General features: G+C 38.3%; 2 non-coding genes across 2 annotated transcripts; one reads left to right on the forward strand and one right to left on the reverse strand.

The window, feature by feature from the left end:
• Positions 1-25,188: 25,188 nt before the first annotated feature.
• Positions 25,189-25,314, reverse strand: LOC116890589. Its single transcript, XR_004386748.1, has one exon. It is a non-coding gene; the product is annotated as a small nucleolar RNA SNORA17 (small nucleolar RNA).
• A 3,941-nt stretch (positions 25,315-29,255) lies between these two features.
• On the forward strand, positions 29,256-29,315 carry LOC116890425. Its single transcript, XR_004386624.1, has one exon. It is a non-coding gene; the product is annotated as a U7 small nuclear RNA (small nuclear RNA).
• The last annotated feature ends 42,774 nt before the right edge of the window (positions 29,316-72,089 follow it).

Genomic DNA, 72,089 nt, shown 5'->3' on the forward strand with positions numbered 1-72,089 from the left:
GTTCCATAAGTCCCCAAGCAGTGGCATCACCTGGTGACCAAGTGTTCAAATACACGTGGCTATGGAGAATATCTTATCTTCCAATCAAAGCAGAAGTTGACCTTCTTCAAAATTCCAAGAGGATTATACATATGTCATCAGCCTAGGCTGCATACTGAGACTCTGTCTGATGAAGTCACAAAGCAAATACAACCCAAGAGGCCTAGCTGGAATAATGTAAGATTGAACATTAGGAGGGAGGACATAGAGGTGGATACCTGAGCCCAGCACACCAGGAGGTTGACAAGAGCATGGATAAGTAGGTAAAGACTCAGTGAGGGGAAACATCAAGGTGCTGAATGCCAAAGACAAAATAAAAACATATTACACAGATTCAGCAGCAGTTGGAGAGGATGGTGGTGGTAAGCTTTTTCTTTTCAGAAAACTTAGTTCAAGTAGTGAAATAGAACGTTTTAATGAATTAGCCCAATAAAATGGCATGGATTATTTAAAAAAATGTTTATCATTATTGATTATTATTATTTATTATTGACAGTGAGGGTGGAAAAATCTTTTTTTACTTTTTTTTATCTTTATTAACTTGAGTATTTATTTACATTTCAATTGTTATTCCCCTTCTGGGTTTCCTGGCCAACATCCCCCTAACCCATCCCCCTCCCCTTCTATATGGGCTTCCCCTCCCCATCCTTCCCCCATTACCACCCTTCCCCCAACAATCACGTTCAATGGGGGTTCAGTCTTGGCAGGGCCAAGGGCTTCCCCTTCCACTGGTGCTCTTAGTAGGCTATTCATTGCTACCTATGAGGTTGGAGCCCAGGGTCAGGCAAAAGAATTCACAGCTGAGGAAGGCCAAATGGCTGAGAAACACCTAAAGAAATGTTCAACATCTTTAGTCATAAGGGAAATGCAACTCAAAACAGCCCTGAGATTTCACCTCACACAAGTGAGAATGGCTAAGATCAACAACTCAGGTGACAGCAAATGCTGGCAAGGATGTGGAGAAAGAGGAACACTCCTCCATTGTTCGTGGAATTGCAGACTGGTACAACCATTCTGGAAATCAGTCTGGAGGTTCCTCAGAAAATTGGACATTGAACTACCTGAGGATCCAGCTATACCTCTCTTGGGCTTATACCCAAAAGATGCTCCAACATATAAAAAAGACACGTGCTCCACTATGTTCATAGCAGCCTTATTTATAATAGCCAGAAGCTGGAAAGAACCCAGATGTCCTTCAACAGAGGAATGGATATAGAAAATGTGGTACATCTACACAATGGAATATTACTCAGCTATTAAAAACAATGACTTTATGAAATTCATAGGAAAATTGAGGGAACTGGAAAATATCATCCAGAGTGAGGTAACCCAATCACAGAAAAACACACATGGTATGCACTCATTGATAAGTGGCTATTAGCCCAAATGCTTGAATTACCCTAGATGCACAGAATACATGAAACTCAAGAAAGATGACCAAAATGTGAATGCTTCATTCCTTCTTTAAAAGGTTAACAAGAATACCCTTGGCAGGGAATAGGCAGGCCACATTTAGAACAGAGGCAGAAGGAACACCCATTCAGAGTCTGCCCCATGTGTGGCCCATACATATACAGCCACCAAACTAGATAAGATGGATGAAACAAAGAAGTGCAGGCTGACAGGAACCAGATGTAGATCTCTCCTGAGAGACACAGCCAGAATACAGCAAATACATAGGCGAATGCCAGCAGCGAACCACTGAACTGAGAACTGGACTCCCATTTGAAGGAATCAGAGATAGGATTGGATGAGCTTGAGGGAGCTCGAGACCCAATATGAACAACCATGCCAAGCAACCAGAGCTTCCAGGGACTAAGCCACTACCCAAAAACCATACATGGAATGACCCTGGGCTCAATTATTGATCTTAAGGCATAAGCCATTGCTGTTTTGTTCAGAAAATGTCCCCCTGTGCCTATTAGTTTGAGACTTTTCTCTACTTTTTCTCCTATTAGCTTTAGAGTACCTAGTTTTATGTGCACTCCTTGATCCACTTGGACTTGAGCTTTGTACAAGGTGATAAGAATGGATCGATTTGCATTCTTGTACGTGCTGACCTCCAGTTGAATCAGCATCATTTGTTGAAAATGCTTTTTTCCATTAGATAATTTTAGTTCCATTGCCAAAGATCAAGTGACCATAGGTGTGTGGGTCCCTTTCTGGGTCTCCAATTCTATTCCATTGTTCTACCTGCATGTATCTGAACAAATACCCTGCAGTTTTTATCACTGTTGCTCTATAATACAGCTTGAGGTTAGGGATGGTGATTCCCCCAGAATTTCTTTTATTGTTGAGAATATTTTTCACTATCCTAGGTTCTTTGCTTTTCCAAATGAATTTGCAAATTGCTTTTTCTAATTCTATGAAAAAATGAGTTGGAATTTTGATGGGGATATGATTGAGTCTGTAGGTTGCTTTTGGCATGATGGCCATTATATTAATCCTGCCAATCTATGAGCATAGGTGGTCTTTCCATCTTCTGAGATATTCTCAATATCTTTCTTCAGAGACTTGAAGTTCCTGTCATACAGATCTTTCACTTCCTTGGTTAGAGCCAGAGCAAGGTATTTCATATTATTTGTGGCTATTGTAAAGGGTGTCATTTTCCTAATTTCCTTCTCAGCTTGTTTATCCTTTGAGTAGAGGAAGCCTACTCATTTGTTTGAGTTAATTTTATATCCAGCCACTTTCTGAAGTTATTTATCAGGTGTAAAAGTTGTCTGGTGGAATTTGAGGGGGTCACCTAAGGATACTATCTTATCATCTGGAAATAGTGATATTTTGACTTCTTCCTTTCTAATTTACATCAGTTTGATCTCATTGTTGATTATTGCCCTGGTTAGGACTTAAAGTACTGTACTGAATAGGTAGGGAGAGAGTGGGCAGCCTTTTCTAGTTCCTGATTTTAGTGAGATTGCTTCACATTTCCATTTAGTTTGATTATGGCTACGGGTTTGCTGTATATTGCTTTTACTATGTTTAGGTATGGGTCTTGAATTCCTGATCTTCCCAAGACTTTTGTGATGAAGGGGTATTGAATTTTATCAAATGCTTTCTCAGCATTTAATGAGATAATCATATGGGGTTTTTTTGTTTGTTTGTTTATATAGTGGATCATGTTGATGGATTTCCATATATGGAGCCATCCCTGCATCTCTGGGATGAAACCTACTTGATCATGGTGAATGATCATTTCAATGTGTTCTTGGATTCAGTCTGCAAAAATTTTATTGAGTATTTTTGCATCAATATTCATGAGGGAAATTGGTCTGAAGTTCTCTTTCTTGGTAGTGTCTTTGTGTGGTTTAGGTTTAAGCATAATTGTAGCTTCAAAGAATGAATTGGGTAGTGCTCCTTCTGTTTCTATTTTGTGGAATAGTTTGAAGAGTATTGGTATTAGGTCTTCTTCGAAGGTCTGACAGAATTCCACTAAACCCTTCTGTTTCTTGTGTTTTTGTGATTGGGAGGCTTTTAGTAACTGCTTCTATTTCTTTGGTGGTTATGGGACTGTTTATATGTGTATCTGACCCTGATTTAACTTTGATTTCTAGTAGCAGTCTAGAAAATTGTCCATTTCCTCCTGATTTTCCAGTTTTGTTGAGGCTTTTGTAGTTGAATCTTCTAACATTTTAAATTTCCTCAGATTCTTTTGTTATGTCTCCCTTTTCATTTCTGATTTTGTTAATTTGGATTCTGTGTCTGTGCCCTCTGTTTAGTATGGCTAAGGGTTTATCTATCTTGTTGATTTTCTTAAAGAACCAGCTTCTAGTTTTGTTCATTGTTTGTATAGTTCTTTTTGCTTTTCCTTGGTTGATTTCAGCCCTGAATTTGATTATTTCCTGACATCTACTCCTCTTGGGTAAATTTGCTTCTTTATGTTCTAGAGCTTTCAGGTGTGTGGTCAAGCTGTTAGTGCATGCTCTATCCAATTTCTTTTTGGGGGCACTCAGAGCTATGACTTTTCTTCTTAGCACTGCTTTCATTGTATTTCATAAGTTTGGGTATATTGTCCTTTAATTTTCATTAAATTCTTTTATTTATTTATTTCCTCCTTGACTAAGTTGTTATTGAATAGAGTGTTGTTCAGTTTCCATGTGTATGTGGCCATTCTGTTGTTTTTGTTATTGAAAAGAAGCACTAGTCCATGGTAATGTGATAGAATGCATGGGATTATGTCATCTCCATATGTCTATTGAGGCCTGTTTAGTGACCAATTCTATGGTCAGTTTTTGAGAAGGTACCATGAGGTGCTCAGAAGGTATATTATTTTGTGTTAGGATAAAATGTTCTATAGATGTTTGTTAAATCCATTTGGTTCATAACTCCTGTTAGTTTCACTGTGTCTCTGTTTAGTTTCTGATTTCATGATCTGTCCATTGATGAGAGTGGTGTTTTGAAGTTTCCTAATATTATTGTGTGTTGTGCAATGTATGCTTTGAGTTTTAGTAAAGTTTCTTTTATAAATGTGGGTGCCCTTGCATTTGGCTCACAGATGTTCAGAATTGAGCATTCATCTTGACAGATTTTTTTTCTTTGATGCCTATGAAGTGTTTTTTCTTATATTTTTTGATAACTTTTGATTGAAAGTCAGTTTTATTTGATATTAGAATGGCTAGCACAGCTTGTTTCTTGGGACCATTTGCTTGGAAAAAATTTTCTCAGACTTTTACCCTTAGGTAGTTTCCGTGTTTGTCATTGAAATGTGTTTCCTGTATACAGCAAAATGCTGAGTCCTGTTTACATATCCCATCTCTTTGTCTGTGTCCTTTTATTTGGGAATCGACTCCATTGATGTAAAGAGATATTAAGGAATAGTTATTGTTTCCTGTTATTTGTTAGAGGTGGAGTAATGTTTGTGTGGCTATCCTCTTTCTTTCTTTCTTTTCTTTCTTTCTTTTTTTTTTTTTTTGCAAAAGGATTAATTTCTTGCTTTCTCTAGAATGTAGTTTCCCTCCTTGTGTTGGAGTTTTCCATCTATTGTCCTTTTTTATGGCTGGATTTGTGAAAAGATATTGTATAAATTTGGTTTTGTTATGGAATATCTTGGTTTCTCCATCTTTGTTAATTGAGAGTTTTGCTGGATATGGTAGCCTGGGTTGGCATTTGTGTTTTCTTAGGATCTCTATGACATCTGTCCAGTATCTTCTGGCTTTCATAGTCTCTGTTTAGAAATCTGGTGTAATTCTCATATTCTGCCTTAATATGTTACTTCACATTTTTCCCTTATGGCTTTTAATATTCTTTGTTTTGCTTATTTTGTGTTTTGACTATTATGTGCTGGGAGGAATTTCTTTTCTTGTCTAATCTGTTTGTAGTTCTGTAGGCTTCTTTTATGTTCATGGGCATCTCTTTATGTTAGAGATGTTTTCTTCTATAATTTTGTTGAAGATATTTACTGGCCCTTTAAGTTGGGAATCTTTGCTCTCTTCTCTAACTATTATCCTTGGGTTTGATCTTCTCATTGTGTCCTAGATTTCCTGAATGTTTTGGTTAGGAGCTCTTTGCATTTTGCATTTTCTTTGATAGTTGTATCTATGTTTTCTATGGTATCTTCTGCCCCTGAGATTCTCTCTTCTATCTCTTGTATTCTGTTCATATTGCTTGGGTCTATGCCTCCTGATTTCTTTCCTAAGTTTTCTATCTCTACAGTTGTCTTCCTTTGTGATTTCTTTATTGTTTCTTTTACCTGTTTTAGATTCTGGATGTATTTCTTCAATTCCTGTTTAGTTGTATTGTATTTTCCAGTATTTTTTTTATGGGATTTTTCTGTTTCCTGTTTAAGGGCTTCTACTGTTTACCCGTGTTGTCCTGTATTTCTTTAAGGGAATTATTTATGTCCTTCTTAACATCCTCTATCATCATCATGACATGTGATTTTAAATCTAAATCTTGCTTATCAGTTTTTTGGGATATCCAGTATTTTCTTTGGTCGGGGAACTGGGCTCTGATGATGTCAAATAGTTTTGTTTTCTGTTGCTTATGTTCCTGTGCTTGCCTCCCACCATCTGTTGTCTCTGGTGTCAGCTTGTCTTGCTATCTCTGACAGTGGTTTGACCTCCTTTAAGCCTGTGTGTCAGCACTCCTATAGATCTTTTTTCTGGAACTGGGAACAAAGAGCTGCTCCTGGGTTTGTGTGTTCTGAAGCCTCCAGGCGGGTTGCTTGGAACAGAAGAGTTGGTCTTACCTCTGCTTTAAGGGGTGTCAGCTCCCCAGGTGACTGGCTTTAGGCTCTTGGTGCAGGCAGCAATGAGAAGGGTCCTGCCCATCCTTGCTGTGGTGGCAGAACTAGATTCTGATGATGCCAAGTCGCCTTGGTTTCTGTTGCTTAGGTTCTTGTGCTTGCCTCTTGCCATCTGGTTATCTCTGATGTTATTTAGTCTTGCTGTCTCTGACTGGAGCTTTTTCCCTCCTGTGGGCCTGTGAGCCTGTGATCTTTGGAGTGAGGGTGCTCCTGGCAGACCAGCTCTCTGCAGGCAGATTTTGGGTCTGAGAGCTGTGGAACTGCCCCACTCTGAGCTCAGATGGAGACAGGAAGGGTTCAGTTCCAGGCCACCCTGTGGCTTCTGAGTCTTGTGCACTCCAGATGGGTCTCTCTTTGGACAGTCAATGGAGAGAAAATACAGTCTGACCTTTGGGCTGTGGACTTAGGAGGGAGAGTGCTCCTGGCAGACCAGCTCTCTGCTTGCAGGTTTTGTGTTGGAGAGCTATGGGACAGCCCCAGCTCTGGGTGCTGATGAAGACCAGAAAGTCTCAATATAGTTCTTATGGAATTTAGGAAAAGTCTGTTTAAATAAACTGTAATAAGCAAGTTCTGTATGTGGTTGTTAATCTCCTCCCCTTCCTAGCCTTACTTCCTGTCCTGGTAAACTGATACCCAAAGACCGCTCTAACCTCCTCCTTTTTGTTATTGCTGCAGATTGGATTTAACCAGTGAGAAACAACAGCGGAATCTGGAAATTGGGAAGGGATGGAGAGACTAGGGCTGCAGCTGGTAGCAGAACCTTTCTACATAACCCTACAGCTCCTGCTTAGTGTCTTTACTACAGTGATGGCACAGTGACGCGTCTAGTAATGAACACCTCATCCTTTAGTAGTCAGGTGGCAACCACTCCCATTTTGTTATTGTTATCCTAGGGAGCTTAACCCTTCTTTCTTAGTTTTCCTTCAGTAGGAGTCCATAAGTTTATAGGTTTGACACTAAATAGTCCTTGATATTTTTTCTGTTAAGTGTGGTAATTGTTCTCTGCTGGGACTAAGTTGGGAGGCTAGATGAAAGAGGCTACATTGCTTAACCTCAATTATATGTGATCCACAAATCCTCTCTCTCCATCATTAATGAATAGATAGAAGGAATTAAAAGCCCATGCCAGATAGTAGAGCTGATTTCATGTATTTGAACGCAGCAGTGATGGATTGAAGTATCCACATGAGGTAAAATGTACATCAACATACCTAGTCAAAAGACAGCAGGAAGAATGCCCATAAGGACTTCAGAGCATATGCTACCTATAATCCATCAGAGACTATTGATGATCCAGGGATCCAGAGCTCTTCAATCGAGAACAAAGGAAAATTATATAAAGTTAGAAAATGACCATTAAAAGTAGAAAGGCATACAAAGATTTACTTCAGTAGTGACCATTAAACTTAGGGTCAGAATTCATATTTTTTTCCATTTTAAACTTATTTCATGCATATTTTTTAGAGTACCTAATATTTCATAAAATAGATAATGTTGTAATTTTAGCAGATGTTAGATTGTGCAAAAAGACACACATGGTTTTTCATGCTGTATGCTTAATGTGTCATCTGATCTTAATCAGGTGAGCTTAGGTGAACTACATTGTTCAGAATCTGTTTTTTATGTGATTACAGTAAGAGCCACAAGGAAGATGCTTGGAGATTAAATGAGGCCACAATCATGCATTTCAATTTGCCCAGGACCTATGGAGATATGACTTGCCAGGAATCCTGGGAAGCCAGGGACTGCTCAGACTTCACTTGGAGGATGCATGTGAGGCCAGGACTCTAAGAGTTTATTGCTAATGTGCTTGCTCTTATGGTGTACAGTAGTGATAGAGAATTGTGACTTTCTGATCTATAGCACCCTTTCCTCAACCTCTTTGATTCTTTTGCTAGGTATGTTCTAGTTCCCTAAAGGAAGTGTTCACTATTCCTCCAGACAAGCCACCAGTTTGTCTGATGGTGCTAGCAAGTCTTTGCCATTGTTCACATTACATCTACCTTCTTCCTTGAAAGGATCTGGTGGACCTCATTCTCCTGATGCTGTTGGCTGTATCAGTTAATAGTTATTATTTAGAATAGTGGTTCTCAACCTGTGCTTGTGACCCATTTGGTATTCATATATCAGTATCCTTTATATCAAGATATTTAATTACAGTTCACAACAGTAGTAAAATTATAGTTATGAAGTAGCAACAAAATAATGTTATACCTCATGGGGTCACCACAATGTGAAGGACTGTATTAAAGGTTTGTAGCATTAGGAAGGTTGAGGATAACTGTTATAGATGAGAAGTTGTGTGGGTATTTCATTGTTTCTCCATGTTTGAACAATGTGCCTGGCAGTAGAAAGGTAATACAACTTTATGGGGGAACAGATGGGTAAATAGAAAGATGGGCGGTTGAATGATTGGAACTAGATGTGCAGATCATTGTGTGATGTCCAAAGTGACCTACCTTGGAGGAACTTGTCTGAGAAAACATATCTGAGCTTTTGAGCCCTGAATATTTGATGCTACAGTAAAGCAGGTTTTCATTTGTAAAGAAAGGCAATGCAAGAATTTTATTAAAAGAATGCCTGACTACTACACATGTCAAAAGGAAGAGATGAGCATTCTGGGACTTTTCTCATTCCACTTAATAATTCTTGGCCATGTACAACTTTCTGTTCTTGTATATAATGCAAAAATATATGCTGACTTTGATAATGAACCTCCTTTTTGTAGAAAGCTATTTCATAAAAATAAGAGGAGAAGCCTCATGCTGGGAGTTTCCATCATTGTTGCGCTTTACTCTCAGTGAAACATGGGAACCAAATTATCTGCCTTTTCTATCAAACAATGTTTGCCCAAGTAATCTCTGCCCCGAATTCTGTTTTTCTTAGTCTAAATCCATGTCATTATGCATCATTCAAATCCCGAAAATGCAATAAGTGTAGAGACTGAAGTGCATTTCAGCCCTCATTGATCAACATAATGATTCTAAATGTATTTGATATAAAATAAATATTCTAATTTTGCTTACTCTTCATTTTTCCCCCTTGCAAACAGAGGAAAACCAAAGTGCCTAGGGGAAGTGAAATTCTGCAGTTCTCTGCACTTGAAACATATAATGAGCTGGAGCCAATGTTTCTACACTCCCCAGATAGGAAGAATACTGGGTCACTGTGGTATGTATGGGACTTAAAAGAGACAAGGTCAGTGACAGAGATCAGGGGCCAGTCACAATGACATATTTTTCTTGGTCTACTCTCCAGTTATATTATTCACTAACAACAGATGTCCAGTCATGCAGTTTGGTGGTAAAAAGCACCATGCTAGGAATTTTTTTTTGTTTTATTTTGTTTTCATTTTTGTTTTTTAAGACAGGGTTTCTGTGTGTAACAGAGCCCTAGCTGCCTTGGAACTAACTCTTTTGACCAGGTTTGAACTCACAGAGATCCATCTCCCTCTGCCTTTTTTGTTCAGGAATCACCACCCAACTTCCATACAACATCTATGTTCCAGAAGATTTTTAACCCATTAAAAACCTTAGTGACATTGCAAAATTAATCATGTTGTCAAGATAATTTAAGGGTTTCTCTCAAAATGAAAGCAAATAAACATAGATCCTAAAATTTAAAGCAGTTAAGGTTTCTTTGAAGCCCAAGGACCTAGATTAGTCTCATGTATCACACAGTGTTCTGTGGATATGTAGAGTTAGGAACATTTTCACGGGGTGCTAGAGTGTTCTGTAAGACTTTTATAATATCACGATTTTACTTAGATTAACACTTTTGAAAAGTTGTAAAGCTGTTATGAAGTATGAAACTTAGAATGGACACAAGTGTCATGTGTGTGACTGTTCTCTAGGTCTTCCCAGCATTTCCATTTGTATCGAGTATCTAAACTGAAAACCTTAAACTTCAAAGCTTCAGTTTTGTTTTTTTTTATTTCTCTTAGGGTGCATACAAGCCCTTAAATTTTGGAGTGAAAGGAGAAAAATCAAGACTTTCTCCAACATTTGGTGACTTTCAGAAGTGACTAAGAGTGATTCCTGTCATGCATTCATAGATCTCATAAAAGCAAACCTGAGATAACCAGGATGAGGGATTGTCTTCAAATACATCTGGTGCAATCCTATAGCCAAGATATACATATCTATGGGAAAGTGCTAGGCTCATAGATTGATCTATTTGTTTGCCTGTCTGTCTGTTTTAGGGTTTTACTGTTGTGAACAGACACTATGACCAAGATAACTCTTAGAAGGACAACATTTACTTGGGGCTGGCTTACAGGTTCAGAAGTTCAGTCCCTTATCATCATGGTGGGAGCATGGCAGCATTCAGGCAGGCATGGTGCAGGAGGAGCTAGAGATTTCTACGTCTTCATTTGAAGGCTGCTCGCAGATCCCAGCTTCCAGACAGCTAGGATGAAGGTCTGAAAAGCCACACTCACAATGACATACCTACTCCAACAAAGTCACACCTACTCCAACAGGGCCACACCTTCTAATAGTGCCACTCCCACAGCTAAGCATATATAAACCATCACTCTGTCTGTCTGTCTGTCTATCTATCTATCTATCTATCTATCTATCTATCTATCTATCTATCTATCTATCATCACCTATGTACCATGTGGAATATTATCTCTCTGGCTCTGTATCTCTGTTTCTCTGTCTCTGTCTGCCTCCCTCTGTCTCTGTTCTTGTCTCTGTCTCTGTTGCTCTACCTGTCTCTCTCCAATTCTGTCTGTCTGTCTGTCTCCCTCTTTTTCTGTCTGCCTGCTCTCTCTCTCTCTCTCTCTCTCTCTCTCTGTAGGTTGTATGTGTGTATATGTGTGTTTATGGTTTAACATGCTGGAATATAACAATGAGAAGTTCCTTTAGTAATTCTCCACCTTAGACAAGGTCCCTAACTGAACCTGGAAGTTATTAATTCATCTAGACTGACTGTTTAGTGAGATCTGTGAATGCCCCTGACTCTGCCTCCCTAATGGTAGAATTTTCTGCCATGTGAAGCTTTTCTTAGGTGTGTTGTGGGGATCTGAACTCTTGACTTCATGCTTGTATGGCACGCCTTTTTCTGACCAAGCCATCTCCCTACATCTGGGCATTTGCTGTTACACTGAGAATGTCTTTCCGCTGCGCCTGTGACCTCAGTCTGCTTGCTGAGCGTCACTGTCAAGCTTTTTTATGGAATCCATAGAGATTTTATTGTTTGGCTCTATCAAAATTTTCCTTTTTCACGTTTACAGATTACTGAGAGGAAGGAAATATTCTGAATGAAATGGCCTTGAAAATAGCTTTTATAGGGTAAATAGCTTTCACTAACTATGTTTATTTATTAGGTTATATTTTTCTATAAAAGGCTTAAGTAGTTTTATAAATAAAAGTATATATAAACACTGAAGGACTAAAATCAGGAACAAGAAAAAAAAAAGAGAGGAGCATTAGTGCACTTAGGAGGTATACAGACAGGGCATAGAACAAGACTCAGTCTCAGAATTCTGCCTGCCAGGTCACAGTCTACCTTCCTCACCTCTGTCGCTTCAGCCTCCCTTTCTGCAGATTAATCTCTCTTGTCTTCTGCCTAAGACCTCAGGGAGTTGAATGTACGTACTTGAAATCACAAAAGGTGATTTTCAGTTTCTGGTTCCACCTCATAGGCACTTGTAAGTTGTAACTTTAGCAAAAAGGATCAAAATGGGCAGACTAACAAACATTATTCCTGGAACTCTGGGACAGTTGTAGACACTGGAAAATACTATCTCTGTATTTGATTTTGGAAAACAAGTCTCTGATTTTGAACTTTGAGTAATTTGAGTGATGTATGGTGTGTGTGTGTGTGTGTGTGTGTGTGTGTGTGTGTGTGTGTGATAGTATGCACCTGTGCTGATTTTGTAATGTGTATAACATGAATAAAGCCACAGTAAACATGGCTATACTGGTCTATGTTTTACACTGACTTTAATTGCTTCTGGTATATGGTAAGGCTTTTATTTAATTTTTGAGGAATCTCCATACTGATTGCCATAATGGCTAGACTAGTTTATATTCCTAGCTCAAGTTTGTTAGAGCTTGCCATTTGTTGTTTCTTTACTTTTCTCCTTTCTTTCCCTCTCTCTTTTTCCCTCTTCCTCTCTCCCTCTCCTCTCTCTCCTTCTTGTAGTGATAACCATTTTAATTGGAGTGAAATGAATTCTCACTGTAGTATTGATTTGTACTTCAGCATTGCCAGGAAGGGTGTGGATAGTGAATGATATTTCCCTTGTATTTATTGAACACTTGAAGTTTTTCTTATGAAAACTGTTCAATACATTTGTTATTTGTTGATTAGATTATACCCTATGGCCCTTTATTCTAAGGAGAGTACTCAGCTGACCAACACTTTGTCCAGACTTAATTATATAGCTTAAGGTCCTTCCTTTCTGGTAATATTGTGCCAGGGCTACTTCACAGTCTGATTATTGGTGTGGCTCTGCCATATTATATTTGGCCATATGTGGCCTTCTTCAGAGACATTTGGAATTAACCATGGGCTGTCATAACCACATGTTCATTTCTCATGGTTATGCAAATGATCCTAAGATTATCTGAAAGATATAAAGGCTTCTGGGTCATTAGACAAGAAGAAAGTTTAGGAAAACACTAAAGTCAAAAGACACGATTCTTACTTTAGAAAATATTCTACTACTCAAATAACTACCACTTATATGTTATTTGGGACAGAAAAATTAGTAGAAACAGAAATATTTGACAATGAAGGTTTTGTGTGTGTGTGTGTGTGTGTGTGTGTGTGTGTGTGTGTGTGTGTGTGTTGGGATATGTGAAGGGATGCTGCAATGTTAGAGTTCTTCAACAGAATTTTCTCATAAGGTTCATTAGTGGTTTTTTTGTTTGTTTGTTTTCTTTTTCTTTCTTTTTTTTTTCCTTTGGTGTTGGAACCCAGTTCTTGCATACAGCAGGCAAACTTTTTACCATTGAGCAATGTACTCAGCTCTGAGACCTAACTTTTCAGATGTAAAACCAAAGTGAGCTGAGTAAGAGGGGCTGAGGGCAAAGGACTGCAGAGGTCAGGTTCAGAGATCATGTAAAACAATGCCTAATCCTGGAGGGAGCTAGAGAGTAGGGAAACACCAAGAAGGCGAGAAGAGCACCAGAGCGCTATCCACCAGAGCAACAGTTTGAGAGGTCCTGTCAGGTGGTTTGTGACTTAGGGCTGAGCAGATAGTATGTGTTCTGGGGTGATTATTCTGATGACACAGGTGAATTGAAATAAAGAAGCGTACAGTACATAAAGACAGTGTCTTCAGCTGATTTTGTGAAAGGAAGGGTTACCTTTTGATGATGCTATCACATTAGGAAGTTCTTGATTGCTGTTGAGCTTGCGACACAATCAGTCCTATCTTAGTAATCAGGTGAAATAGGGTTGTCTCTCTTGAAGCATGTGTCAAATTTCATTTCTTTCCTACATGGTAAAGAGCTTTTGGCAGCAAAAGAGAAAGAATGGAAGCTTGATCTTCATGTGGGTCCCCTAACAAGTGGAGTTGGGGCTGTCTGAATCTCTGTTGCCTGTCATTGGATTTCCTTCCCCCTACTTGGACTGCCTTGTTGGACTTCAGTGGGGGAGGATGTGACTAGACCTGCTGTGACTAGATGCCCCGGGCTTGGGTAGTACCCAAGGGTAACTCCCCTTTTCTGAGGGTTAGAGAGAGGGCAGTGGGGAGAGGGATTTATAACATAGGACTGGGAAGAAAAGAGTGAAATGGTGATAATAGGGATATAAAGCAAATAAAAATACAATTAAAATTAGAGAGGGAAACAACCTAAAATGTTCCTCAATATCATTACTTCAAACTTTATGAATGGTCATATTTTACATAGTCAGTCATTTTTACATATTTTTGTGTATATGTGTATGGAATAGGCTCTTTCCTTGTAGTCTGGAAATCTAAAGAATTAAATTCAAGTCCTCAGTCTTGGTGGCCAGCACCTTTACCAGCTAAGTCATCTTGCCAGCCCAAGTTTTGTCTTATTCAAATGCCTAAATACTTGTGTGCAGTCATATTATATGGAAGTTTTGTGGCCAATCACATTTTTTCAAACTTACTGGATTGAGAACTAGTAAAATTCATATCTTCTATATTGTTTTCAAAATGATTATACTGTCAGGGCTGTTACCTAATCAAATGTTATTCTCTTATAACCTCATAGTATCATCGGAGCACATGGAAATGGAGCTTGGTTTGACTGGAGGAAGTAGTCTAGAGTTTGGCTTTGAAGAGCTTATCTTGTCTTGGTTTTCCTAAACTCTATACTCTGATTTGTGTTCACCAAGAAGTCAACTGCTTAGATCTTTGCCATGATATTTGAATCGCCATGGCCTAGAAGCAGTGGGGACAAGTAAAATCTAAAATCTTTGTACTCTTGAGCCCAAACAATTTTTTTCCTTTAGAATTTCTGTCTCAGATATTTGGTCACAGGGACATATAGCTAACACACATATGATGTCATCCTTGTTAATGCTCAATAGTTTGGGTGAAGATACACATTTTTTTTTCATTCATTCCTCTGTTTCAGAACATCTGCTCTTGTAAGCAGCATTTCCAGTACAAGCCATTTACTATTTTATTGGACATTTTCCTTAGGGTCATGTTTTGTATTTTATTTCTGGACTGAAGGTTAGGATTTTCAATTCTTTTCTTTCTTTTTTATTTTTTAATTCCCGAAGCCTGTGGCTGCATTGCCTATTACCTTAGTTAGGGTTTTTATTGCTGTGATGAAATACCATGACCAAAAACAACTATGAAAGGAAAGGATTTCTTTTTCTTACCCTTTTAGGGTACAGTTCATCATCACTGGAATTCAGGGCAGGACTCAAATCACAAATCTGAAGGCAGAAATTGAAGGAGAAGGAAGGGAAAATCCTAATCACTGTTTTTTCCCTTTGGTTTGCTATGTTTCTTTGCTTATATATCCCAGAACTACCTGTTCATGGGTAGCACTAACCACAATGGGCTTGGTATTCCCACATCAATCACTAATCAAGAAAATGTGTCACAAACATACACACAGGCCAGTTTCATAGGGACTTTATTTCAGTTGTAGTTCTTCACAGATAAGTTTAGCTTGTGTCAGGTGGATAGATAGATAGATAGATAGATAGATAGATAGATAGAAAGACAAGTAAATAAACCAGCTAGAACATGCATTTTGCTGTAAAAGTCTCTTTTATGATCTATCTCCACAGATCAGGGGATCAGTGAGACCTAGTGTTACTGATCACATACTCCATGCTAGACACTTGGAGCTTCTGTACTCAAGAGCATCCTGGTTTTCATAACTCACCAAAGAAGATGCTATAGACCAGAAATCATTAGGTACAAAAGGGCTAGTCAACATACGAAGCATAAGACAGAAGAATGGCCTATTTGAAAGCCTTATATTTGGCAGAGTATCCCCAAACTGATTTCATATTCTCTACATTGTATCTGGGTGCATGGTGCATTATGTATTATTTCCTCCTTTTGTGTTTATTTAAAAGTTCATATTTGCAGAAGAGTCAAAAGACATGAGTTGCAAAAACATGCCAACCCTCCCCCCAATAAAACAAAACAAATAAACAGAAAAACATAGAAGTGTGAAGCCCTGGACAAAACTAGAATTCCTTGGATAACATATTTTTTCAGAGCTACTGTTTGTTGTTCATAAGTGAAATCTAGGGAATAAATGGATGAATATCAGAGAGATCCCTATACTTGGGACAGCATCTGTGTGGAAAGGTTAGGCCTCTCTCTGGACCCTGGCAGGCAAGCTCCTGTGGGTTAGCATAGATGACCAAATTCAAGGACATCTGTTAATGGAGGGAATCTTTACCCTCAGATGCTGGCCAAGCATTGTGAGCCATAGAGAAATAAGAACAGGAACATTTACAGCTTGGGTGGGAGCAGTGTTAAAATAGCAAATGTGTGTAATTACATTGTGACTGGAGTTTGCACTGGAGTCTGGCTTTGGAAGATGCACAGGGTGCTATGTAGTCCATCTGCTGATGTTTGAGTTGCCAGAAAATAAAAGTATTCACAGAAAATAAAAGAAGGGAAGATCATGGGGACTCACACACAGTAACCTCTTATTACTGTTTTCTCTGATATCAGAACTACTTTTAAAAGGTCTCCGTCTTAGGAAGATGGAATACATTTGTTTAAGTTTGTAATGATTGAATGTATTCTTAATGTATCTGTTTCATTTCATTGATCTACATGCATTTAACGCTATATCTGAACTGTGTTTGAGGGGTAGTGTCTTTTGCCCTACCCCTCTAGTGACTTCAATTAAGATATCAGAACATAGATTCTGTGTTAGTCAGTTTTGCTCCATGCTGGGGACCTAGTGACAAATGCAGCTAGGACAATAGGTGAAGTACTTTTTATCATGAGTAAGCCTCAGAGGAATATAGGACAGCAGTGTCTAGAAAGGGAAGAAGTGTGTAAGAAAGTTGCATGGACTGGCTTCATGGGTATTGTTCAGGGAAGTAAAGAGGTTCTAACATTGTATGCAGGAACAATGGCTTCTGGAAAGGTATAACTTGCTTGAGGTACTTGCAAATACTCTGAGGTAAGTCAGAAATGCAGGGAATTACAGATGGGAGTATAGGCTAAGAAGAGAAAGATCATTATTAAGCTAAAAGAAAAGTCAGACCTGAGGAGGTTTTGCAGGGGAAGCCCATGATGTTCAGCTCTATGGTATTAGTGACCCAGGGCCATAACCTGAGAAAAAGCATTCATTGAACAAAGCCGTAGCCAGACAGACTCTCTTCTAGCCATTATTTTTTTTTTTTGTGATGCTACAAATGTATGTCACATCTATGAGCATCAGAGTTCCCATTTTTTAGGTAGAAAAACATTACTTTCTCTTTTACAAGATTGTACTGGAATATGTTAAAAAAGGAAAATGAAATGGGTCACATATACAGTGCAGAATTATTTGAGTTATTGGTCATTGGAGTCATATAGTCTTCAAAGCATTACAGCCTATTACCATTTCTATTAGTGACCCTCAAAACATCAGACAGTATGTTCCTGTTGCTGAATACAACACACACTTGAATTATAGAACATGGCAAAATAAATCTGGTAAGTTTCATCCCTACTGCCCAGATTTTATACAGCTAGAAGGTACTTTACACACTACAGAAGGAAAAAAGCAATTCATACTCTTAGCAGATGTGGAACCTATAAGCTATGATATTGACTGCCTGAAAATATTGCGCAATATTGGCACAAATGTCATGGGAGTAACCAAGAGCTTTCTCCTGGTATGTAAGTCCCACTCCGCAAGTGTCACTCATGTCTGGCACTGACAAATGGATCCGAATTCATGGCCGGCTATGCCATAGACCTTGGAGGATAAACTACTACAATTATTTTACTGAGTAAAAGTAGTAATAAATCATTTCCTATGTTCTTATGTTTATACCTGTAGATTAGTGCAATTCTCAGTCCCTCATCATAAAGCTGTATAAATAGTAGATGGCAATTAATATAAGAATCTACAATTGATTAGCATGCAGAGAATAAAATATTGTGTAGTGCTCACCCCTAAATGGGATGTCTATTCTACTTTATGTCCCCTGCCCCAAGCTCAAAGATCATGGTGGAGAAGGGGCCTTCAAGATTTAAGATCCAAAGGAGCAGACTGCTGTGAAACTGTTTTCTGGACATGACTGGACCATTGTAAAATGAACTCAGTACTGAGTGGCTGCAGCTGTTACTGGATACAGAAGAAATGCACAGAATCAAGGCGGTTAAAATCTCAGCATGGATGGGGAGAGATACACAGCCTCCTTCCCTACCTGGACAGCTATTGACAAATTTTGACTGCCAAGGGAAAGACAGAGTTCGTTTTCTTTAAGGCTATGACTCCTAATATGCTTCCTCTGCTTTGGGAGATGGTATACATGTACACGTACTGCTAATGCCAAGTACAATAAGGTTACAAAGAACACATGAAGAAAGTTGGGTAGGAAGATGATTGGGGAGCAGGTGGTTATAAGAAGAGTTGTGGGGGAGGGAGGTAGTGGGGAATTTAATCAAAACACATATATTCATGTATCAAATTCTCCAACAATACATTTTTAAAAGAAAAAAATTATGAAATCTGTGTAAAAGGGGGTCTAGAACATATCATATTAAATGAGGCAATTCAGGCTTATGATCTCCCAGTTTGTCCTCTCTCTCAGATGCAGATCCTAGCTTTTACCATTTATATATGTGTAATGTGGGAATGAGTGGAAGTAGAGGTCATAAAATTAGAAAAGAGCCCAAAGGATCTGAAGGCAAGAGAATGGTGGCAGTTTCAGTGGTCATTACATGTGATCTGAAAGCAGAAGGGGAATTACTGAGTGAAGAATGTAACACTTGGAAGGAAGGCAGGAATATGGAAACAGGACGATGTGTGGAGGTAGTCTGGGAAGAGGACAGTGAAAGCTAAATATGTACAAAATGTTAAGAAAGCCTGTTTCTTTATGGGTTAACTAAAGTCTTTACAAAGGATGGAATGAAAGAATCTAGTTGTATCTCTGGCACTTACTTGCATGCAGTGCGAGTCTGTGGACTGGGCTTTAAGACAGTGCCCAGTATTAGGGATGACGGCTCAACAAGATGGCTCTGTAGGTAAAGACACCCGATGACCTCAGCTTTATCTCTAGGACCCTCATGGTAGAAGACGGGAATCAACTCCTGCAAGGTTCCTTCTATAATATGTGTGTACATTCTGTTGCTCTGTGTACCTACCTCCTATCTACCTATGTTTTATATTATATACAATATTAAAAAATAGGCTGAATCTAATTTAACGCAACACATATAAACGCATTTAAAATTGTTGTGACCACTAAAAAGAAATGCCGTGAAGAAACTTTTTTTTTTATCACTTTCAGGATGTGTTCTTCAGTAGGAAGGGGAATGGAAAGCAAGAGCAGGTGAGACAGGAGAATAGAAAGAGAGGAAGAAATACAAGGCAGGCGCTTCACTGCATAATTTAAAGCAAAGAAGAGCAGTGCCCTACTCTGTCAAGAGACTCCTTAATAGAGACCCCATTAAGCAAGTGTCCTACATGGTGTAGCCATCCTGAACCCCAGAGAACCCGGTGGAACCTGTGTCTCAGGGTCCTGTGATCATTGTTTTTCTCTGTCCCCCTGAGTCAAGGAGCAATAATTCTTGCTAAGCTGGCTCCTGAACATGCAGTTAATTTAGATCTATTGAGTTTACAAGGATTACCTGGCTTCCTTTGTAGTAAATAAAGCTATAAACAGCTGGTGAAATTGATTAATGGCTGCAGGCAAGCTGCAGCATTTGATCAATGACAAAAGCTCTTCCTCAGGTACAATGTAGAGGAGAGAGGAGCCCAGGTTGAAGAGCATGGCCTGAGGCAGCACAGGCAGTGCAGGGGTAGGCGCTGAGGGAGCATCAATCTGTATGAGATGCTTGCTAGCCAGCTAGGATGAAAGTTTTGTGAACTTCATATTTTTGGTTTGAACTCGAATCATCTGAATTTCTATGATTTAAAACCAACAGTGTCTCCTACATATAACAGGAAGGCATCACTCATGGACTCTCAACACCATGTTTGCTTGAATAACGTCATCATAATGACAACATCAGCTGACATGCCCCTGTGGATGGGGGAACTTCACATGATCTAAATAAAGCTCAGATGAAGAACTACTGGTGGTCAGTGGCTCACTCTGCAGTGATTAGGTCCCACATAGATTGCCCAATCCAATATGAGCACAGCAGATTAAGCATGCATGTGATATTACAATAATTAAAAATAATTATTTGAGGGATATTGGAAAGGATGCAGGGACACCTATCAATGATGTAGATGCAGGGATCATGCCTTGAAATAATCAAAAAATAAAACACATTTCCAAAAAGTAAACCATTAAAACTTGTAATTGTTTTGAATCCCCGAGGGAGGCTTTGAGAAGACAAGCCAAAGTGATTTTTTTTAATTTAAATACTGTCATTGGTCAACTTACAACCTATCGTTTTTAGATACTCAGAAATTTATCTTAAAATGTCAACTTGGCCAATTCTTTTCACTTCTGCTGAACTTTCAAATGCTCATAGGCCTGGCCAGTTCGGCCTAGTTTGAATCAGTCCATTCTCTTATGCCTGAACCTTCTGCAGTTGTGCTCCTTTACTCTTGGATTCCAACATTTGCATCCAGTTAATATCTCCAACATCTGTAGATGCTTTCACCCAGTGACTGGTCTCTGCCCCTGTTTTCTTCTCATCTTGAGGACTTTGTGCTAGAGAAATTCTGGCACATCTATTCATCACAAAACTTTCGTGCTCCTGTGCAAATACTTTCTGTGAGACTTTGTGAGAATATGTTGCCATTCCCCACTTCTGTTTTCCTACCATATTTTATTGTTCGGATGATTGTATTCAATCATTCCTCCCCACTGATGACAAGCTCCCATTGTGAAGAATGTCTTCATGAAACACTGTATAGGTGAAGAACATGTATCATCACTGAATCTTTGCTAATAAGTGAATTGAATTACAAAGACAATTTTGTATTTCTCCCTAATCATTTATCATTACATCCTATTTTCTTAATTTGCTCTTTACTATTTCATCAAATACCAATTTCATTTTATTCTGTTGTAAGTGGGTAATTAAATTTTGTCTTAAATGTTAAATATAGCCTAAATTTCAAAATTTGGCATAGAGTGTATTTCCCAGAAACATTTTAAAATGCACAAAGTATTCCTTCATCAAAAGAAACGTAATCCTTAAAGTACTTATATTGTCGTATGCTGAAAATTCCTGCTTGTGTGAGGTAGCAGTGAGGTCTTCATGGGACCAGGGAAGTTTGGAAAGGTGGCAGACAATGTGCCAACTAGAAGAGTCCTATCAGTCCTAATCGGGTTTCCAAAATTCAGTAACTTAAAAAAGAAAAGTTAAATTTTTTCCTAAGTAGCAAACCTCTACACATAGTATGTAAGCAACACATCTGTAGATAAATGTGTAAGCAGTCAAAGACTTTGTCCATTTTTTCCAGTAAAAGTCTATTTATCAACAGTTACATGATAAATTTTGCTCTTGGTCATAGTTTGACAGGATCTAGTCTTGAGAATTAAATCAGCTGTTATGCATATAATTCAATATCTGGCACATAGAAAACACCTAATAAAATGATAGCTATCATCGATATATTGGTGATTCCATGATTGTCACCTGTCTAGTGAACCGGGCCAGCTGCCATCCTCCCAACTCTACTTGAACTCTGACCTTTGCAATAAGATCCAATGGTTCTTCTACTAGAAGTCTTGTTGTGTTCCAAACAAAGCTTGGTGTATGCCCTTTGTTTATGTGCATTCCATCATCACTCAAGAATTTCTGGAGTTTGTTGCAAGTCCCAAGCCTTTCAATTGGACACATTAGTTTAAAGGGCATAATTACTTCTAATTGAATTCTCAGTCAATACTCTGCAGTGCCATTAAGGGCATAATCAATACTCACTCCGTGGAGTACTTCTAACTCAATATCCTTGCTGGTCCAGACCTTCTGATTGTCTGAGATTTGACTATATATTAAATGACACTCAACAAATGAGCTCTGAGACTTTGACCTCCAGGTGTGATTCCTGCAGTGTTTTCAGCTACTTCTGTAGAAGACTCTTGGTCACCTGCACCAGGAGTGGCAAAATTCAGCAAGCTGCAGGACCAGGAGTATTGATACCTACCTCATTGTCTTTAGGCATCCAGAGGAAGAGAATGGCTTGAATGTGAGAGGAAAAGACCATAAATTTATATTCATATCAGCAGACCTAGGAAAACAGAGGATTCAGCTAGATGAAATTCTAAAGCTCTTTCTGAAGCACCAAGATATTCATTCCTAATATGGTTAAAAAATAATCTCACACTAAGGGGCTCTGGCTCTATCAATTGCACTATCCATAGGCCAGCTAGTTATACCCCATTCAAGAGATAAAAACAATACAGAACATCATCTTTCCTCCTCTTCCTCTTCCCTTGCTTTCTTCTTCCTCCTCTTCCTACTCTTATTATTCCTTCTCCTCATTCTCTCTCTCTTTCTCTGTCTATCTTTTTTTCTGACAATATATTACTTTTGTAGTATACCAATTATTATTTCTTGCATATCACTTGTGTAAGATCATAGAGAAGAGGTATTTATATTCTGACATCAACATTAACCATAGCTGTGGCCTTATTGATCAGCTATGTATGCCTCATACATTTAAAATGTATTGAATATGCTTAATATGTGTTGCTATGATGGTGAGGCTCATTAACCTGATGGCATTTAGACTAAGCCTAAGGCACTAATCCCTGAGGAGGTTTCTGAAACTTTCTTGATGTAGGATGACTGTGTGGAATGAGGTCCAATACTGAATAAATAATGAGCACCAGAATTCATCTAACAAGAGGCTAATATGATACCCACTCTCACACAGTCGGACTTACCTCTCCCATTGTTGTGTCATGTACTGAGGCTTGTACCCTTAAATTGTGAGCCCAAATGAACTCTTCCTTATGTTGCTCTTGTCACTACTTACTTGGTCAAAGCGTTAAGAATAACAATAAATAAGTAAAAACAAATAACACAGTTCCTTGTACATATATACATAGGAAATGATACTTTTATGATGTAAATTCATATATATATACATAATCTATAGTTATTTTCATATTTCATGGGAATAGACTCTAAACTCTTAGAAAAGTCTTAGTTTACAATAAGTGATTAATAAAGTAGTTTTGCTGGACTTTATATAGCTAGACTTATTTACCCTACCCAAATTTATATTTTAAAAGAAATCTCCCCATAATTTTTGCCCATTTCCCAGGCAATATTTAGCCCTGCTCTACTCTGTGCTTAGATTTATTTAACTTTCACATTTTGAGTCATTTTACATAGAAGTTAGAAGTTTCAGAATTTATCTGGCTCAGTTTTCGTAGCTCAATGTCTTTCAGATTCATTAATGATGTTGTTAGTAATAACATCATGTTTTTCATAAGCCAGGATAATATTACACTTTTTGTGAAATGTTTTGTAATTTGTTAAACAATTTATCCATTGATGGGAGCTTAGTTTTTTCTTCTTTTGATATTGTGAATAATGCTGCGGTGAATATAGAAGTACAGATATGTCTTTGCGATTGAGATTTTGATTCTTTTAGATACATCTCTAGAAACAGAACTTTCTGGATTATATGATATTTCTGTTTTAACTTTAAAAGATTTCCTATGATGTACTGATTTACATTTCCATCAACAGTGTGTATATATTTTGAATGCCTTTACTTATACTCATCTTTTATGTTTTTGATCAAAGTTATTCCAGTAGATGTCAGAGGAAAGATCAATATTCTTTAAATGTATGTTCTCTTAAAATTCCAGCTACTTTATTATTCACATTTATATGATGTGCAAAATGAAGAATTGCATTATATTTTATAGACATGTTTAGTATACTTTGATGATATTCATCATGATTTTCTTTTCTTCTTTTCAATAGTTTCTTTTTTTCCAAATAATTATCTTTTTGCCCTATTCATTAAAAAAAAACCCTTTTTATTGGTGCTTTGTGAATTTCACACCATATCCCTAAATCCCACTCATTTTCCTTCCTCTTGTATCTGCCCTCTACCCTTGCAACCTCTTCCCCAACAGTGAAAAAATTTCTCATTGTAGAAATGGAGGTGTGTCACAGTGTGTCCTACAGTATATCCTTCTGTCCACACCTTTGCTTGCAAATGTTCATTGCAATGACTCACTGGTTAGGTATGAGGCCTCTGGCTTTGTCACTCAATTGATCCTGGAACTTTACTGGAACTCCTCTCAGGTATCCTGTTGTTGTCCTCTGTCATAGAGATCCTGTAGTTTTGGCTCTGTAGGACTGGCTCCTTCAAGTACTACAGCAAGTCATTGCTGGGTCTACCCTGCTGCCCAGGGGAGGTTCAGTGTCTACTCTCTTGAGTACTGTAGCTGGTGATAGGCAGGAACAGCTCCCCTCCTTTTTAACCCCAGGGCCAGGTCTTCTGCCTCCTGCAAGTGGTGAGGAAGGAGGAGGGAGGAGATATCTTCCCCTCCTCCACGCCATCACACAGGAGAAGAGTGATAGGGCCAAGTCTTCTTCACTTGTGCTCTTGGAGTCTGACTCCCACAAGTCCCATCTTCCACATACTGCAGCTAGTTAGGCTCTGGTCTGCTCTCCTGTTTTCATTCCCCTAGGACCAGCTTTCTGAAGATGCCTAGGTAAAGACATTTACAAGTCCGCAGGCAGCAGCTCAGACCGTGGATGTGTGCCAGAACTTTGGTGGTAGCATACCCCTACTGCTGTGGGGCCACAGACTAAATGTGGTCCCCAGTGGCAGCACAGGCCAGGACCCCACCCTGGTCCCAGGTGCTATCACTGGCCACTCACAAAAGTTCCTCCTCACTACCCTTAAGTTTCCTGTTTTGCCTCTCCTCATTGTGCGCACATCCTTCTGTTTCTCTTTCTTTTTCATTTCTCCACCACTTACTTGGTCCTTTTAGTGGTACCCTGGGTCTCTGTCTGAGGTCATCTCAGAAGTGGTTTCAGGAGTGCTATGCCCCACTTGTACATAATGGTGAAGGCAGGTGTCATCTTAGGTGTGGTCTGCCCACATCTAGGCCTGTTTGGTGCCCAACGGGTGGTCATCTCAGGCTAGCTCCCTGTACTGGCCCCATGGCACTGGTCTGGTGGTCATCCCAGGCTTGTTCCTTGCCCAACCAGCTGGAGTATCCCCATCAGTCTCAGGCTCACTTCCAACTGGTGGTTTTAGTCCCAGGCATACTCTTATAGTCTCCAGCTTGCTCCTGGTCCTTGTGGCCCAAGCCCCCTGGTGTCACTTTTTTCATGGAATGTTAGGAATTGTTCAAATGTTCTTAGATAAGAATACTGAGCATTCACATTGCCTTCTCCTCTTTTGCCACCTATGGTTGAGAAAGTGACATAGTAGTCACACTTGCAAGTTTCTAGAGGCAGGTGATTTCCTTATTTTTAAGTTTTAAACTTTTTGAAAAAAATGTATTTTAACTATATTCCTTCCCTTCCCTCAACCTCTCTGAGATTCTCTCTACCTCTCTACACACGCAATGTCATGCTTCCTCTCTTTCTCTAGAAAAAAAAAACCCATAACACATAAAACAAACAAACAAAAAGTTAAAACAAACAGGAAAAAACAAAACAATAAAATAAAAATTACTAAAACAGAGTAAAACAGAATACACTCACAAAACCCCCTGGAGTCCAGTGTGTAATGACCAACTATGCCTGTGTGCAGGATCTGCTCTGGAGATTGGCTGATACACCTAGTGACATCCAGTTGATGAAGCTGATTGTTTCTTTTGCAATCAGAATCAATTGTGGATACTTTCTTGATTTGGTGTTAGACTTCTTGTGCAATTCTCTTTTCTCCATGCTGGAGTCAATGCCGCTAAGTAAAAACTCCAGTGTTAGGAATGGGTTATATCTTGTTGAATCATTGACCAAAGTGGTCCAATAGCCCATCCCCACTTAAATATCATACTTTATCGTTGAATATACTGGTCGCCATCCATATTCTGATGGTAAGGTCCTGTTGCTGAAGCATAACTAATTTATATCCTTAAAAATGGAGAAAGAGAGCTAATGCCCCACTAGAAGTGTCCTTACTGGCTAGATAGTGGTCATGGTGATAGGTAGGTACTTTGTACACTGTGGGAGGAAAAAAATAATCATCAGGATCACCCAGCTACAAAATCTGTGACCCATAAAAGTAACCAGCCTATAAGATATCCTGGTATATTAATGGTACAAACATTATTGGAGTAACCAGACATTTTTAAAAAGTGGATTTAAGGCTCATTCCATGAGATGGAACTCATACTTGATACTGATAAAGTAACCAAGAATCGGAGACTAGATAGGTCATGGGTACTAAGGAAAAACCTATTACTATTATTCAGCAAATTGTGGAACTCCTTATAAATGATTCCTATATCTATAGGTCAGTGCATCATTCAGCGCTCATCAGAGAAGCTTCCTTTTATTTATTTATTTTTTTTTATTAACTTGAGTATTTCTTATTTACGTTTGAGTGTTATTCCCTTTCCGGTTTCTGGGCAAACATCCCCTTCCCTCCTCCCCTTCTTTATGGGTGTTCCCCTCCCCATCCTCCCCCCCTTACCGCCCTCCCCCCAACAGTCTAGTTCACTGGGGGTTCAGTCTTAGCAGGACCCAGGGCTTCCCCTTCCACTGCTGCTCTTACTAGGATATTCATTGCTACCTATGAGGTCAGAGTCCAGGGTCAGTCCATGTATAGTCTTTGGGTAGTGGCTTAGTCCCTGGAAGCTCTGGTTGCTTGGCATTGTTGTACATATGGGGTCTCGAGCCCCTTCAAGCTTTCCAGTTCTTTCTCTGATTCGAGAAGCTTCTTCTTGTACTAAATGTTAATTAACAAACAAACCCACTACTGTACAATGTGTAGAAAAGACAGACTTTGGGGCACTCATCCCTAAATGGAATGTCTTTATCAAACTAAGCCCCAAAGATTTATCCAGAAAATGATGAAGAAAGACTATAGATCCAGAAGTGATGAATGACTCCAAGGAAAAACAATTTTCCAGACACAACAGGGCAGATACACATGGGACTTCAAAGACTGTGCTAGCATGTACAAGTTTAAACCAGACTTTATGTTTTCTTAATGATCGATGATATTAAACATTTTTCATATACCTCTTAGTCAGTTGTATATCTTCTTTGGAGAACTTTTAAAGCTAGTTTTGCCCTTTTTAAAAGGTGGATTGGTATTGAGTTATTTGAATATTTCTCTTTGTTCCCAAATGATGGCTTCTTTCCTGTGTTTGGCCCTGATTTGTATGCATAAAAGAATATTATGCTTCTTATTCCTGAATGGATGAATCTGTTCATGAACTCACCATTAACCTATTTCTTGCTTTGAACAAAATCCATTCTGTGATCTAATGTATTTGAATTTGTGCTTGGTAGGCCATCCATTTACTCACACTTAATGCTTATGTTAGGCACCAATTGTCTAGACTTATAAAATTTGTTGAGCACAGTAACTCAATATATGGGCAGATGAATATATAAATAGTTTTTAGTGAATCTGTTTTATTATATAAATAATGTTCTCAAGAGTTCAAAGAAGCCAGAAAGGAATATAATGAGTGACTCAAGTAGCATTGTACATTAAGTATATAATAAGTAAATATTAAGTACTATTGAGTCAGATAGTAATAATGAGGGAAGTATACAAGAAATGGTACATACTATTTTAGCCTTATTTTAACCTGGTATATATTTGCTGGATATATTAACAAATAAATAAGGTATTAGCCACATGCAAGTTCACAGCTACCCCATCCTTAAATGAATTCTGATCAGAATAGGGATGAGCTTCTTATTGTTCAATAATAAGAATCAGGTGTGGACACACAAAGCAGCATACTGAGTGTTCTGAATAAAGATATTAACTTTGGCACAGTTCAATTTCCATAATTAATTTTGGTATATCACTTTAAGCACACAGGTTTGAAATCCATGACTCAGGAATATTAGATAATGTCTCAAGGATGAATCCCAGGAATTCAGCAGCATTTTCAGAATTAGATAGAGAAATTTCTGGTCAGAGTCTTAGCTAATGTCCTAAAGTTCTGTTCTGTCAGCTAGTAGCATTGAAACTTGACCAACCACCCTTCTGTAGGTCTTGAATGGTATTGTCCTGAGGAAATGTGAATATATTTTTTGAAATCTCAGCTGGTTAGATACTTTGCCAATTCCAGCATGGTCTTGGTAGGGACAGAATGACATGATTCCTGCCCCTGGGAACCATGTGGTATCAATGACTGCTATAGGAATAAGGTTTGTTTGAATAATACTGTGCATATTTTCGTATTCCTTCAGGATGTCCTCCCTGAAATGTTAATGACTCATGATAATCAAAGACTGCATGGGTCTGGGAGGCAAAAATGTGGCTAATATCTAAGTAAAATGGTAAAAACTAGGACCTTCAGGATAGCCCTTAAGCCTGTGGAAAATAACTCTAAAAGTGATGGGGCCCCAGTATTCACCAAGAATTGGGTGGGTTTCCCTTCCACTTTCAAGGTTACCCTGGGCTGGAAGAGGAGGTCTGAAGCCTGTCCTCCCTAGTTGCTGTCTTCCCCCAGGGCTAACAAAAGCATGAGTTAAAAATATAATTTCTCAACTATGCAAAAATAGCAGGATGCAATATGAATTGTACAAGGGGCTTCACAGTTCTAAAGGAAAAAAGGCAGCTACACTATAAGCCAGTTTCTAAGGAAGATACTAAGGAAGAAGATAAAGAGATTTAGGTGTTCTCGGGGCAAGATTACATTCAGCTAAGCTTTTTGTTGTTTATGCTTACAAATGTAGGAAGATTCCTGAGATCAGGTTCAGCCTGGGACAAAAAGAATTTAGGTCCAGGTGTGGTTGAAAAGGTAATCTCAGGACAAGGTCCCACCCAGCTAAATTTATAAAGGCAGGCAGATCTCAGAGGTAAAGGGAACGGGGGTTTGGAGGAAGAACTCTGTGAGGGGGGAACTGTGTGGGGCAATATTTGGTATGCAGATAAATAAAATAATTATTTGAAAAAAGAAAAAAATTGTACTTGCTGTACATTTCCTAAGAGTCAAGGGGCTAAGGTCATAGAATGCTTCATGGGATGGTCAAGAGGGAACGTGGAATAAATTACTGCATTGATATGTAAGTTAAAACTGGGCTTTTGGTCTGCATGAGATGAGATATCAAAAAGTGATAGCAGTTCTTTTTTAGAATTTGTCTCTAGCTAGAGCTAAGCTATCTGGAGATCTCCGGAGAGTGAACACAGCTCTTCAAGAATTTTTTTTTTTTCTAACAGGACCTTGGATTTTAGTCAGAAAATTTATGAAGAATTTGTCTTGGAATTTTGTATAGCTCTTTTGGAATTTTTCTAACAGGATTTCTGACATTGAGAAATCCCAAGAATCACTTAGAGAGCTAACCCAACTCTTTCACAGTGTTTTCTAGCAGCTATCCAGAGAAGGTTGTCTGAAGAGTGAACACAGCTCTTTTAGAACTTTTTCAAACTTTCTGATTTTGATTGGAAAACCCAAGAATTGCTTTTAGAATTTTTCTAATAGGACTTCTGACTTGGTCAGAAGATCCAAGAGGTTTTTATAGCAGCTTTTCTGACTTTGGTCAGAAAACCCATGTGTTATCCAGAGAGCTTTTAGAATTTTTACTAGCAAAAAGAGCCATCTCCAGTAGAAAGCTAGCTATCTCAACTAGAGAGTTTTTAGATTACCAAACCAAAAAAGCTGTCTAAAGCAGAACACAGAAAGAGAGAGAGCAATCTTGAAAGCCATCATAGCTGAACATAGGCTGCCAGCTTGACTTGGAGTCCTTTGTTTTTGCCACACCCAGACCCACCCCTTCTCTCAGAACCCAGACCAAGGTGCGGATGGTCCTTGGCAGTTCTTGAGTTTATCCAGCTTTCTATGGGGTCTGAAAACTTCCCTCCAGTTGGTTTGAAGCTAGGTAGTGTCCTATATTATATTTACTGCATTTTGATCAGGTTTCTGCATTCTAGCTCCTGACATCTATAGTAATGATGAGATAGTCAATACAAGGTATAGGATATCTGAATTCAAGGGCATGGAGAAGTATATATTATGCTATCTCTGTCTCTCGTGGCCACTGAGTGTGATTCACACTTCTTGCTAGCAATGTCACACTGTATGAACCGGAGAATCTTACATTTCACCAGGATCTCTACAAACTATCATCTATCCAACTTAGGGACCAGATCTGTAGGATCATTGGTGTTCCTATTTCATAAAGGCATAGATATTCTATCCTTCTCCCGTTCCTTGACTGTTCCCAGAGCTTTAATTTAGGTCATCTAATGTCAGAGCTGAAAGCAAGACTTTTGAATTTCTCTAGTCACACAGCCAGCCACCTAGGGCAGGTGACAGGGGTTAGTCATAGCAATAATCCTTTTGAAAAATGTCTTTTCCTTCTCTGAGCATCATTGTCCCATCTGTGAAACGAGGGTGGTACTGATGCTGTTTGTAAAAAGGAGTGGGGATAAAGGCTGTGGTGCTCCCAAAGCCTGGGATTTGCTCAGTAAAGGGAGGCAGTGTTGTTGGTGTGGTAATGGACATTGCTTTTCCTTGGTTGATGTTCTATTATGCAGTGTGAGTTGTGACCCTTTTATTCATTCACTATGTATGCTGTCTGCTTCATTCTCCCAAACTTCCAAACCTTCTAAATCTACTCAGACCCGAAAATACAACTTTGGCATGCACACAAGCTCATTAAGAGAATGAACCAGATCAAACAAGGCACAAGTAGTTAGAAAAGAAGAAAAGAAAGAGAATTGGGTTGAAAGTGTAGTTGTTAATTACTTGCTCTGGATTTGTAATGCCAAGAGGGCCCATCAGCTGGAATTCAGGATGAAGGAATGAAATAAATTAACAGAAACCCCGCCTTGTGTTGATTCTCTGTAATAGGCCAGAGTCCTTGTGAGTAATTAATAGCAAGTTAAGAAGCCAATTTACTTAGCAATTGGAAGAGTCTTTGTAGTAGCCCTTTTAAGGATAAAAGCAGAAATTGCAGAGGAAACTAGAAACAATGTTAAGGAATGAACGGCTCGCTCTGAATTCCTCAGGGAAGATGTCTTTTAAAGTGGAGTTCAAGGACAAGCAGGGTTACTGCAGATTTGAAAATGGCATAGCCCTTAGTAATTGAGATGACAGATCTTCGAGCAGAGACAGCATCAAACTCTTTTCTGTTTTCTCTGTGACTTTGGGAAGACTCTTTGAGTCTCATATATTCACTTTGTGAATGAAAGATACACATGTACTTTGACTTGGAAGAACCAGATGAAAACAGGGATGTGTGTGTGTGTGTGTGTGTGTGTGTGTGCATGTGTGTTAAAAGTAATGGTGATGGTGAGAAGAGAATAATCAAGGTGGTTGTGGGATTTTCAAAGGGTTAAGAAATGAGCTAATTGAAATCAAAGTTGATTTCTACTTGCTAAGACCTCAGTGCCAAAACCAATGCCTTTTTATCTCAAGCAGATGTCTTTCTACTTGATCCTCGGTGCCTTTCATGTGGGTCTGGTCATATGATATGTATAATCCTGAATGACTAGTATCTGTGTTGATAATTACCCATTTCTCAATCCATTCTTACTTGCAATCCACCCATATTTCTTTGGGATTAGTTCAGGGGATAAAAGGGCTAGACCCAACATGCTGGGATCTAGACAGTTACCAGAGCTGAACGTGCTCAGTACCACCATATCCTTTCAGCGAGATCACGAGGCTATCTTTTATTAATCAAAGTTTGTGTTTGAGAGGTGAGATGAGTCCAGCATGAGATAAATATTAGATGACAGAGTCCACAGCTAATACCAGACGTATTTAATTCTGTTTGATAAACTAGCTTAGTGTGTTTAATCTTGTTCTGTGTTTTTCCAGGGAAGAAGTCATATTTAAAGATCTATATTTAAAGGGCCAAAGCTGTAGTTTGAGCCGTAAGGAAAAAAAAAAGATTTTAGACGATATAAAAGGCATATTAACAACAGTGAAGCATTATCTTCACCCTCAATCTGTCTACTCCTCTCCCAGTTAACAACCATAGGAAGTTTGGGGATTAATTATTAAAATGCGACTTTGATTTGCATACAATGATGGTGTGTTTATAGCCCCAAATAGTTATTATCTTCTACATAGTCACTGCAAACAAAGTAGCTGTTTTCAGTTTATTAGTTGTGTATGACATCAAATAAAATAAATAAGGAAGGAAGGGAAAAAAGAAAGTACAATAGAAAGAAAGGAAGGAAGGAAGAAGGAAGAAAGAAAGAAAGAAAGAAAAAAGAAAGAAAGAAAGAAAAAAGAAAGAAAGAAAGAAAGGGAGAAAGAAAGAAAGGAAGAAAGAAAGAAAGAAAGAGAGAGAGAAAGAAAGAGAGAGAGAAAAAAGAGGTGTGGCAGCTTTTGCAGGTAGACACAATCCTACACATAGTTTGTAGAAACATCATTGACACCCTCTTCTGATTAAGAAAGATGTCAAGGATCTTTCAAGGCCAGCAATATAGACATCTAGAGAAAGACAAGACTTAGGCGTAGTTTTCAATTTTTGAACACCCAGATGAGATAAAAAGCAAAGCTTTCTGCAGAGAAGAAAGAACAGAACACTTCTAAAAAGAAATGATAGATAGCCAGCATTCAAAGCAACGCTTTTCTAAGTATGCAGCCATTTAAGGAAGGAGGTAATAGATTCCTATACACTGCAGACTGTGTGTACTTAGAGATGAGATGGAATTCTAATTTAAATAATGTTACCTTTTGATACAGCAGGACTTCTCAGAGTGTTCCTGAATTTATTAGATCACTTATCACAGCCTCCCACCCTGGCTTCCTTTAATATCCCTGCTCTATTGTTCAGTGGCTCATAATTGAGAAGTGCTGGGGTAGCTCGGCAGGTGGGCTCAGCAGGTGCTACAGATGCTTCTGTGTTGAATCACATCTCAGAAGGGCTAGGCTGTCATTGCATTAGTTATTTTAAATAACAATCTGTTTAGAAAAAGGAACATCTTAGGCCTGTGACTGGATTATATGTCTTTACTCATCTCTCTTCTAATTATTTCTATAGACAACCTTATCCTTAGTTTATGGGGAACCCCTCCACCCACACACACACACACACACACACACACACACACACACAGAGAGAGAGAGAGAGAGAGAGAGAGAGAGAGAGAGAGAGCACACGCAGAGGCACACATGCCATTTCAAGTTCATTCTTCAACTTCCTTTCTAATATTATTTAGTGAGCCACCATGTGCTGAATCTGATGTCTTGGATTCGAAGCAAACACATATCCATTTGATTAAAAAAAAAAAAAAAAACCTTCAGGACTATGGCAATGGTGGGTGGTGGTGGTGGAAAAACAAAGAAGTAATCAAACCAAACAGCACTTAACAGAGCATTGTAAATAGTTTGTTGGCAACAGGAGCCACAAAAAATTATGTAAACCCATCCTCTGTGAAAATGTTAAACAAACAAACAAACAAACAAACAAACAAAAAACCCACCAAAAAACAGGCTTCACTGAACAAATTAAAGAAAACACTGTGAACTATGTGAACTAGTTAATGTTAAAGAAATTTCTGAGTTAATGCCATTATCATATCTCTCCGTGATAAGACCACGAGTTGTCAATCCACCCCAATGGATTTCGGAAAGTTCCATGTTCTACATATCTTCTTGGGTCCCTGTGGATTTGAGGTTTGTATATTAGGACACAATGAATTTGTCTGTCTTTGAGTGTATTAAAGTAAATGAATTATAAAGAGTTATTGTCTTGTCTATGAAACATACGTATTTTAATTAATGTGTGAACTTTTACCACTCCATGAATTTGACTGTTAAATAGTCAGTCAATGAAGAATATGATTCAGTTTTGTAATTTCACATCATGGATCCCAATCCCACTTATTTCCCATTCTTTGTACTCACTCTCTACCTTAGCAACCTCCCCTTACAAAAGAAAGAATAAACCTCTTTATGGAAGCTGTAGTGTGTCACAGACATGACACCTTTGTGTCCACCCTTCTTACAAATATTCATTGCATTGAGTCATTAGTCTGATTCAAGGCTCTGGCTTCTGCCACAGGATCTAGAGATCCTGAAGCTTTGGATGTGTAGGACCAGCCCTTTTTGTGCTCCCACAGTTCATAGACGGGGTAGGTGTTGGGGTGGGCCAATTGAAAGCCCTAGATCTGGGCCTCGGTGGTCGCTGAGTTGGTTAGTGCCCCAGCTCTCCAGTAACCATTCTGGCACCATCAGCTCTCCAGTACTGCCCCAGTTAGCTCATCCAATGCTGTAGCTGGCAAAGGGCTGAACAAGGTCTCCTACTCTCATGCCCATCAGGTTTATTCACCGTATCTACACAAGGAGGCTTAGCTCTATTGTGCTGCCCAGGAGAGGAGCAGGGCCCACTCTTTTGAGTACTGCAACTGGCTATTGTTTTCCCACTCTCATGACCATTTGGCCAGCTTTCCCATTATGCCCAGGTGAGGTGTGGGGACAGATCTGCATGATCCCTGGTGGCAGCCCAGACTGGGGATATCTGTCTGGTGGTAGTAATAGACTCCAACTGCTGCAAGGCCATGAATACAGATATGACTCTCCATGGCAGTATGGGCTATGACCTTGCCATGGCTTTAGGTGGCATTGTTGACAATTCACAACAGGCTATTCCTCACTACCCTCCAATCTTAAGTTCTACTACTCTTCATTGTACACATCCTTCAGGTTGTTGTTCTCTTCTATCTCTCCACCACTTTCTTGCTCATCTTAGTAGCACCCAGGGCCTCTGGTGTCTGTCAGGAGGGCTATGTCCCACCTACGCCATATGGTCCCCCAGTAGGGTACGTTTCAGGTTTACCTTGACTGGCAGACCCCATGATTCAGAACAGAGGCTCATTTCAGGCTTGCTTTGTGTTTTAGTTAGGGTTTTACTGCTCTGAACAGACACCATGACCAATGCAACTCTTATAAGACAACATTTAATTGGGGCTGGCTTACAGGTTCAGAGGTTCAATCCATTATCATCATGCTGGGATCATGAAAGCATCAAGGGTGACATGGTACGGGAGGAACTTGGAGTTTTACATCTTCATCTGAAGGCTGCTAGCAGAATACTCATTTGCAGGCAGCTAGGACTAGGGTATTAAAGCCCATACCCACAATGGCACACCTACTCCAACAAGGCCACACCTCCAAATAGTGCCACTCCCTGGGCTAAGCGTATACAAACCATCACATTCTGTCTCCCTGGATTATGTGGCTTCAGGCTGTTGGTCATCTTCCTGTTTTTGCTGTTATTATTGATTTTTAACTTTGAAAATTTTGTTATATAAAAGTTGCCAAGTGGATACTTCTCTAATCTGTACATAAATATTCTTAGACAAACACCATATCTGAGATGAAGGGATAGGATAGGATGAATACATTTATTATGCGATATAATATATTGTGTTTCCTGTTATGTTTGGAATGTGAAGTGTTTCAAACAGGCTCACGTGCTTGCATGTTTCATCTGCAGCTTCTGGTGCTGTTTGGGATTTCTTCTAGAATCCTTGTGAAATAGAACTGAGATGGATGATAAAACCAGCTCTACTTCCATTCCAAACTGTATTTTCTAATCGGCCATGATTTGAGAAACCTGTGCCACCAGGTCCCACAGCCACCGACTGAGCTTTGCAAGTCACCATGTCTTCCCATGATGATAAACTGTTGTTTTTGCTGAACTGGGAGCCAGCATAAACCCTGCCTTCTTTAAGCCATTTCTGTTAGGGATTGGGGCACAAAGGAATAATGACATTGGGACATTACCCAACCTGAAAATTGCTCTCAGAAAATAGGGTGTTATCAGTAACATTGGAAATGAATCCTGAGTTAGTCTAAGGAAAGACATTTTGTAGAAAGATTTAGAGTTCCAGATGACCACCAACACAGGACACTGAAGTGTAAAAGTACAGTCATTGCTCAGAAGTTCATTTTGATAAGTAAGGATAGGTGATTTCAGTTCTTTAATGGTTATAACTGAGTCTCTCTTCTGTCCTTTAACACAGGCTACCTTTGGTGTTTCCATGTTAGGCAGTGTTGGCCCTAACTCTTATCTAGACAACAGTGAGTCCTTTTGTCAGATATTACCTGATAGGGAAGCTCCTGTCTCATTTTGTAGGGCTTGTCATGTAGAGGGTCCCTGGGCTTATTAGAGAGAGAAAACAGGAGGAAAGGCGTTACCCATTCCTCAACTATCAGGTCTCTAACTTTCTTGATGCCATTCCATGTTCTTCAGGAATTTGAATGAATTAGGAATCTTGTGAACAGTTTTATGAAGAGGGCCCAGAGTAGGTCATGGTTGGGCAGTTATTTTCTTCTGGAGCAGCTTTTAGCACCTAACAGATGTCTCAAAGATATCAAATATCCTATAAACCTCCCTTATGGCTCAGCGGCTTGGTAGTCTCCTTGGAATCCTAAATGTTTTCCCATTTATACCAGTAGATCATTACTCTGATGAGTCCCAAACTGTTTACTTCTCAATGTCTACAGGACTTTGTGGTTCTTGCCACACCACCACTGAGAATGGCTAGATTTTGTTTGGGTCAATGGGAAACTGCTCTTGGTTGTATAACTGTATGGTATCTCAGCTTCATTCATGCTGGCTTATTCAGATGAGGTCGGAGCCCTAACTCTGATCTAGACAAGGGTGAATCCTTTTGTCAGACATTACCTGATAGCAAAGCTCCTGTCTCTTTCTGCAGGGGCTCTCATGGAGAGGATCCCTGGGATGAGAGAGAAAACAGGAGGAAGGATATTGCCCATTCTGTAACTATTAGGTCCATGTTGTTTCTCTTCAGAAGAATAAGGGGACAGGGGTAGAAACAGGCCGAGCAAAGACAAAAGCAAGTTTTTTACAGTCAGTCTAAAGTACCTGAACTCTAGTCTAAAGGTTGTAGAGTAGGTAAGAAAGTCCTGTACAGGACTGAGTCCAGGTTGCACACTGATAGGCTCGCAGATGTAGAAAGGCAGACTTAGATGAGACAGGAGCTTCCTGGGAGTCAGTGTGGCATCCAGAAATACCTAATATGAAATGTTTTTGCATATTCAAAAAGTACAACCTGGGCCAAACTGTTGATGATGCTGGACTTTGGTGGCCCAGATAGTGGCCCATGTCATATATTACCTGACACAGTGGTGCTTATTGCTAATTAAATATATTAATGTATTCAATTCCAAGAAACTCTCTAGAGTTGTTCATACATTCTTCTAAAAACCTAAACAGGGGAAAGATATTAACTCAGAAAATAATTACCTGTCAAGATACAGGCAAACTTGTAGAAATGAAAGTTTTATTAGCACATTCCCCTACCTGTTAAAATCTGTATTCATTGTTCTTTATTTCATCAAGCTTCAGTTTCCATTCTGTGCCACTATAAGACAAACAGCAAACAGATTTATGGAGCTAAACTGATTTGGATTTGAATATCAACTCTTTCGTTGAATAGTATATGGCACTCAAATTCAGCATTTGAGCTGTGATTTCTTTCAGAGAAATAAGGAATATGATTATCTCATGAAATAACTCTTAAGTTTAAAGTAGATTAAAGCCATGAAAATAAAAAAAAAAGAAACAGCTCAGTGTCCAGTCAACTGGGAGGCACCAGCACAACTCTTACTATTGGTAGAAGCCAGGACACAAAGTGATGTGTATGTCTATTCATGTATGCCACATATATGTGGGCACTTATCTATATGAAATCCCGACTCTGATATCATTTTTATCCCTCGATTCCTCTCCACCTTAGATCTGGACTAGATATCGCTGTCTTGACTAGTTATGTCCTGTGACTTTCTTGTCTCTGTTTCCCCAGTGCTGGGATTAAATGCATATTCTGTGACACCCAGTTTCTTATGTGGGTAGGAGAGATCTGAACTCAGATCTTGTTGCTTATGCTGTACCCATATTTGACTGAGTCATCTTCCAAGCTCTAATCCTTGGATTAAGTCTGCTAACCATTTAAGCATGAATTTCAGGACATGATAATAAACAGTCAGTGAAATGTGACTTATTTTTCAGCTAGGGAGTCATTTTCATTTTCTTTATAGGTTTCTATGTGTGGTCATTGAATTGTTTACTTTTCATTTCTCTTGAATAAAAGCTGAGATGATAAGTTGCATTCAAATCCAACATAGCTGGGAAGAGGCAGCTTGGAAGGAATGGGTGGAGTTCCTAGGGATGATGGCATAAAGATGCACATGCGTGAGAACCTTCTGAGTTGAAGAGAAGAGGATAGAATGGAAGAAACCATCTTGGTAAAAGCTGTAAGCACACTAACTTTCAATAGTCAGAGCTATACCTAGAGTGGCATTACTCATAATGAAGAATGTGTTGGTGATTTATCCTTCCAAGGTTTAAAGGATCTTTCCACATTGATAAGAAATACAAAGGTAGACATGTTAGTGTTTCCCAGAATTGAGATGGGGAAGAAAGAGCTGATGTGGGGAAAGTACCTACTGGAAGAACCAATAGAAAGCCTGTGAAATCTGAACTGAGAATAGGACCCCCATTGAAGGAATCAGAGAAAGAACTGGAAGAGCTTGAAGGGGCTCAAGACCCCATATGAACAACAATGCCAAGCAACCAGACCTTCCAGGGACTAAGCCACTACCTAAAGACTATACATGGACTGACCCTGGACTCTGACCTCATAGGAAGCAATGAATATCATAGTAAGATCACCAGTGGAAGGGGAAGCCCTGGGTCCTGCTAAGATTGAACCCACCAGCGAACGTGATTGTTGGGGGGAGGGCGGCAATGGAGGGAGTATGGGGAGGGGAACACCCATAAAAAAGGGGAGGGGGAGGGACTGGGGGATGTTTGCCCGGAAACCGGAAAAGGGAATAACATTCGAAATGTAAATAAGAAATACTCAAGTTAATTAAAAAAAAAAGAAAGAAAGCCTGTGAAATAATAGAATTGTGGACTGATATTTTATTGGAACCACACAAAGTACAATCAAAGGTTTCCCTTGTGGTTCTCTAATCATCAATTTCTAGGATCTTGAGATGTGTGTTTCATATATATCTAAAGTCACTGCAATTGCAAACACAATGGCAGATTTCAAATAACACAGGTTTAGGACTCAGATTGACTCAAGTTCTAACATGTGCTGTGATTTTATGAAGTTATTAGTAACTATTCTCTCCACTCCATGGTACGGTGTCTTCATGTTGACTCTATTGACCCTAGAGATCTTGTGAATTGATGAAATATCAAAGAAAAATGAGTAAAACAGTTCTCAGACTGAAATTTGGCAGATAAAAATCTGACAAAATGTATAGGAATTCAAGTAGACATGAAGAAAGCTGAGAGCAAACTTACCCCAGGCTTGACCTGGAAGACAAAGAAATCAAAGAAAGTGTCTGAGAAGATTGCATTTTAAAGTAAGTCTGGATTTTGCATGGGATTTTATGAGTGATTGGAAATATGTGTATGCATATGTTTGGCAGTGAAAAATTAAGACACCCGATGCTTCAAATATAGCATCACTTGGATTCTTGTTTTATTGGTATTAACACTGTTTGTAATTACTTAACCATTTAAGAAGGCAAGTATAAAAAGTTCAAGTGCAGATGAAAAAGTGACATTGCTGTGTAGTATAGATATATAGATTTGAATAGGTGGACAGATAGACACACTTTCTAATATAAGTAAAACAGATAGCATATATAGGAGATCAATACAGATTGATATTATAGATATAGATATTGAGCAGATACAGTTGTAGGTCTGGGTAACAGTTGAACACATATTGTGTAATAAATTCTAGTGAAAGAAATGCCCAGGTGCTGAGGTAGATGTTGTTACATGTGATGAGATAGAGGGAGCTGTTGAGACATAGTGTGGAATTAGAGGTGAGTGGATTATGTGTCATTGTAGGTACGATTGTAAGGAAGGTTTAGGTGTTGTGGTGGGTTCAGGAATATAGAAGAGAGATAGGTCAAATCTAGCTGTACATATACTGTAGATACATGTATTTCAACACACTTTCCACTATGTTTTGAAATCCCCACGGGCTTCTGTATCTGAACACTTGGCACTCAGCTGCTAGTGTCATTTGGAGGAGGATACAAAACCTCTGGGACCCTGGAAGTAGCTGGAAGACATAGACCTCTATGGTTAGGCCTTGAGGTGGTGACCTGGAACTGTTCCAAGTCTCTTTTGTGTTTCTTGATCTATTAGAAAATAAGAAGCTTCTCTTTGAGTTTGTTTGTTTGTTTGTTTCCATGAAGTTTCCTGGCTGTCATGTCTATCTCAGTATGAGAGAGGGTGTGTACCCTCTAAACTGTGAACAAAATAAGTCTTTCTAGTCTCCAGTTCCAGCATCTAGACCAGTGATGAGATGGTAACTGTTATGTTTTTCCTCCTGCTAGAAGTCTTTAGAGCACTGTATTCCTCTTCCAATGTCTGCCCTCTCCCTTTATCTCAGCGACTCTTCCATTGCATTCTACAGGGATGAGCTTCATGTCTTCTATGCTTCCAGTGTTTTCCACCAAACAGACGATCTCTAATTCTCTGAATGTACCATTGAAAAGCAGTTTATTTAGATCTAATTTATATTCTCACAGACAAGGTCACAGACACTGTTTTTGTATTTTCAAGTTCAGAGTGTGCTTTTGTCAACATATTTGATAATGCATAATTGTTGGCAAGAATGTTATAAGTGTGCAAAACTTTTGTAGATATTTCCAAAATATGGAGAATGAGTTCCAGGTAAATTCCCAAAGTAAGATATAAACACAATATTCTATATCAGAAACTTGACAGCAGCTTGCAAATAAAACAAGGTCGCCTTCTTCACAACAAGTTTCATTTGTAGATTTCCACAGTGTGTTGAAGCTTAATCACCAAGAGTCATCTGAGCACTCTAACCACTAACGCACATATTCTTTTTAATTTTTCGTTTAAAAGAAAGGAAATTACCTCATTATTCTCAATTCTGTAATATATTAGCTTAGTCTATATCATAGTCTAGAACTTTATAATTGAAAAATACTGTTAGCTTAATCTCAAGTACAACTATGTTTGAAAAAATGCAAACACTGCAGAGTGAAAGTGATAATTACATGTGGCAAAATTTGACAGAAATAACCACCTAGGTAAATATAATTTGACTAATTTTTAAAATGTGTTAATGATGCTGTACTTTCTCTCTTGTGATATGATCCTCTTTAAATATTCTCCCAGACACAACTTTGCTTTATTGATAGTCCCCTCTGTAATTTCACATGCAATTACTTACACCTCAACCCCTGTGCGTGTCTTTCCCTAGAATCTACTACCCAATATATATAAATTTCTTACCCATGTCTATAGCTATATCTGCTTCATACCTGTACTTATAATATCCATCTGGATTGATCCCACATACCAACAGCTACACTTATATTAGAGAGTAATATTAATATAGTATAATTGGAGGGGAACAAAATATAAAGTGACAAATTTTAAGGAAAAAATGTACCCTGTCTCCTTCATTTGGTAAGAGAAGAGGGGTGCTGCCAGAGAGATTTCATAGCTTCTTCAAATTCATGCTGTATAACCTCGGGTTATACTTATATTATAAGATGTTTTTAATTTTATATATGGCTTTGAAATGGTATTCATATTTTCAGGGGCTTAGAGAGATTAAACATCTACAAAGCAATTGTTCTTCCCATGTGTTAGCACCATTACCAGCACCAGTATTGCCTGAGGTATTTTAGGGATGGAATGTCCTATCTCTGCCCCTGACACAAGAAATCAGAGTATGAGGGGAGACTCTACAATATGTGGTTTGACAGCATAGTATTCTAGTCATACTAAGCATAACAATCTGTGCCTACGGATCCCTCCAAGGGGCTGGAATAGAACTGGCCCTTTCACACTTGCCACACTGCTTCTTAAAGGACTCAAAGCATATAGGATGTCAATGTCAGTTTAATTTAAGAATCAGTTTTTTGTCCTTTTGCTTATTGCAATGACATCATTCCTCATTTGAAGAATCATCCTCATAGCTCTTCTTTTATATTTAACAATAATGACATGAGGAGAAAAAGTTGAAACAAAAATATATCCTTAATGAAAGTTATGGTAGTTATAGTCCATAGTTTTATATTTTTATAGTTGTATTCAACCAGAAGCATGAAATTGTAATAAAATACAACAGGGCCAGCACAGGACAGATAACATAAACATTTGGCCAGAGATGAGGATGGGAGCCATAAATAGTTGCTTAGGAGCACAACATGGTGATGATATTCATGAACTCATAGTCACTGTGGTTGCCAGATTTGGGCCTGAACAAGACTCAGCCAGTAACACCATTAATGGGGGAAGGGATTCACAAGACCCCATCTAATGAAACTGATGGCTGTTCAAGGTTGTTAGGAAGAGGAAGACATGGTAAAAACAGAGGCATGAAAATAGTTCCAATGATGAACAAGCTGCCATTTCTAGACTTAGGTCAGAATATTAGTCTGGTTACAGGATGACACAGTCAGATTACTGACCTGTAGCTCTAAGGGAAGGTGTCAGTCTGTTTTGGAATGAATGGGAAAAAATCTGAAAGGGAAAAACAGAAAAGATGCCTCTGTTTTTACTGAGTGTGAACATTTGGCAAAAAGGCTGTGAATCCAGTGATCTTCAAGAAGGCACGTTGCAGAGCGTAGCTCCAGCGCTGTGCTCATTAAGCACAACAAATGCTTCAGTAAGGGCTGTGGAGAACGTAGTTAGGAGGTAAATTCTGTACTTTCTGCTGCTTACAAGATAATCTCGGTAGTTGCTTTGTTACTAATGGCTTAGTTCATATCATCAACAATAAGGAAAGTAGCAACAAAGAACTGTTTGCTATTAAAAAATGAAAAACAAACAAGAACAAAAAAAGCCTCCCTAAAACCAAACAACCAAAAGCCCAGAAAACGAAACAAAACAACAACAACAAAAAAACCCAAAACAACAAAAACAAACCCATATTGCTTCTATTTCTTCTTATTAATTGACCATGCCATTTGCAAGGTTCTTACAGGGCAAAAATATAAGGAAAGGTTCCCATTAGCTTTTAGCTCTGTTTGCTTGGTAGCTAACTGAGGCTCTTTATGGAGGACTGTACAACTCTAATAATGGCTTTGGGCCAACCCAGAATTGATTTGGAGATGATCTGGAAGACAGCTCCAGAGTTGGCATAAAGTGGCATCAGAGAAAGATTTAATTTTCCTTCAACAGGAGAAAATCAAAGCCAATTGGTACTTTTTAAGGGTTTAAAATAAGGAGTTGATAAGTATACACGCAAGCTGCACAAGTATGCATGATCACACCCAACTGCACACAGTTAATGCAGAACACATGTGATTTGCATGAACCAACCAACCAATCAACCAGGAAAATGCCACTCGCTAAGTACATATTCTTACCTGGCTGCCAGACTTATGGTATACATTCCCAATGCACACACAAGATGGGGTTTCTGTACAAACACATGCAATCAAAACAGCAATGAGCTTTATATAGATTATCCTACAAGTATGTTCTTTTGTACTATATGTGAACATGCCCATGCTCCTTACATTATCTGCTCTCAGGCCTTGCTTGCATTCAAAACCACAATGCATAAACATTTACACGCTACAACAGATGGGTGCTCAAACTTCCTTCTCCAACACATGGTTCTTGTGCATTTGTATTCCACCTCCCTTGCAAACACTCCATGTAGCCAGCCTCACTTCTTCATTTGTTAAACAAATACACAGATACATGCCTCATATGTCATTTCTGCCACAACCAATATATGCATGCATGTATCTATACATATATATGCACATACTTGTTCTTCCACACTGATACTACAACAAAGTTGATTAGATTAAAAAGAAGCCCTTTGGAAGCCCTTGATCCTGCCAAGGCTAGACCCCCAGTGAACGGGATTCTTGTGGGGAGGGCGGTAATGGGGGGAGGATTGGAGGGGAACACCTACATAGAATGGGAGGGGGAGGGGTTGGGGGGATCTTGGCATGGAAACTGGGAAAGGGAATAATATTTGAAATGTAAGTAAGAAATACCCAATTTAATAGAGATGGGGGAAAAAAAGAAGCCCTTTAATGCCACGAAATGAGAGATTGTTGGGCCTGTGGAGGACCAGATTCAAACTTCTACTTGATTGATACAATACATTAGAGGCATTTGTATATGTCTGACTGAAGTTTATTTCCTGCCAAAGGACCTATGCTAGCATCAGCCCCTATAACTACAGAGTCCATATTGAAGTAATGATTATGTAATCATGAGCATCATTGCTCCCATTGTGTGGGGGGATTTACTAAACACACCAATGAATTACTACCTTCAATATCTGTAACATGGATTCAAGATGCAGCAGCTAAAGTTCTGAGAGAGGTGACTTTATTTTAGAGTGAGGGACCCTGTCAGGAAGATAACTCCATGCTCCCTACGTGAAAACCAGTGATTCTCAGCTTCATAATGAGTGGGGAACATTTTCTCCCAAGCAACGCTGGAAATGGAGGTCACTTTTGGTTATGAAAACTTGTAGGGAGTGTGGTAGTTGACACTGACGTTTAGTGATGTCTTTTTATTTGTTTAATAGAATAGTTTGATAATTATTTGAGAATTTCATACATTTATACCATGTATTATGATCATACTCACTTGGTACCGAAACTCCACTCATTCCCTTCATGCTGAAGTTTAACTGATCACCAGCATGGCCTCAAAGCCGTTGTGAATGCAAAGATTTTGTCATGTGCAGAAGATATTTCATTGCTCTATTCTGTTCTCCCCTCACCTCTGGGCATTAGAATCTTTCTGACAATTCTTCCAAGATGATTCTCTCTCTCTCCCCCTCTCTCTCTCTCTGTCTGTCTCTCTCTCTCTCTCTCTCTCTCTCTCTCTCTGTGTGTGTGCGTGTGTGTGTGTATGTGTGTGTAAGGGAGATGGGGAGAGAGTGTGTGTATCTGTGATATAGATTTCCTACTTGTGGCAGACCATTTGACAGGTACTTATTTTCTGTACATTGTCTTGTCCTAATTTCTGCATTAACCACTATTCACAGCCAAAAACAATTTCTCTGATATTGTCGGATAGCTACATTAAAGTATGGGTAGAGTTATTCAAATTTAGAGAACAGTTTAATAGTATGTTGATATATACACATATGTTGACTAAATAGAGGCATCTATGGATGTATCTATGTGTATCATCTATTTTTACTCTCTCTCTCTCTCTCTCTCTCTCTCTCTCTCTCTAGATATATAATATACAGTTTCATTGAAGTTGCTCTACATAGGAGATTGTGTTTTTCCTAGAAGCCAATACTGCTAAATAAAGGGCCGAAAGATATGCAATGCCTCCATTTGAGTTGTTTAAGATATCTTAGAGACTACCAAATAATACAGCATTTTTCTCATTGCTTTGTTGTCCACGAGAACTTGATGGTAAGACCCTACTGCTGTAGATATCATACATTTTGGTCCTAGAACATGGAATTAGGTTTTCACTTATCATGAAGCTTCCTTCCTATTTGCTAGTTTTCATGGTACCCGAAGGTGTCAACAAATTGTTGGAAGATACTGGTACTTAACAGTCTTACCAAGCTGGGAATCATGTGAGCCAAAATAATGACAGGCAGAGCAAGATATGCACATGAGTATAATAGTGGCCTGAATGTTATGAGATAAGATTGCTTGCTTATTGAATCTAAGGTCCACTCCATAGGAGAAAATGCACATATGGTGCTGTAAATATGGCCCAGAAGGCATGGTAGGAGAGCTCATAGGTCCAAGGTTATACCTAATGTCATTTTGTTAAATGAACAAAAGTACTTTTTTTTAAACACCTTTTTTTTATCTTTATTAAATTGAGTATTTCTTATTTACATTTCAATTGTTATTCCCCTTCCCGGTTTCTGGGTCAACCTCCCCCAACCCCTTCCCCTCCCCTTCTATATGGGCTTCCCCTCCCCATTCTCCCCCATTACCACCCTTCCCCCAAAAGTACTTTTTTTTTTTTTTATTAACTTGAGTATTTTATGTACAAATTCCTTTCCGGTTTCGCAAACATCCCCCCCCTCCCCTTCCTTATGGTGTTCCCCTGGTGCCGCCCTCCCCTATCTAGTTCACTGGGGCCCAGTCTTGCATGGTAGGGAGAGCTCTTACTAGGATATTCCAAGGGTTATAGTCTTTAGGTAGTGGCTTAGTCAGCTCTTTGTTAAATGAACAAAAGCTCTTCCAGTTCTTTCTCTGATTTTCAATGGGGTCCTGTAAAAGTCCCACAATGCCCAGAACAGTTTCCACAACAGAACGTCATTCCTTTTCAAATACCAATGCAGATGAGGTAGAACAACCTTGAGTGTCATTCTAGGAGCAAAAGGAACTACCTGTCTGGACCAGGAGGTCTGGGTAGGGAGGTGGGTTACACCTTTTAGTGCTCTGATTGTGTACTCTAGCAGACAATAAAAGGTATTTATAAAGTAGAAGCATAGAGGCTTCTCCTCATTGACTTGAACTGTGAATTTCATTAAAAGCCATTTCTCCTAAACATGAGCTACATAAGCTAATGAACAACAACCTATATTTCCTCAGGTTCATGTCATCTCCTCAGTAGCAATTAAGAGAAACCAGGAAGACTAAATACTTATTTTTGTTATATGATATAAATCAGCTGCACAAGCTCTCATGAAACTAAAATGCATCCATCATGGTCTTTCATTAAATCAATTAGCAGGCAGGAGGGATCGCAGGTTACTGAACACTTCCTGACAGCTTTTCATAGCTGGAGAACATGTCAGTCTTGGGTCTCCATTCTCCTGCTGTCATTATTTCTCAGGTCATAGAAACTTTTGGGTTTGGGGGTAATGAGTCTCTTTACAGGTAGAACAACAGAAGCCAAGTCTCATTGACTGCATTAGGAAGTTTCTAAGCATGACTCCTTAGATGCACTCTTAAAAGCAAAACCTGTATGTAGTCTGATACAGATGAGATAGGAATTCTTTATATTCGAGGTTTGACTAGTTAATTTATTGCTTTATTTCCTGGGAATGGTGTTTCAAATAACCAAAATTCTTTCTTCTGGTTCCTTCTAATTACCACGGAATATCATTATGAATGGGTTACATAATGTCTTGTTACCACAAAGTATTGCTTTGCTTATGAAGATCATGCATGGTTGACTTTCCCCAGAGTCTGATAAGGTAAGTAGTAGTGCACATTATCAGTTATTTTTTATGCAACAAGAAGTGATCTCTAGCTATGACTTAACCTCAGACACCCAAAGTATCAGAAGCATTAGAATGCAGGCATGTGAACTGGATGGGAAAACAGCTAGCTTTTTCCATTCACAGAATGTATCAGAGGTTCTCATTGTTATTTGCATAGTGAAAATGGACACTTATGAGATTGTCCTATTCCTTACCACCAGAGATGTCCTGGCCTTATAATCTGGGTATCTTGCTTCCAGAAACCTCTGTAGTTTAGAATGCTAAAGGTTACCCACACTTGGGAGTCACTGAACTAGACACAGGATTTGTTTTGTTCATTGGAAAAAGAACGTTCTATCTAAGACTATAGCTTAACCTGGTGTCAAACTTCATTATACTATTAACTATATCTATATCATCTATATTTACACACATATATAATTTATATTATATATAATCTGTTCAATAATATCTAGCATCCAGTGAACACATGTGACTTATAAAACGACTCTCCCTTTTCAAGACAGATTTCTCTGTGTAGCCCTTGCTGTTCTAAAACTTGCTCTATATACAAGACTAGCCTCAAACTCAGAGATCTGGCTGCCTCTGCCTCCCGTGTGCTAAGATTAAAGACATGTGCCACCATAACATGGATTACAAAGAATTTTATAATTAGCATCATTACAAGTTTGGGATTATCGTAAGTGAACATGAAGAAAATTATTAATGCTGTGTTACAGTTAAGGGAATTTCAGTTTTTTCTTAATCTCCAGAAAGATTACTGGATTTAAGTAGCACTCTTTTCTCATGAACTTCAAACCCCAGGCTGTTTTCTACATGGTAGTCTGAGGTCTGGCTGTTAACATGAGGCATGGCCTGATCCTCTTGGCTTTGAGAGGAGATGAGAAAGGTGGTCTATATTTTCTGTTGCCCAGGGGATGTAGCTACCTTCACTGAGGCTTAAAAACCCTGAGTAACTAGAATCCAGCATCTCTACTATATTTCTCTGGCTACTGCTCTATTTTAAGGTGATGGAACAATATTATTGATTGAACTTGAGAAAGGAGGAGCTAAACACACAAATCGATTATCTATCAATGTGATTATTTTCCTAAGGAGAATATTGTGTGTTGCAAAGTACAATTTTAAAATCTGTTCATACAGTTCATGAAAATGTAATGAGACTGGGGTTGTCAAACTTCCTTCATGGTTAGAACTTGGCTTTCTGAACTAGAGACAAGCTATGAAGGCTGAAGTTGTGTATAGTAAATCACATACAAGTAAGTAAAAAACATTGAAGTTCTGTGAGTTTGGGCAGGATATAAGGACTTGAACATGGCAGTCTCTGAGTGTTTTGGCCTTATGTAGTAGCCCTATAGCTTTTAAAAATTCTATTTAAGGAAGCTTATAAAACATGCATCTTTACTTCCCATGTGGAACCAACTTTGCCAGCCTCTATGAAGCTCAAATGATAGAAATATGGATTTGTTTGAGTAAACACAGTTATATCCAGTTGAAAATGAGTTGCTACTAAGATTTCTATCTTTATGGTAATCATCTTAACATTACTTTAATAAACACACCAACAAAATCAAGTTTTCACTGTAGAGATCTTTGATTTTCTTGGTTAGGTTTATTTCTAGCTATAGTCTGTGTGTGTGTGTGTGTGTGTGTGTGTGTGTGTGTGTGTGTGTGTGGTATGTGCACCTGTGCACCTGTGTGTGTGTGTGTTTGTGTATCTCTGTGTGTGTGTATGTGTGTGTGTGTCTCTGTGTGTCTCTATGTGTCTCAGGTGTGTGTGTGTGTGTGTGTGTGGTGTGTGCCTGTGTGTGTGTGTTTGTGTGTCTCAGTGTGTGTATGTGTGTGTGTCTCTGTGTGTCTCAGAGGTGTGTGTGTGTGTGTGTGTGTGTGTGTGTGTATTGTGAGTGGGATTTTTTTCCTTTTACAACATGTTTGTCATTGGTATACAACAGAGCTACTGACTGTTCTATTTTGTATTCAGACACATTGATAAAGGTGTTTACAAGCACAAGGAAGATTCAAGTGTTTGGTATCTATTATGTGTAAAATCATGCCATTTGAAATTGGAATATTTTGACGTTTGTTTTCAGATTTGTATTCTTTCTATGGTGTTACTTATCTAGGTAAGACTTCAAGCACAGTACTTAACAGGACTGGATGTCGTGGACATCTTTCTCCTGTTCCAATCTTAGTAGGAATGTTTTGAGATTTTATCCATTTAGGATGATCTTGGCTATAGGTTATCATATGTAGAATTTATTGAGATGTGCTGCCTCCATCTTTAGTCTCTCTCCCTGGCTTTATCATAAAGGGCTGTTAAATTTTGTCAAGGGTCTTCTCTGCATCTAATGAGACAATCATGTGATGTTTTTTGTCTTTAAGTCCATTATGATGGATTACATTTATAGATTTACATATGTTGTTCTTGTTCCTTCATCTCTGGAATGGACCAATGTGGTCATGATGAATGAACGTTTTGATATCATCTTGAATTCAGTTTGCAAGTATTTTGTTGAAAAGTTTTACCCTTATGTTTATTGGCAAGATTGATCTATATTCTTGTGTGTGTGTGTGTGTGTGTGTGTGTGTGTGTGTGTGTGTGTGTGTGTGTGTGATATTGGTGTTAGGGTGATAAAGGCTTAATAAAGTTAACTTAGAAGTTTTCCTTCCTCTTCTATTTCATAGAATTATTTGAGTAGTATAAGTGTTAGGTTTTCTTTTAAGTATTCATAAAATTCTACAGTGAAGCTATTTTCTGTTATTTATTTTTAAGTTGTGAGACTTTTTAATTACTACTTCAATTTCATTGATGGTTTAACATCTGTTCCAATTATTGATTTCATCTTGTTTCAATGTTGGTTTCTCAGAAGCATTTGGAAATTCATCCATTTCTTTTAGGTTTTCCAGTTTTGCAATTTACAGAAGTGATAGCCTTATACTTTCCTGAAATTCTTTAATAGCTGATAGAGTATCACACTTTTCAGTTCCAGTTATGTTAATTTTGGATTTTTATTTTGATAATTTTATTATGCTGATGTTTTGAAAGAACTAGCTTCCTACTTCAGTGGTTTCCCTTTGTGTTTTTCTCTGGTCTGCATATTTCTTTTCTCTTCTTTACCTTTCCATTCTTTCTTTTTTTCTTTCTTTCTTTTTTCTTTCTTTCTTTCTTTCTCCCTTTCTTTCTTTCTTTCTTTCTTTCTTTCTTTCTTTCTTTCTTTCTTCCTTCCTTCCCTTTCTCCTTCCCTCATTACCTCCCTCCCATCCTCCCTCCTTCCTTTCTTTCTTTCTTTCTTTCTTTCTTTCTTTCTTTCTTTCTTTCTTTCTTTTTTGGAATAGTATCAGAAGTTGGGTCTCAAGTTTCGGCAGTCATTGGTTGGCTGTTCCCTCAGTCTCTGCTCCATTTCTTTATTGGATATTTTCTTTATTTACATTTCACATGTTATCCCCTTTCCAATTTCCTCCCTCTGGAAACCCCTTATCCCATACCCCTCCTGCTGCTTCTATGAGAATGCTCCCCCACCCAACCACCTACCCACACCCTCCCACCTTCTTGCCCTGGCATTGCCTTACACTTGGGCATCAAGATTTCACAGAACCAAGGTTCTCTCCTCCCATTGGTGCCCAACAAGGCCATCCTCTGCTACATATGCTGCCAGATTCATGGGTTGTTCCATGTGTACTCTTTCATTGGTGTTTGAGTCCCTGGAAGCTCTGGGGTGTCTGATTTGTTAATATTGTTGTTCTTCCTATGGGGCTGCAAACCCCTTCTGCTCTTTCAGTCCTTTTTCTAACTCCTCCAATGGGGACCCTGTTCTCAGTCCAATGGTTGGCTGTGAGCATCTGCCTCTCAATTTGTCAGGCTCTGGCAGAGCTTCTCAGGAGACAGCTCTATCAGGCTCCTGTCAGTATGCACTTTTTGGCCTCCACAATAGTGTCTGGGTTTGGTGACTGTATGTGAGATGGATCCCCAGGTATGGCAGATCTTCAAAGAAGACCTAATACCAATACTCTTCAAACTATTCCACAAAATAGAATCAGAAGGAACACTACCCAATTCATTCATTGAAGCCACAATTACGTTTATACCTAACCACAGAAAGACCCTATGAAGAAAGAGAACTTCAGACCAATTTCCTTTATGAACATCAATGCAAAAATACTCAATAAAATCCTTGCAAACTGAATCCAAGAACACTTCAAAACGATCATTCACCATGATCAAGTAGGCTTCATCCCAGGGATGCAGTGATGGTTCAATATACAGAAATCTATCAATGTAATCCACCATATAAACAAATTCAAAGAAAGAAACCACAGGATCATCTCATTAGATTAGAGAAAGCATTTGACAAAATTCTTCAATCCTTCATGTTAAATGTCTTGGAAAGATCAGGAATTCAAGGACCATACCTAAATATAGTAAAAGCAATTTAAAGCAAACAAGCAGCCAACATCACACTTAATGGAAAGAAACTTGAAGAATACCACTAAAATCAGGGACTAGGGAAGGCTGCCCACTCTCTTCTTACCTATTCAATATAGTACTTAAAGTCCTAGCCAGAGCAATTAGACAATAAAAAGAGGTGAAAGGTATACAAATTGGAAATGAAGAAGCCAAAATGTCACTTTTGCAGATGATATGATAGTATACTTAACTGACCCCCAAAATTCCACCAGAGAACTCCTAAACCTGATAAACAACTTCAGCAAAGAGGCTGGGTATAAATTAACTCAAACAAATCAGTAGCCTTCCTCTACTCAAAGGTCTGCATCTTTCATGGTGAGTTGTTAAACTCTCTAAGTCTGGGTAGTTTCTCTAGGTCAGCTTCCAACTCTTTTGTGGTATATTAATTTCGTTAAACATAAGAGAACATGAGAAGAAAGACTTACCTAAGTAAGTTTTAAAATCAGTTATTATTAACTCAACAATTTCTATCTTATGCTTACTACTAAGGAACACCCAGTGAAAGAACAAATTGCTTACACTGGTTCTCTTAACTGGTTGAGTTTGAAGACAGTGAATATCCAACTTGTTTAGAGTAAGTCTTTGGATTCTAAATGGGTTAAATCCTTGTTTATGGTTGCCTGGAATGACATATACACATTAATGCTGGGACTTTAAATACAAAGTTAAAGATTCAATGATTAAAAGAGATAGGTTGGATCCTTTACATTCTACTGGAAAATTGAGAGAAGTTTCAGGATATCACTGCACTGGCTGGTTTTGTGTGACAACTTTACACAAATTCGAGTCATAAGAGAGGAAGAAGCCCCAGCTGCGAAAATGTTTTCATGAGACCCATCTGAAAGACATTCTCTCAATTATTGATCATTGGGAGAGTTCCCAGCACAGGGTAGGTGGTGGCATCACTGGTCATGGGTTCTATAATAAAGCAGGCTGAGCAAGCCAATAGTCAGCATCCCTCCATGGCTTCTGCATCAGCTCCTGCCTTCAGGATCCTTCCCTGTTTGAGTTCCTGTTCTGACTTCCTTCAATCATGAACAAAAATAGTGAAGTGTTAGTCAAAGAAACCTTTTCTCCTCAACTTGCTCTTTGGTGATGGTGTTAAATCACAGCAATAGAAATCCTCACTATGACAATCACTTACTCACTCTTGTCTCAAGTCAGTTAGAGGACCCGAAAGATTTTTAATTTTTTTATGACTATGATAATGAGATCTCATCACTTTTCTGTAGTAATACTGGTGTCAATGATCAACTAAAGCCAAAGTTGAGATCTCAAAGGTGGCTAAATTACAACGCTAATAGAAATTCAAATCTTGCATTATTTCTAACATTGATGTTGGGACAATGATCAGGAACAGGCTCCATCCCTTTCCTATTACATATTTATCTCCAGGAAGAGATAAGGACTGACTAAGAAAACTGAAGTGGCAATAATTATATTTTGAACAACTACTCATTCTCAAATCATACTTCTTTAAATTTATGTCATCCTGAAAAGCTAGTCATGTTCAATATGGAGGATTCCCACCATTATAATACGTGGAAGGCCATGCTTTATTGCTCTTTCTTTGACATGTGCCAATGATTTCTTTGAATTCTCTTACATTTTTATAGTCTCTCACTCCACAGAGACCTGAAAATAACAGAAACTAGGTGTATGCTTCTGAATGAATTCTACAAAAGCCTTATATCACAATGTGTATTTCCTTAAAAAGCAAAAGTAGCATAACTTAATTTTTCCTTAATTGACACACATTCAGCAATGGCAATCAAAGGTATTGTGTGGTGAATTTTACTTTCTAAGGAATTACACAGGGTTTCTGGACTGAAGAAAAACTGCACCAGGATTGCAATAAAGGTCCTTGAGCAATTGTACAGCATCTGTCTTCAGGTTCCTAGTTAAATAGAGTGAGTGTCAGTGGGGCCGTTGGAGGATGACAGTTCAAAGGATCAGGAGATGTATTAGTATAGTTGCATCACATTTTGACAAATTCAAAGACAGCAGAAATGAGATTTTTAGATTAAGTGATAATAAAATGTAGAGTGTATGTTTGACTGGATAAACATCTTGGAAAGGCATAGTATTGTTCCTTACATTGGTGTGGCTTTGTTCTGAGTAAAATCTCTCTTTTTTAGTAATTTAATTAATTTATTTGTTTTTATTTACTCACTGTACATTCACTGACCCCTCCTGGTCACTCCCTCCCAAAACACTTCTCCACACCTCCTCCCTTTCCCCTATGAGTGGGTGGAGGCCCCCAGGTTCTCCCGCTCCCCCTACACTTCAAGTATCTGCAGGGCTAGGCACTTCCTCTCTCACTGAGGCCAGATGAGTCAGTTCAGGTACTAGAACATATCCCACAGAAAGGCAACAACTTTTAGGAAAGCCCCTGCTCCAGGTGTTCAGGACCCACATGAAGGTCAAGCTGAGTAAAATCTCTTATTCTCTCATGGGTTATGCACTTTTTTTGTCTGTGAATAAAATACTTCAAGTCCACAGAATGACATCTTGTTACCTCATACAATCTGTATTCTCTGCTCTAGGACATCTTTATAAATCCCTGTATATAATTAATCACACTTTCATTGGCAAGGGTATTTCTACATTTTCATTGAGATGTAATTTATGAAAAATCTCTATATATGTACATTTTGATGAGTTTGTACACATGTAAGCATGTATATACCAAAATGAGGAACATGTGTATATGTTTATACATATATGTACACATATATGTATGTATATATCTATATGATATCACTATATAAATGTGTGTATATGTACTTTTATGTGTATATCTCTATATATGATATAACACCAAATTAAAGAACATATGTATGTGTATGAGTTGATTTATATGTACATATATACATATATTCACATATACATATTTATACACATTTGATGTTTTTATGTATATATGTGGGTGGGTGTATATGATAAAAACATTGAAACAGGAACTGTACTTTTTACATGATTTAAGCATATAACATTACAATGCCTTCCTGCTGCATATAGGTGCTTTGTCCTTTAGAAGACCCATAGCACATATTCACTCTAGAAAGCTTAAACTTTATACTCATTGAACAGAAATTCTTCCTTTCTCTCTCTTTCTTAGCTTCTGACAACTACTATTTTTACTCTCTGTTGCTATGAGTAATCATGAAGTGTTTAGTTCTCAAAGTTTTGGCAGCTAAGAATTACTCTCCAGATAGTAGATGGCAAAGTGTACTTTTGAGATCTGATGTGTTCAGACAGAAAGATTTATTTTTTGCAATCATCATGGTCGGGAAGCCATGGTGGACCTGCTCAGTTCATGGCACCTGAGATGTGGGATAGACACTGCACATACTAATGAAGCGAGAAGCTGAAAATGAGGAAGAATCCAAGCAGGACAAAGTATTCAAAAGTCTACCTCTAGTGATCTATATTCTCCTTTTAGGTGTACAGTCTCAAAATAACTCCAACATTCAGTGAATAAACTTTTTAAAACAAAAGCCTGTTGAGTAATATTTCAGAAGCAAACCATAGCACAATGGAAACGGAACCATCATCTCACCTATGGAGAGTATCTGAGCCAACAAGCCCCAATCACTTCAATGGTCTAATGATCTTAGGTAAGTCCATTTCTTCCTGTGAGTAAACACAGGATCAGACAGAAATATCAGTGCCAAATAAAAAAACATCCTAAATTAACTGAAAAAAAAAAGACACAAGATAATAATGTCAAGCAAAAGAAGTCTAAAATTTAGAAAATAATGCTACTAAGCCCATAGAAATCGAAGAAAATGTGGTAAACAAATGTACAAAATACCCAGCCCAGATAAATATAAGAATGAGAAATATCAAGGATAAAAATGAACACTTAGAGATTATAATTTTCAATTGTAATGAAAATCTCTATTGAATCTTTAGAGAATAATATGAGAATATTGCACAGAAAGCAAAGGGGCTAGAATAAAAGATCTGGAACCAAAGAGAATGATAACAGTAAACATGCAGACGAGATAGGAAGAGAAATAGTCAAGATGTCTAAATCCAAACAAATAAGGTGTATAAAGTACAGTCTTCTGTACATGAAAGATGCTATGATCATGAATTCCCAAAATCCATGCCTGTCTATATCATACCAATACAATATTTCAGCACAGATGGGAGAAGGTATCACAAGGTTTTATTCCTAGCTTAGCTGAAGAGCTACAGACAGTGAATGGATTCTGAGGGAGGGTTGGTTAGTTTTGCTGAGAGGCAATCTCCATGGTATGATGTCCTTGTGCAAGAGTCTATACCCATGTGCATATGGTCAACACTAATTGGACTGTAATTAAATGTCTGGAGCTACTGCTAAATCCAAGTGTCCCAACTTCTGGGTGACTCAGTTATTTTATCTCTATGTATTATTTTGTTATACTTAATGTAGACTGGGGCATACAGAGAGTTTACCATTCTTATTGTTTTCCTTATTGAGGCTACAACATTTGAACTGGCATATCTCATGTTACAATGTAGTAGAAACCATGCCGTGGGGAGGGGGATCCATGAGCCTTGAGATAGGTGATCTCATATCTAAAATTGGCTTTTGGAGATGTCTAAAGATTACGATATGCAAGGACCTTAATATCCTCATCTACCCCAAAGTGAAGGAGTTTGGATTACCAAATGTCATGACTGCACATTTATCAGTCAGCAACACAGGATGATATTGAGGTATTTGGTGATTGGTAGATGGACAAAGTAGTTCTTACCATGTCTCCTTGTTGGGTAGTGGATATGGAGACAGAACTAGAAGATGAAGCATGATGTAGATTTCCCATCCCTGTATAGACTCCAAAGAGAAGTCTTGTATTCAGGTTGTAGTGTTACTTGTTTAGGGTGCTGTGGAGAACTGCTGTGACCCTAGTCACCTTCTTTCCAAGCACTTTCTCAGTATTGCACAATGATTAAACTGCAGAGAGGGAACAACGTAAAAGAGGAATTTGTAACTTCTTTGGCCTCAAATAGTCTTTTACTTAAGGAAAAACTGCACCAAGGCTAATAATATTTTACATCAGATGTTTCTCTTATGATCTGGGGGCCTTTCCAAGCTGTAATGAACAATTGTGAGCAACAAAGGAAGCAATTATGGTTCCCACCCTGTCGGATACATTTAAGGAGTGATTTATTGCTGTCGGAAGCCTGCTTAGCTCTGTGTTCTATCCACAAGCAGGTGCCATAAGCATTTCTTAGTCATTCTTCCTCCTGCCAGGTTTTATGTCAGAGCATCATTCATTTTTGGTTCATGTCTGGCACCTGTCCTAAAAGGATTAGGTTGGCCAACTGCAACAAGAACAACGGTTCTAAAAATAGCATCATAAACAGATTCAATACCATGAAAGAAAAATCGTGCTTAAGTTGAATACTTCCTTTGTGCAGTTCTCTATGCTTAGTATATTACAAACACCAACTAGTATATTTCTCACACCATCCATAGGATAAATAATATGAATCCCATAGGATGTATAAATACTCTAAGCTACAAAGCAACATTTTAACTGATTCATATTTACATAGCTTAAATTTAACCACAAATTAACCATTAACTGTTTTTTAACATGACCATATACTTTTGATCATTTGCTGGAATACTCATTAGAATTGTGTAAAGATTAAACCCTGTTTATTTCTCAGTATTTTTGGCTGTTTTGTCTAACCTCACTGTATATAATGGGGATTAGGAAAGTTTTAATAAATGTAAGATACTGGGCATTGTGACTAGAGAGACATCCGAATTGTGAGAAGAAGGTACTAGTACTTTTGGAGAGGATACATGCTTTCATCCCTGCATCCATGGTGGGTGGCTCATAACCATCAGTAATTCTAACTTCTGATATCTGACATCTTTTTCTGCCTTTCATAGGCACCTCTATTGACATACATGTACCAAAAGACATACATTAATGTATAATTTAAAAATAATAAAAATATATCTTTAAAAGAAATACAGGAGACACAAGAGTACTCTTGAGTCTCTGTCCTATGTTTCCCCTCTTCCCTCCTTTTTGTCTTCTATTAGTGTGGATAGAGCATTCAATTCACACAAGGCATAAATATCTATATCTATATCTATGTCTGTATGTCTATACCTATATATATAAAACAGTGACCAGTGACTACTTGCTCTGCTGAGAAGTCTGTTTCAGGACTTGCAGAAGGGCAGAGAAGTTTTTGTTTGCTATAGACTTGAGCGATTTAGCTTCTTTTTAGCTTCTTTTTCTTCTTGGAAAGAAAGTACTGCATGCACCAAAAAGAACACCATTTAAAAAATAGCAGTAGAAAAAAAAATAGCAGTAGAATATTATGATGTTTGTTCAATCAGCCCTGTTACATAGCACTTTGCTGAATAGGGTGATCTATATTTCCTGAAAACAAATCTGTTGCATACCTTGGATAATATTAGAGGCAGAATTAACATTCAGTATATTAACACATTCTCAAGGAGAAAGGAAATTGAGAAAAAAAGACATCTAAATTAAATTATTCACCTATATTGATGCTCTAAACTTAATCTCAACTATACAATGAGCACATAAGCAGAGTGCTGGGAGTTCATCAAAATTTCAGTAATAAAACATGTGCTTCATGCTGAAATAGTTATTGGTTAGTAGATGAAATTGAGTAAGTAATCTCAAGTAACTTCATTAATAGATTTATACAACTACACATATAATAACTACTGTACTGTACTTACTGTACTGTGCTCTTCAGGAAGTGCTGGCTCTGGAGTAGCCTACTCTTTCTGAAAAGAAGTCAACTGATCTATGATGTTATGGCTTGTTTCCTGGCCTCAAAAAACCTTCACACTGTAATGTAGGAGATTGCAGTTTCCATCACAGGAGAACATACTGTGATATAATAAGGGGAAGGCCAATAGCATGAGGGAAACTGTGTGTCTCAGAAATCCACGGTGTTTCAGCAAAGGGGACAGGGTAGAAGCTAATAATGAGGTCATCCAGCAGGAAGAGATGTGAGCTCACTTCCTGTTACTACAAACCAAGAGGAAGTGACCCAAAGATAACTACTTGTTATGTTGTATTCCTTGCCTCACCTCCATTCCAACAGTAGGAAAATAAACATGTTACTCTTATTGAGTGGTATTCTGGATTAATAAAGAATCTCTTCCATTTCCCCATAAAACTTTCATTTGCCTTATTGGTCGCCTTGATACCTGAAGTACTTTTCATAGCGATGCTGCTTCCTTATAACTTATGCAATAATGTAATCCCCAACCCAGGTATTTATATTTATGGACTATTCTCCTTGCAAACCCATTTTTCAAAACTTTTGCCTTAGGTAGCTGATTTCTTCCATTATTGTGAATCATGGTTATACTATTAAGTTTTAAGTTTAAAGGACAACCTAGGATTCTCTAATACCTGTGTGAATACCACACATCATCCTCCCTAAGCCCTACCCCTAAATTTCTAGGTCATGGAACTTTCAGTGATATTCATTTAAGTAAAGATTCTCTGAGCTGACTGATGCACAGAATTGTGTTTTGTGAGCTGTCTTCCCACTGTGACCCAGTCTGGCTGTCATTTTCTTTTATATTGCTAATTATGTTATCAAACTATCCACTGAATAATAGAACTTGGCTCCTCTTGAGTTGTTGGACAGAGATAAGGTTTGACATTAGTCTGTTTTCATTTCCCTCTCTAATGTCCTAATTTTTGACTTTTGAAGATCAAATGTAGTGCTGCCTGTAAAAGCATGAGATGATCACTAATGAACAAAGTGATTTGCCACATTGCATGCACTGATCATATAAAAAGACTTCAATAGCATCCCTGGTCCCCATCAGGAAATGCAGACTGTATTATTTAAGTCTGATAGTATATCCAGTAACTATGTGTTTCATTTACCAGGCAACCTATTTAGAGTTAAAATCCCTTGAACTTGAACTCTTGCCTCAATTCAACCTGATCATATGTAGACACTTTTTAAGGTGGGTCCCTGGGAGCCACACATCTCACTTGGTGATCCAGAAGAGCAACAGTCACTTACATTTATTTCAGAAGGAAGAAACATTTGTCACTAAAGGATACTATATCAGCCATGACAAAGTTTAGCTTCACATCTGCTTCTTTCATTCAGAACTAAGACTGTGCTGGGTCATAAAAGCAAAGGTTCAAAATAATTTACCTTAAATCCTTAGCACTGGGTCAGCTTTACCACTCCTTTACGGGTAAAGACAGTTGTGCCATATATCCCAGAGACCAGGAACAGCACTCCTCCATCAAACCCACAGATAGCCTTGACAGAGTTCATGAATATTTATGAGTGTGATTAATAAAGATTATAAGGAGCCTCCTGCCAAGTAGGATTACGTGTTGCTGCTTAATGGGGTATAGGTCAGTTTAAATTGTCCTATTAACTAGTATTTCCAGAAGTCTTTGTGTTTCTCATAGGAATCCAGATGCATTGGGACTGTATTAGCATTATTGTTGAGATGGACGCTACCTGTTCATTGGCAAACACTTTAGACTGACCCACGTTATTCCATGTTATTGCCTCACAAACTGCTGCTGCAGTGCTTTTATTGATAGAACTGTTAAGAATCAAAGAGTGTGAATAAATTCCTCATACTCAAACTAATAGGCATAGCTGCTAATATTTAAAATCTTGACTCTGTGATTTCAAAGCTCCTCGCTCCACCATACTTACTAATTCATATTTCTGAGACTTTTGATTTTTGGAGGGATTTTTTCCCCCTAGGGTGGCACATTTTCCTAAGACAAAGTCCAAGTTTTTCAATCGAAAATGTTCCCCATAGGCTATGTGTCTGGATGCTTGGTCCTCAGTTGGTGGCCCTGTGGAGGAGGAATTTTCAGAGCCTTTAGGAGGTTGAACCTTGTACCATTTCCTGCTTGCTCTCTCCTTCCTATGTGCAGATAAAATGTAAACAGTCACCTTCTGCTCCTGTTGCCATGTTCTTGTCATCAAGGACTGTATTCTGTTAGCACTAACAACTGAAATAAACTCTTCCTTAAGCTACTTATAGTCATGATATGTTCTCTTTTGCATTGGAAAAATAATACACACAGGGGAATTGTATGTCTCTTTTTTGATCAACAAAATGAGATAGATTTTTATACACAGTCCTTATGGAACAATATATACAAGCATGTCAGGATTACAACTCAAAATCTGATAATAAAACCTTGCTTAACCAATTCAGTATCTGTACAAACTATGGAATCTAAGAGGATACCCTGCCGTGTTTTAATTTCTTGTCTTGTCTACCATTCTGGACACCTATTTATTCAACAATCACTCAACACATGCCAGGTATCATTTGAGATACTGATGGCAGAGCAGACAAAATTCAGGTCTTCATGAAATTACTAGTCTATTGTGAAGATGAGGATAATAATTAAAATGATTACATACCTGAATGACTCCACCATCAGATATTAAATGTGAAACATTAAACTAGAACAGAGCATGGGCATGATTAAAGGCTTTCCATCTTCAATTATTATTCTTAGCAAACATCAGTTATAAGAGGAAGAAGAATCATGGAGGAGATAGTAAAGGGATAAGTTTTCCATGGTGTGGCATTGAAAGAAAGCCGCTAGACTGAAGAGAATGAGAAGAAAAGTGCCTGGGACAGAAGGATGAAGACTGTGGCACAGAACTATAGAATGTGAAGAAAATGCTTTAGTCTAAAATAGAAGGCATTAGGATATGTTGAAGAAAAATGGGCTTCGTGTGTTAAAAATGTTCAAAATGGGATCATAATTAGCAAAGAAGAAGGTACCTCATCCAGGCCTACCTCTAGCTTTTATCTCCCAGTAGATAAGGCATAGAGGGAACTGTCTGGAAGTCTGTGTCTTGAGAAACTTTTGAGATTAGGCAAAGCCAAAGCAGTAGAAGAGGATCAAGCTTAGGACATCACTTAGTCTAGCTCACAGTGTTCACAGCTGAATAACTAATGAGTTTTCTCCCCCTAAAGCCCTTTTCTGTACCATGGCATATGACCAGACAGCCAGAAACTTCTTAGTCAATAGTGGCTTGATTTCCTCATGTTCTGTGAGAAGCAAAGTGATTTTATCAATTTCTAGTGGACAACCAAGAACAATAATAGCAAATGCTTATATTACTATGGAATTGCTTTTGAAATCTCTGAGGTACTCCCAGTTAACAAGTTGATGGGAGGTATCCTATACCTGATACTGGAAATTTAGTGTGTAACATGTGATTTCTGGGAGGGATATTATTTCCTGCTTGTAGCAACTCAAATTAAATCTCTCTCTCTCTCTCTCTCTCTCTCTCTCTCTCTCTCTCTCTCTCTCTCTCTGTGTGTGTGTGTGTGTGTGTGTGTGTGTGTGTGTGTGTAGACCATGAAATGATAATTTTCCACTAGGATTTTGCAAATATTTTTAGTGTCAATTATCCCTATTCTTACCCTCTCAAGGTATACCCTCCCAGTCTCTTCCCCACTTAAACATCACCCCTTAATTCTTGTTCTTAAGAAATTATTATTTTCCTTAATACTATTCAGCTATCAAAAACAATGATTTTATGAAATTCATAGGCAAATGGATGGAACTGGAAAATATCATCCTGAGTGAGGTAATCCAATCACAGAAAAACACACATGGTATGCACTCATTGATAAGTGGCTATTAGCCCAAATGCCTGAATTACCCAAGATGCACAGAACACATGAAAATCAAGAAGGAGGAAGACAAAAATGTGGATGCTTCACTCCTTCTTCCTTTTCTTCTTCTTCTTCTTCTTCTTCTTCTTCTTCTTCTTCTTCTTCTTCTTCTTCTTCTTCTTCTTCTTCTTCTTCTGTTGCTGAAGTGTTTTTTTTGTATGCAGCAAAATGATGGATCTTGTTTACCTATACATTCTTTTCTTTTTCATCTTTATTAACTTGAATATTTCTTATTTACATTTCGACATTGTTATTCCTTCGGTTTCCAGCCAACATCCCCTAACCCCTCCCCCTCCCTTCTATATGGGTGTTCCTTCCCATCCTCCCCCATTACCACCCTCCCCCAACAATCCCGTTAACTGGGGTTCAGTCTTGGCAGGACCAAGGGCTTCCACTTCCACTGGTGCTCTTACTAGGCTATTCATTGCTACCTATGAGGTTGGAGCCCAGGGTCAGTCCATGTATAGTCTTTGGGAAGTGGCTTAGGCCTGGGAGCTCTGGTTGGTTGGCATTGTTGTTCATATGGGGTCTCAAACCCCTTCAAGCTCTTTCAGTCCTTTCTAAGATTCCTTCAACGGGGATCCCGTTCTCAGTTCAGTGGTTTGCTGCTGGCATTCGCCTCTGTATTTGCTGTATTCTGGCTGTGTCTCTCAGGAGAGATCTACATCCGGTTCCTGTGGGCCTGCACTTCTTTGCTTCATCCATCTTATCTAATTGGGTGGCTATATATATATGGGTCACATGTGGGGCAGGCTCTGAATGGGTGTTCCTTCTGCCTCTGTTCTAAACTTTGCCTCCTTCTTAAAAAGGGGAACAAGAATACCCTTAGCAGGGGATAGGGAGGCAAAGTTTAGAACAGAGGCTGAAGGAATGAGAGAAAAGACTGAAAGAGCTGACGGGGCTTGAGACCCCATATGAACAACAAAGACAACCAACCAGAGCTTCCAGGGACTAAGCCACTACCCAAAGACTATACATGGACTGACCCTGGGCTCCAACCTCATAGGTAGCAATGAATAGCCTAGTAAGAGCACCAGTGGAAGGGAAGCCCTTGGTCCTGCCAAGACTGTACCCCCAGTGATCGGTATTGTTGGGGGAGGGCAGTAATGGGGGGAGGAAGGGGAGGGGAACACACATATAGAAAAGGGGGGAGGGTTTAGGGGGATGTTGGCCTGGAAACCGGGAAAGGGAATAACATTTGAAATGTAAATAAGAAATACCCAATTTAATGAAGATGGGAAAAAAGAAATTTTTCCTTAAGATAGTCCCATGGGAACAATAGTGGCATGACTTCTATGAGGTCAACCAACTTCTTTTCTGATTGGGTTTAAGGCCTGCTTCACAGAAGGAACTACCCGCCTGGTACCGTAAAGATGACCTAGGAAAACCCATGATGGAGCAGTTCATAAGTATGAAGGATGAAATTGATGCTATTAGATTATATTAAACGGAAACAGTATCAAACTTTCCTCTGAAGATGTATATCTTTGTCCACATATTTCTGTAGCTATCAGTTCTCATCAGAAAGATGTTTTTGTGTAATTGAGGAACGTCTTATAGAGAAAGTCACAGATGGTCCAAGTTCAGAGAATGAATGACCGCCTTCATGCTCAGTCAAAAATGGAACATCTATATCACACTCTTCTCTCTAGCCTCAGAGGATATCAAGAAAGTGGGGGAGGGTAGCAAGAGTATAAGAACCTGAGGTTGTTGAGAACTAGAGGAAAATAAAGCAAGATCTATGGGACATGACATGGTTCGTATACTCATGAAATCACAACAGCTGTGGTTACCTGTTTAAGATAAAGCCCATGGGTTGGGGATTTAGCTCAGTGGTAGAGCGCTTGCCTAGGAAGTGCAAGGCCCTGGGTTCGGTCCCCAGCTCCGAAAACAACAACAACAACAACAACAACAAAAAAAAAAACCCAAAAAAACCAAAGCCCATGAACATTCCAGCATGGAGAGTGATGGGGATGATTGATAGGTGCTTTCCATAGCCAAGAAAATCATGACAGTTGGTGGCTGTTAGAAAAGAAGTCAATTTTCTATAAGGGTGTGGCCTCTGGTAACTGGAGCATACTGTGGTGCATGGTTCCAGTCCACCAAAGTTGGGGACGGTTTAGAAATGGGAGGAGTAGATCTTAGATGATTTAAGGGAGCTAGGGGGTGGAAAACAAATGGTATTTATTGTATACACATATTAAACTGTCAAAGAACAACATTTTATTTATTTATTGGAAAATCACTCAGAATCTGTACCCCAAGTCCTTGTACATAGGAACTCACCTTGTTGTCCACATAACTTCTCCGTGTTGGATGTGAATGATAAAAGACTGCGCAATGAAAAACAATCACTAGTAATGATGGAAACAATTATTTGCCACATTCATTTAGTGCAAGCTCAGGTGTATCTGTGTGAGCTAGAATGTCTTAAATGACCTACAGCAAAGACAATGCTGCATCCATGGATTACTAATATGAAGCAAATAGTATAATAAAGACCAACACAGGTCATGAGGTACCAAATGCATCAAGTCTCTCAGTGTGTTGATACCAGAGCCAAGACAGCTATATTGACCCTTCTTCGATATGAACTGAGAATTGTATAGATTTCTGGGGCTACTGGACCTATGGCATGTGTGTTAGCTAACATTCTTTAGAGAAACAGGACCTACAGGTCATATGTGGAAATAAAGAGAGAATTTATTCAAGGTAGAAGAAGCTCATTTGTTCATAAAGGCCAAATTTAGCCATTGGTTCTTTGAAAGTTGGAATCACATAAAGACCTGTACATCTACAATCTAAATGTAAAGGACAGAAGTCATAGAGAGCCCACAGTGTAAGCACCAACAAGAATATGAAGAGCTGGGCATGAGGTGGCAAAAGTTCCGGGATTAGGAAAGATCCATGTTCTGCTTAATAATCGAAAGCACATCTACCCCTCAGGCAGTTTTCTTGTAGTTTAGCACTTAGTGGGTTGACAGATGTTCATCTGCATTCGGGATGTTAATGTTTACCAGATCTCCTCATCACAATGTGCATCTCTTCTGTAGACCAAGCAATCATCAACAATCTGAAATACCCCTTGTCCCAGTTGAATGAACATAATTAATTAGTCCTTACACTAACTTCCCCATGCTATTTGAGTCTTGATTCTATTATGTTCCAGGGAAATCACTATCTTTGGTATTTTTAAATAGGATATAATAGTGCACTTCATGTAAATCCCATGAGCTACATTCCTGTTTCTCACTGAATGTAATTACTATTATCGATGTGAGCGATTCATCCCAGAAATGTGTTCATTACATGAACAGTAATTACATGAGGACTCCTCCACCCCGTTTTTTTGTAAATCTTGGCTAAAACCCTTAAAGCCTAAAGAATGTTACTTTAAATTCTTGTCTTAATACAGCACTATAAATGATTTGACCATGAATATTCACATTTTTATTGTTTCATCCCTGAACAGCTTAGCTTTCCAATATGTTTAGAAAAAAATTTACTTTCCAGATGGGCTGATCCCTAAGGATCAGACATAAGCTATCTTGTTCTATTAAGGAAGAAACAAGGATGCTTTCTGAGGATCTGTGGCATGTAACAAGGTACCTCCATGTTTCTGCATTTATATTGAACTGCAATATGAAGCATTCCTCAGACTGTTTCTGAAAAGGGCAACATACAGGAGGCCATACCCTTCCTTAATCATGTTATGGTAGCTTCAGGTGAGCTCCAGAGTTTAGGCAGTAGAATGGAATTCTGGACATGAATTGCTCAGGATTCTATTGCTTCCTGGCATGTGAGTCAATCAAATTTCCCATCTGTAGAATCAGAATGAGAGTACTTACTCAGATAGTTCTGAGGACTAAATTATAATAAATTAGGATTATATGAAGTGGAGTTCTGAAATAGATGGAATTTTGTTCCAAGATGTTATTCTTAAATTAGTTGTGAAAATGCAGACTATTCAGAAGTATTAGAACAAATAGTGAAACATCTAAAATTCCAGATTGGATCAGCAATTCTTATTTCAGACTGGTATAAAATTAGAAGAGGGGTGGAGAGATGCATCAGCACTTAAGAGCATGTACTACTCTTGAAGAGGACCCACATTCACATCTCAACTACTTTGTTGGTGGCTCACAACATGCTGTAAATCCAGTTTCATGGAAACTTCTGGCCTCGGTGGAGGTCTGCACTCTTTTACACAAACACGCACACAGACACACAGACACACACACATACAGACACAGACACACACACATTTAAAGACATACATTTTTAAAAATATAAGACATTAGAGATTTAAATATACAAATAAAATCATTAATTATTAGAATTATCTTTTTATTCATTCAACCAATGTTTAATAAATGCATACCATATGTCAGGTAATTGTATGTACTAGAAGTAAAATTGCAATCAGACAAAACAGCTGTATTTCTTTCAAATGTTGTGTAGTAGCAAAGTCAGATGATAATTAATAAAGACATATACACTTAATAAAATACAAATAAGTAAGGTAGATAAAGGATTTTAAATGAAGCAGAAAAATACAATATTGAGTGTATCAGGTTCAAGATCACTTTTATTTATTTATTTTATGCTTTGTGTGTGTGTGTGTGTGTGTGTGTGTGTGTGTGTGCATTTAACCTTAGCTATTCTGATAGTTATAAGATAAAATCTCAGAGTCATTTTGATTTCCATTTCCCTGATGACTAAGGATGTTGAACATTTCTATAAGTGCTTCTTGGCCATTAGAGATTCCTCTGTTGAGAATTCTCTGTCTAGATCTGTAACTCATTTTTAAAATCGAGTTATTTGGTTTGTTGATATCTAGTTTCTTGAGTTCTTCGTATATTTTGAATATGAGCCCTTTGTCAGATGCAGAGTTGGTGAAAATCTTTTGCCATTCTGTAGGCTGCTATTTTGTCTTTTTGGTGGTGTCCTTTGCCTTACAGAAGCTTTACAGTTTCGTGAGGTCCCACTTATTAATTGTTGATCTTAGTGCCTGAGCCATTGGTATTCTGTCAGGAAGTTGTCTCCCATGCCAGTGTGTTCGTGGTTATTATCCACTTTCTCTTCTATCAAATTTAGTGTAGCCGATTCAATGTATTTATGTTAAGGCCTTTGATCCACTGGGAGTTGAATTTTGTGCTGGGAGGTAGATATGGGTCTATTTGCATTCTTCTACATGCAGATATCCAGTTAGAACAACTCTATTTATTAAAGATGTTCTTTTCCCACCGTATAGTTTGGACTTCTTGGTCAAAAATTGAGCCGAGTGGATGCACTTCTTGTTCTGTGATTTGCTTCTGTTGATCTACCTGTCTGTTTTCATGAAACTACCATGCTGTTTTTATTACTATTGCTGTATTATTGTATTGCTGAAATAGGGCTCGGAATACCTCCAGAAGATCTTTAATTTTTCAGATTGTTTTAGCTGTCCTGGGTTTTTTGTTTTTTTCCATGTGAACGTGAGTATTATTCTTTTGATATTTGTAAAGAATTGTGTTGGAATTTTGTTGGGAATTGCGTTAAGTCCATAGGGTTCTTTTTTTTTTTTTTTTTTTTTTCCTGTGGAATGACCATTTTACAATGTTATTCCTTCTGATCCATGAGCATGGGAGATCATTTCATTTTCTTGTATCTTTTTTCAATCTTTTTCTTCAAAGATTTGAATTTCTTTTCATACAGATCTTTTTTATTTTCTTGATTAGAATTACACCAGGATATTTTATATGCGTTCTGGCTATTGTGAAGGGTTTGTTTTTCTAATTTCTTTCTCGACCTGTTTATCATTTATATGTATAGGATAAATACTGATTTTTTTATTTTGTTTCCAGCTCCTTTGTTTAGGGTGCTTCTTAGCTGTTCAAGTTCCCTAGTAGAAGTTTTAGGGTCACTTATGTGTATTATCATATCATCTACAAAGAGAGATACTTTGAGTTCTTCCTTTTCAATTTGTATCCCGGTTGATCTCCTTTAGTTGCCTTCTTGCTGTAGGTAAAACTTCAAGCACTTTTTTAATAGATATGGAGAAAGTGTACAGCCTTGTGTTGTCCCTGAGTTTGGTGACTATTGACTTGCTGCACATTGCTGCTATTGTATTTAGGTATGTTTCTTGTATCTCTGATCTCTCCAAGACTTTTACCAATAAGGAGTGTTTAATTTTTTTCAAAGTGTTTTTTAGTATCTAATGAGATGATCATTTTTTCTTTTACTTTGTTTATATGGTAGATTGTGTTGATGAATTTTTATATATTGAACTATCCCTGTCTCTCTGGGATGAAGCCTACTTTATCATGGTAGATGATGTTTTCAAATGCCCTTGGATTTGGTTTGAGAGTATTTTATTGAATATTTTTTTGCATCGAAGTCAAAAGAGAGATTGGTCTGAAATTCTCTTTCTTGGTTAAGTCTCAGTGTGGTTTAGCTATCAGGGTGACTGTGCCCTCATAAAACAAGTTTGGCAGTGTTCTTTCTGCTTTTAGCTTATGTAATAAATTGGGGAGTATTCATAAAAGCTCTTCCTTGAAAGTTTGTTAGGATTCAGCACTAAAACCATCTGACCCTGGACTTTTTTTTGCTTTTTTGGTTCGGAGACTCTTAATGATTGCATGTACTTCCTTAGGTGTTATAGGTCTATTTAGAGTCTTTACCTGGTCTTAATTTAGCTTTGGTAAGTGATATCTATCAAGACAATCATCCATTTTATTTAGATTTTCCAAATTTTGTCATGTACATGATTTTGAAGTATGACATAATGAATCTTTGGATTTCCCCAATGTCTGTTGTTATGTCCCCTTTTCATTTCTGATTTTGTTAATTTGGATTTTCTCTCTCTGGCTTTTAGTTAGTTTGGCTGAGGGTTTGTCTATCTTGCTGGCTTTTCTCAAAGTTCCAAACTCTCTATTTCACTAATTCTTTGTATGTTCTCTTAATTTCTGATTTATTGATCTTAGCCCTGAGTTTGATTATTTCCTGCCATCTGCTCCTCTTTGGTGCATTTGATTGTTTTTGCTCTAGAGCTTTTAGGTGTGCTGTCAAGTCAATAGCATGAGATTTCACTAATCATTTTATGACTCAAAGAGACTTAACAGACAACTACAGAACATTTTATCCAGACACCAAAGAGTATACCTTCTTCTCACTACCATGTGGAATCTTCTCCAAAATTGACCATATACTGTATTCAGTCACAAAGCAAGTCTCAACACATACAGGAAAACAGAAATAACACAACCTCATACCAGATTATCAGACAACCATGTATTAAAGTTGGACTTCAAAAAGAACAGAAACAACAAACTGCTTACAAGCTTATGGAAACTGAACAGCTTTGTTCTTATGACCACTGGGTCAGGGAAGAGATAAAGAAAGAAATTAGTGACTTTCTAGAATTCAATGAAAATGAGTGCATACCATACCCAAACTTATAGGACACAGGAAAGCAGGGATAAGAGGAAAGTTCATAGCACTAAGTGCCTTTGTAACAGCACATTTCTATATATAAAGCACAGTTGGAGAAGCATTGCATTCTGCCTTCTTTCACTGATTTTTTAACAAAGTTAATAGATCACTAATTAAACTATATGATTAACTTTAAAGTTCAGCATTCAATTCATATCTGCTATTATAATTATTAATATTAAAATTGATATTAATATTAGATATACCGAATTCCAGTCTAGTTAGCTGCTTGAAGTGCAGTAAGCCTTCCTCATTATAGAAAACAATCCCATTGCATGAAATTTTAATTTTGAGCACACTTCCTCCTTTAATATCATAGTGACTAAAAACAAATGAACATTTAAGAAGCACTGTGGCTGGAGCTGTGACTCCCCGTAAGCAACCATAGTAGCAGTGAGAACAATTTTTTTCTCTCTGTTTCTAGAATGAAGAACTGGTTCTGCTGAGTTTGACGATTTTCCTCATAGCCACAGTAGAGTAGGGACTAGGGTATGTTTGCCTGCGCTTAGTGACTCCAAGGGCCTTCATGTTCCTTCAGAGATATGTCCCATCTTCTATAATGCTAACTAAGCTATGAGCCCACAATAAATACCCTGGTGTAAGATTGTTTCTGTCTTTGTCCTGCTCCACATAGAAGGCTGAGAATCAGCCAGCAAGAATTAGAACTGTCATAGCTGTGTCACACTACTGCTCATGCCAATTTATTGGTCTTGTCAACCAAGATAGCAGTTTTCATACTTAACAGGGATAGTGTAGAGATTTAGTTTGCCTTCATGAATTAAATGCCACCTGTTGATCTATGTCTTAACTCTGGGCATCATCCTGAATTGGCCAAATATTTGTCAGATCCCTTAGGTCATCCTTCAAATTTTGTTTATGAAACTAAAGTAAATTTTCTTGAAATTTTAACCATGACAACTAGCATCCATGGTAGCATTTTCAAGACTAGGATAGACTAGATGAAATATTAATTTTCAGAGGTAATGGGGAAAATATAATGAAGGAATGAGAAATATAGCTGACCTTGGGGAAATGATGTCAGGGCTAAAAAGAGATGGAGTGTTTATATATATTTTGCTTGAAGGAGCACATAGAACATGATGAAGGATGTAAGCAGAAGTCAGGGGCAGAAAATTTGGAAAGAGATTAGAAATAAAACAACAAGAGAACCTGATCATTCCATCAGCTTTCTTGATTTTGAACATAGGTTGTATATTGAATGTGATGATCATATTATGATTAGCACTGAAGCCTACATCCAAATGTGTTTTTCCTCTAGGCTTGACAATTTCCAATTCACTATCATTAGCTTAAATGTTGATGTCTTATAATGAAGTTTGCATAGGTAATAAAAACAAAGGAAGGAAAATCCAAAGGAGTATTCCAGGATATTTGATCTCACTCTGAACCCCATAATTGTGTTGTTTACTGGAAAATCCTGTTTCTAATTGTGTTATGACTCAGTCCTTATCACACACCTTTAATCCATCTGGCTGGAATACAGGCACTCCCTTAAATCCCAAACAATTAAGGTAATGTCAGTTTGTAGAAGGAAGTACCCATGGTTGAGAGTGATGTGTAATTAAGAGGCAAAGTAAGAAATCAGAATATGCCCAACTCTCAAAAGAACAATGAGGAAAGAAAGCTGACTTAAGAGAGAACAGAAAAGAAAGGAGAGTGGCAGTTTTACTGGGAAAGTTTTACAGAGTTGAATTGAAGACCAAACAAGTTAGACATAGGTGAAGACAGAATGAATGAGAGACTGAAAAGGAGGCAGATGATTAGAATATATTTCCATAGTTAGTATGGGACCAAGCAGATCAATTCAATCAGAGGATAAAACAACCAGTTTGAATCAGTCAGTGTGATAAGGAGTTTGAATCAGAACAGCTGAGTTGAATCAGCCAGCCAGAATTCAGAAAGAACTAGAAAGGGTGAACTTTTTTTTAGCAGCAAGTCTAGATTGTTTGAAGGCTAGACACTTCCAAGACTAGGCCTCGATAAGCAGACAGAGGAAGTAAACCTCAGAGAGGACAATTACTTCAGGGGACTAAAAGTTACTTTTACAAAGGAGTCATATAAATCTATACACGAGAGTTGAAAGCTTTAGAAAATATCACCAGAATGCATGGTAGAGTCCAATACTGAGTGCCACGCTTCCCAGTCCTCTGGCAGCACTGTGAGTCAAGGCTTATATTACAATCGGGCTCAAAGCTGTAATGCCAAGGCCAGTTTTCCAACCCTGGAGAGCAGTTCAGTCTACAAGGACAG

Source organism: Rattus rattus, chromosome 1 (genome assembly GCF_011064425.1).
Source record: "Rattus rattus isolate New Zealand chromosome 1, Rrattus_CSIRO_v1, whole genome shotgun sequence".
In the NCBI taxonomy this organism is placed as follows: Eukaryota; Metazoa; Chordata; class Mammalia; order Rodentia; family Muridae; genus Rattus; species Rattus rattus.